Source organism: Meriones unguiculatus, chromosome X (assembly GCF_030254825.1).
Source record: "Meriones unguiculatus strain TT.TT164.6M chromosome X, Bangor_MerUng_6.1, whole genome shotgun sequence".
Lineage (NCBI taxonomy): Eukaryota > Metazoa > Chordata > Mammalia > Rodentia > Muridae > Meriones > Meriones unguiculatus.
The window spans coordinates 116,144,461-116,216,549 of NC_083369.1; the positions used below are offsets into that span (position 1 = coordinate 116,144,461).

General features: G+C 40.4%; 1 protein-coding gene and 1 pseudogene across 1 annotated transcript; one reads left to right on the forward strand and one right to left on the reverse strand.

Moving 5' to 3' along the window:
- Positions 1 to 19,894: 19,894 nt before the first annotated feature.
- On the forward strand, positions 19,895 to 30,477 carry LOC132649913 (COP9 signalosome complex subunit 5-like; annotated as a pseudogene).
- Positions 30,478 to 60,014: 29,537 nt separating this feature from the next.
- Positions 60,015 to 61,901, reverse strand: LOC132649914 (PWWP domain-containing DNA repair factor 4-like). The gene has a single exon (XM_060374694.1). The coding sequence runs from the start codon at positions 61,899 to 61,901 to the stop codon at positions 60,015 to 60,017; it is 1,887 nt and encodes a 628-aa protein (XP_060230677.1).
- Positions 61,902 to 72,089: the final 10,188 nt, after the last annotated feature.

A 72,089-nucleotide genomic window follows, 5' to 3' on the forward strand; every position in this document is an offset into this window, starting at 1 on the left:
TTCCCTTTCATCCACACCCTCATGGTGGGCAAGATAGGGATTCTTAGGAGAGCATTCTCAAAATTGAAGCACCTGTTCTGTTGGTCTACCAGTGGAGTCCAGGAAAACAATTCTTGGAGCACAGAAATATCTGAACAGCAGGAGTATAGTATAACAGGCCTGTAGAACACTGAGGTATTCAGGACAGCTGTGAATGTACATTGCACATGAATAATGCCAGCACACACTCCTACAGTAAAGCTCTACATTATGAGGCATCTACATGCTCTAACACCATGTCCTTCCAGTACACTTCCACCCATACCCCCTTACTTACGCGTATGTGCCTGCAAACTTCCTTCCTTGGTTACAGTTGAAACGCCAACTCACACCGTCAAACCAGTGGATCTCTCTGATCCTCCTGAAGAATAGCCCAAACACCAGAGACAGTTGGACCCTGTTTGAAGCGTAGACTCAAGAAATAAACATCAAAATTAAGATAAGCAGATGGCTAAAGGTCCATATAAAAACACATCCAATAAAAATCAGGACACCATGGCTCCACCAACAACCCCAAATATCAAGATATATACTAATTCATTGGAATCACAGGAAAATTATCTCAAATTTATTCTTAATCATTTATTAGAGGCACATAAAGAGGAAATGAATAAAGGTCTCGAAGAAATACAAGCAAATACAGCCATACAAATAGAGATACATGTAAAGGCACAAGAGGTGGCATATTGAGAGGAAATGAACAACGACAACAACAAAATAGAGGCCATCATAGAAAGACAGGATCCACATACAAACACATGAAAGAAAAGGTGAAAGAAACTAAAACAGAACTAGAATCAATAAAGAAAATACAAACAAAGAAAACCCAGGAGCTGAGGAACTTAGAAAATAGGTCAGGAACCACAAAGGTAAAGATTACTAACAGGCTACGAGAGATGGAATAGATAATCTCAGGCGTTGAAGATACAATTGCAGAAATTGATACCTCTTTCAAAGAAAAAGTAAAATTGAAAAAGACCCAAACACAAATTATCCAAGAAATCAAGGATGAGATGAAAGAACGAAATCTAAGAATATTATGAATAGATAAAAAGTAGATTCTGGATTCCAAAGTCCAGGAAATATTTTCCAGAAAAACATAGGAGAAAATTCTCCCAACTTAAAGACTGAAATGTCCATAAACATAAGAGAGGCCAAAAGAATACCAAAGAGACTAGACCAGAAAAGAAACTCCCCATGTCACATAATAGTCAAAACACTAAATATACAGAACAAAGAAAAACTATCAAAAGCAGCAAGGGAAAGAAGCCAAGTAACATATAACTACCTATCAAAATCACACAAGATTTCTCAACAAAAAGTATGGTGGGCCACATGGGCCTGGGCAGATGTCATGCAGACTCTAAGGGACCACAGATGCCAATCCCAACTACCATACTCAGCAAAGATTTCAATCAAAATTGATGGAGAAAACAAAATATTCCATGACAAAACTATATTTAAACAATATCTACATAGGTATTTTAGGGCTGAGGCACTACAGATGATACTAGCAGGAAAACTCCAATGCAACGAAAACAACTACACCTAAGAAAGCACAGGATATAGATAAATTCACAATAAAGAATTAAAACAAAACAAGAATTGAAACACTGTAACACCACCAAATCACAATAAAAGGAAATAACACTCATTGGTCACTAATTTCTATCAACATCAACTACTGAACTTTAGAATAAAAAGTCACAGACCATCAGAATGGTTGTGGAAACAGGATCCAACATTCTGCTGCATCAAAGAAACACACCTCTGCAACAAAGACAAATACTACCTCAGAGTAAAGGGCTTGAAAAATGTCTTTCAAGCAAATGAACCCAGAAAACAGGCTGGGGTAGTTATCTTAATATCTAATAAAATAGATTTTCAACCAAACTTTAATCGAAAAAGATGTGGAGGGGCACTACATTCTCATCAAAAGAAAAATCCACCAAGCAGACATCACAACTCTGAACATCTATGCCCCAAATACAAGAGCGCCTACATTCATAAAGGAAACATTATTAAAACTCAAATCACACACTGTTCCCAACGCCTTAATAGTGGGAGACTTCAACACTCCACTTTCACCAAGGGACAGATCATCTAGATATATGCCTAATAAAGAAATAAAGGCACTTACAGGGGTCCTAAATCAAATGGACTTAAGAGATGTCTACAGAACTTTCCACCCAAACTCAAAAGAATATACATTCTTTTCAGAACCGCATGGAACCTTCTCCAAAATAAACCATATAGTTGGTCACAAAGCAAGCCTAAATAGATACAAGAAGATTGAAATAATTCCCTGTATTCTATCTTACCACCATGAACTAAAGCTGTACCTCAACAACAATGGGATTAGAAAAAAGCCTACAAGCACATGGAAACTGAACAACTTGCTGCTCAATGACAGGTGGGTTAAGGAAGAAATAAAGAAAGGAAATAAAGACTTCCTAGAATTCAATGAAAACGAAGGTACAACATACTCTAATTTATGGGACACAATGAAAGCAGTGCTCAGAGGAAAATTCATAGCACTAAGTGTCTTCAAGAAGAAATTTGTGACATCTCATACAAGCAACTTAATGGCCCAACTGAAAGTCCTAGAAAAAAAAAAAGAAGCAAATGCACTTAAGAGGAGCAGACAGCTGGAAATAATGAAACTCAGGGCAGAAATCAATCAATCAGAAACAAATAAAACTATTCAAAGAATCAATGAAAGCCAGAGCTGGTTCTTTGAGAAAATCAACAAGATAGACAAACCTTTAGCCAAATTAACTAAAAGACAGAGAGAAACTATCCAAATCAGCAAAATCAGAAATGAGAAGGGGGACATAACTACAGACACTGAAAAAAATCCAAGCAATCATTAGATCTTACTACAAAAGCCTATATGCCACAAATTTGAAAATTTAAAAGAAATGGAGAATTTTCTAGATAGAGTCCATCTACCAAAATTAAGTCAAGATCAGGGAGAAAGAATGAATAGTCCTATATCCCCGAAGGAAATATAAAGCAGTCATCAACACTCTCCCTTCCAAAAAAAGCCCTGGGCCAGATGGATTTAGTGCAGAATTCTACCAATATTCAAAGAAGTGTTAACTCCAATTCTCTCCAAACTATTCCACAAAATAGAAACAGAAGGAACATTACCACACTCATTCTATGAAGCCACAGTCACACTGATACCTAAACCACACAAAGACCCAACGAAAATAGAGAACTTCAGACCTATCTCTCTTATGAACATTGATGCAGAAATAATCAATAAATTACTTCCAAATGAAATCCAAGAACACATCGAAGATATCACCCAACATGGCCAAGTAGGCTTCAACCCCAGAATGCATGGGTGGTTCAACATATGGAAATCCATCAATGTAATCCACCACCTTAACAAACTGAAGGAGAAAAACCACATGATCATCTCCTTAGATGCCGAAAAAGCATTTGACAAAGTCCCACATCCATTCATGTTTAAAGTCGTGGAGAGATCAGAGATAAAAGGCACATACCTAAACATAGTAAAGGCAATATACAGCAAGCCTATAGCCAACAACAACTCAATGGAGAGAAACTAAAATCAATCCCACTGAAATCAGGGACAAGGCAAGGCTGCTCACTCTCTCCATATATCTTCAACATACTACTTGAAGTCCTAGCTAACGCAATAAGGCAACTAAAGGAGATCAAGAGGATACAAATTAGAAAGGAAGAGGTCAAAGTGTCACTATTTGCAGATAATGATAGTCTGCATGAGCGCCCCCCAAAATTCAAAGAAAGAAATCCATCAGCTGATAAATACCTTCAGCAAAGTGGCAGGATACAAAGTCAACTCAAAAAAATAAGAAGCTCTCCTTTATACCAAAGACAAAAGGGCCAAGAAAGAAATCAGGGAAACAACACCCTTCACAATAGCCACTAATAACATAAAATACCTTGAGGTGACTCTAACCAAGCAAGTGAAAGACCTGTTTGAAAAAAAAAAAAAAAAAAAAAAAACTTGAAATCTCTGAAGAAAGAAATTGAAGAAGATATAAGATGGAAAGATCTCCCATGCTCATTGATTGGTAGGATTAACATAGTGAGAATGGCCATTCTGCCAAAAGCAATCTACAAATTCAACGCAATTTCCATCAAAATACCAACTCAGTTCTTTACAGACCGTGAAAGAAAAATTCTCAGCTTCATATGGAGAAACCAAAAACCAAGAATCAATCCTGCACAACAACAGATAACCTTGAGGTATCTTCATCCCCCATCTCAAACTGTACTACAGAGCAATAGTAATAAAAACTGCATGGCATTGGCATAGAAACAGAAGAAGATCAGTGAAACTGAATAGAAGACCCAGAAATAAACCCATACACCCATGAATACTTGATTTTTGATAAAGAAACCAAAACCATTCAATGGAAAAAAGACAGCATCTTCAACAAATTGTGCTCAGCCAACTGGATGTCTACATGCAAAAAAAAAAAAAAAAAAAAGAAGAAAGAAAGAAAGAAAATAACTCCATATCTACACGCAAAAAAAAAAGAAAGAAAAAGAAAATAACTCCATATCTATCATCCTGCACAAAACTAAAGTCCAAGTGGATCAAAGACCTCAACATAAAACCTGATACACTAGATCGTTAGAAGAAGAAGTAGGGAATACCCTAGAACTCATTGGCACAGGAGACAACTTCTTGAAAAGAACAACAAAAGCACAGGCTCTACGAGCAACAATCGATAAATGGGACATCATGAAACTGAAAAGCTTCTGTAAAGCAAAAGACACTGTCCTCAGAACAAATTGACAGCCTACAGACTGGGAAAGTATCTTCACGAACCCTATATCTGACAAAGGGCTGATATCCTGCATATATAAAGAACTAAAGAAGTTAAAAATCAATAAATCAAGTAATCCAATTAAAATATGGGGTATACATCTAAACAGAGAATTTTCTCTAGAGGATTGTAGAGTGGGAGAGAAACACTTAAAGACATGATCAACATGCTTAGCCATCAGGGATATGCAAATCAAAACAACCCTGAGATTTCCCATGACACCCATCAGAAGGACTAAGATCAAAAACTCAAGTGACAACACATGCTGGAGAGGTTGTGGAGAAAGGGGAACTCTCCTCCATTGCTGGTGGGAATGTAAACTTGTACAACCACTTTGGAAGTCAATCTGGCACTTTCTCAGACAATTAGGAATATTGCTTCCTTAAGATCCAGCTATACCACTCCTAAGCCTATATCCAAAATTTGCTTAAGTACACAATGAAGACATTTGCTCAACCATGTTTATCGCAGCTTTATTTTTAATAACCAGAACCTGAAAACAACCCAGATGTCCCTCAGTTGAGGAATGGATACAGAAATTGTGGTACTTTTACACAATGGAATACTACTCAGCAATTAAAAATGAGGAAATCATAAAATTTGCAGGCAAATGGTGGGACCTAGAAAGGATCATCCTGAGTGAGGTATCCCAAAAATAGAAAGACACACATGGGATATACTCACTTATACAGACCTATAAGATAGGTTAAACATAGTGAAATTTATACACCTAAAGAAGATAAACAAGAAAGAGTACCCTGGTTAAGATAATCAATCCTCACTTAGAAAGACAATGTGATGGACCTTGGAGGTAGAAGTAAACAAGTAACAGGATAGGAGCCTTCCACCGAGGGCCTCTGAAACACCTAGCAGTGTATCAAAGTAGATACTAAGATTCATATCCAAACTTTCAGCGGAGTGCAGGAAATCATAGGAAAACGGGGGAGTTTGTATGACATGGAAAGGATAGGAGCTCCACAAGGACCAAATATGTCTGGGTACCGGGGTCTTTTCTGAGACGGACACTCCACCAAAGACCATGTATGGATATAACCAATACCTCTGCTCAGATGAAACCTATGGTAGCTCAGTAACCCACTGGATTTCTATAGTAAGGGGAACAGGGACTATTTCTGTCAGGAACTCAATGGCAGGCTCTTTGACCTCCCCAACCCCCAAGGTAGGAGCAGTCCTGCTAGGCCACAGAGGAGGACTTTGCAGCCAGTCTGGAAGATACCTGATAAAACAAGGTCAGATGAAAGGGGAGGAGGTCCTCCCCAATCAGTGGACTTGGAAAGGTGCAGGAAGGAGATGAGGGAAGAAGGGAGGATTTGGGAGGGAATGAGAGAGTGGGATACAGGTGGAAAAATGTTTTTCAAGCAAACAGACCCAGATAATAAGCTGTAGAATTTATCATAATATCTAAAAAAATAGCCTTTCAACCCAAATTAATTAAAAAACATGAGGAAGGGAATTTCATTCTCATGAAAGGAAACATCCATCAGGAGGTCATCATAGTCCTGAACATATATGACCCAAATACAAGAGCAACTGCATTTGTAAATGAAACATTATTAAAGTTTAAATCACAAATAGATCCCAACACCTTAATAGTGGGAGAGTTCAACTCTCCTCTCCTACCAAGGCAAGATGTTCTAGACAGAAGCTAAATAGGGAAATAATAACAGTTACAGAGGTCCTAAATCAAATGGAAATAATAGCTGTCTACTGAAATTTTCACCCATGCACAAAAGAGTAGACATGCTTTTCAGCAACTCATAGGACCTTCTCAAAAATTGGCCATATGGTTGGGCACAAAGCAAGCCTCAATGATACAAGAATATATAAATAATCTCTTGTATACTATCAGACCACCATGGCCTAAAACTACACCTCAACAACAACAGAATTTTTTTAAAAGCCTACATACATATGGAAATTAACACCTCTCTACTCACTGACAGCTTGGTCAGGGAAGAAATGAATAAAGAAATTAGATATTTCCTAAAATTCAATGAAAATGTAGGTACAACTTATCCAAACTCATGGGACATAATGAAAGCAGTGCTATCAGGAAATTTCATACCATTAAGTGCCTCCAGAAAGAAGTTTGAGACATTTCTTACAAACAACCTAAAGCACACCTAAAAGCTGAAGAAGAAGAAGAAGAAGAAGGAGAAGAAGAAGAAGAAGACTCACGCAAGAGGAGGAATAGATAACTGGAAATAATCATACTCAGAGCTGAAATCAATGAATTAGAAGTAAAGAAAACAATTCAAAGAATCAATGAGACCAAGAGCTGGTTCTTTGAGAAAATCAACAAGACAGACAAACCCTTAGCCAAACTAACTAAAAGGCAGAGAGAAATTATCCAAATTAGCAAAATAAGAAATGAAAAGGGGACATAACAATAGGCACTGAGGAAATACAAACAAATATTAGGTCTTACTACAGAAGCCTATATAAAACAAAATTTGAAAATTTAAGTCAAATGGACAATTTTCTTCATAGATTCCATTTAACAAAATTAAATCAAGATCAGACACATATATTACATAGTCCTATATCCCACAAGTTAATAGATGCAGTCATCAAAAGTTTCCCTTTCAAAAAAAGCCCTGGGCCAGATGGATTCAGTGAAGAATTCTACCAAACCTTCAAAGAAATGCTAACTCCAATTCTCTTCAAACTATTCCACAAAATAGAAACAGAAGGAACATTACCAAACTCATTCTATGAAGCCACAGTAACCTTGATAATTAAACCACAAAAAGACCAATCAAAAAAGAGACCTTCAGACCTATCACTGTTATGTACATTTCTGCCAAAATACTCAATGTAGTACTTGCAAACCACATCCAAAACATATAAAAGTTCTCAGCAACCATGACCAAGTAGGCTTCATCCCAGGCATGCAGGGGTGGAAATATATCAATGTAATCCATCATATAAACAAATGAAGGAGAAATACCGCATCATCATCTCCTTAGATGTTGACAAAGCATTTGACAAAATTCAACACCCATTCATGATCGAAGACTTGGTGAAATCAGGGATACAAGGCACATATGTAAACATAGTAAAAACAATATACAGCAAGCCTATAGCAAACATCAAACTACATGTAGAGAAACTTAAATCAGTCTTGATGAAACCAGTGACAAGGAAAGGCTGTCCACTCTCTCTGCATCTCTTCAACATAACAATTGAATTAAGACAACTATTGGAGAGCAAGGGAATATAAATCAGAAAGGAAGAAGTCAAAATACCAGTACTGCAGATGATTTAATAGTATACATGAGTGATCCCAAAAATTCAACCAGGGAACTCCTACAGCTGATAAACAAATTCAGCAAAATGGCTGGATACAAAATTAACTCAAAAAAAAAATACAGTAGACCTCATGTATACAAAGGACAAATGGGCTGAGAAAGAAATTAGGGAAACTACAACATTCACAATAGCCACAAAGTACATTGGTGTAACTCTAACCAAGCAGTTCAAAGACTCTTATGAAAAAAAACAAACAAACAAACAAAAAAAAAACCGAGTCTCTGAAGAAAGAAATAAAAAAAAAGGTATCAAAACATGAAATTATCTCCCGTGCTCATGGGCTGACAGGATAAAGATGGTAAAAATGGCCATCTTAGAAAAAGCAATCTATAGATTAATTGCAATTCTCCTCAAAATACCAACACAATTATTTTCACAACTTGATGGAACAAGTCTCAACTTCAAAGGGAAAAAATAAAAAAAAAAAACAGAATTGCGAATATAATCCAGGTCATCTGAAGGTATCTCCATCCCTGATATCAAGCTGCACTACAGAGCAATAGTAATAAAACCTGCATGGTACTGGCCTAAAAACAGAATGGTGGATCAATGGCATAGAATAAATGACCCAGAAATAAAAACAAACACCTATGGATATTTGATTATTGACAAAACATCATAAACCTTACATTATCAACAAGACAGAATTTTCAACAAGTGGTGCTTGTCTAACTAGAAGTCAACATGTAGAAAAAAATGCAAGTACTTCCATTTTTATCATCTTGCACAAAACTAAATTCCAAGTGGATCAAAGACCTCAACATAAAACCAGACAAAAAATATATTAGAAATGGGAAGAGTCTAGAACTCATTGATACATGAGACAACTTCCTGAACAGAACACCAACAGCACAGGCTCTAAGATCAACAATCAATAAGTGGCCTAGGCATATATCCAAAATATGCTCAAGTACACAACAAGGACATTTGTTCAACCATGTTGAAAGCAGCTATATTTGTAATAGCAAGAACCAGAAAATTAAGATCAGAAAGGAGAGGAGAACCTCCCCTATTAGTGGACTTGGGGAGTGGCATGCAAGCAGAGGGAGGAGGGAGGGTGGGATTGGGAGGAGAGGAGGGAGGGGGTTATGGGGGGATGCAGAATGAATAAAGTGTAATTGATGAAAAATTTAAGAAAAAAGGGAAAAAAATAATTTAAGAACCTTAAATGACTTTCAAAATTGGAGGAAAACATGGAGTTAGTCAATTGGCATGGAGCACGTCTCGCCCCTGGGGGCAATGGTCTCCTGAACCTACTCAGACCTCGGAAACCACCACTGCTAGTTCTAGAACTGACGCAGGATGTTCCAACGAGGGGTTAAGGCTTCTCATAATATTTCCTATAAGCCCACACCTGTTTGTCTATATCCCCCATTTTTATTCATTATTAGCCAGATAGAGCCAAGTAATTGTGGTAATGATACTTGCTTTTTTGCCCAATGCTGGAAGGCTAGTAAATTTAGGTATGCCCTGGTTACTCGCATGCCTCACTGGGTGCCTGTGCCCATTGATGCCCCTCACGCTATGACTCTCTTCAGACAGAAAAGGGATCTTGGAACTACAGCCACCATTGTTACTACCATCTCATTGACGGCTGTTGGAGCTACCACCAGGGCATCAGCCATGAGTCATATTGGGCAGACTGCTCAGACCCTGAATAATCATTTAGCCAATGTAGCTCATGCCTTAGTTGTACATAAAGGAATTAATGCTCAGCTAAAAAGAAGCTTGATGGTGTTCAATCAGAGGATTGACCTCTTGCAGGAGCAAATTGATACCCTATGGCAAATCGCTCAACCTGGCTGTCAATGAAAGTATGCTGGACTTTGTGTCACTAGCATACAACATGAGAATTTTTCCTGTGCTGCAAATCTGTCTAAACAATTGTCGAGCTATATTTTAGGTAATTGGACTGGAGAATTCGATACTACGATGGAGCAGCTGAGAGTGGCCATTGTCACAGTAAATTCTACCGGAGTGGACGCAGGACTAGCCACAGGATTATCAACATGGATTGCTGCAGCCATGAATCATTTGAAGGAATGGGCGGGCATGGGAGTGTTAGCAGGCCTTCTGGTGTAGGTCTCCTTGGTTTGCCTGTGGTATATATGCAAGATTAGAATCCCACAACAGTGTGATGCAGCCATGATCATTCAGGCCTTTACAGCCATTGAAGCAGGACATTCTCCCCAAGCATGGTTGGATACCATAAAAAGCTACAATGATACGCTCAGGATGCGAGGCTAAGCACTGCACTCAGGGTCAGCCGCTTTGGACCCAGAGAAGAGCATGTCTGATTGCATGCAGGTTGATGCCCCAGGTCCCGCCTCTGAGAAAAAGTTATCGGACGGGTCTGATGCTCTTTGGGTGGATGACACCTAAATGAACATCTGTACAAAGTCCCAATTTATTTCTAATATCAGAGATCAGACCTCTACTCTTGCCTGATGCATCTAAAACAAAAAGGGGGAACTGTAGAGAGCTGCGGAATGCTATGCCTTAAAGATGGAGCTGGTTTCTGCCTTCCACCTTCCCGATGGTGAGTGCTCTCTGTCATGAACAATTCCACATTTGGCTAAGGCTGAGGATCTGGCTTGCTTCCATGTATGTGGACCTATCTGCATTGCCCCCGTGGCACGCCTGGGTTGGCTACCCAGAGGCTATTTAAGCTGTGGGCTGGCTTTCCCCGGGGTCCGAGGATTGTTCAATGTTCCTGAATAAACTGCATTGAAAAAAAAAAAAAAAAAAAAAAAAAAGAACCAGAAAATGACCCAGATGTCCCTCAATTGAGAAATGGATACAGAAATATCGTGGTACATTTACACAATGGACTACTACTCAGCAATTAAAAACAAGTAAATCTTTAAATTTGCAGGCAAATGTTGGGATAGAGAAAAGATTATCCCGAGTGAGGTATCCCAGAAGCAGAAAGACACACATGGTATATATAAGTGGATATTAGACAAACAATATACTAAAAACATACTATAATCTGTATACCTGAAGAAACTAAGGAAGAAGGAGGTTCTGGGTAAGATGATTAATCCTCACTCAGAAAGACAAATAGTACAGACATTGGAAGGAGAAAACAGGAAACAGGACAGGAGCCAAAAAAAGAAGGCCTCTGAAAGACTCTACCCACCAGTGTATCAAAGCAGATACTGAGGTTCATAAACAACTTTGGGCAGGGTGCCAGAAAAATTATGAATAAAAGGAGACATAGAAAGACCTGGAAGAGACAGGAGCTCCACAATGACATCAACACAACCAAAAAATCAGGGCCCAGGGGTCTTTTTTGAGACTGATACTCCAACCAAGGGCCATTCATGGAGATAACTTAGAACCCCTGCACAGATGTAGTTCATGGCAGCTCAGTATCCAAGTGGATTTTGCAATAGGGGAACAGAGACTGTCTGTGACATGAACTCAGTAGGTGGCTGTTTTATCACCTCCCCCTGATTAGGAAACAGCTTTACCAGGCAAAGAGGAAGACAACACAGCCAGTCATGATGAGACTTTATAGGCTAGGTTCAGATGGAAGGAGAGGAGGATCTCCCCTATCAGTGTACTTGGAAAGGGGCATGGGAGGAGATGAATGAGGGATGGTGGGATTGGAAGGGAATGAGGGAGGGAGCTACAGCTGGCATACAAGTGAAAAAACTGTAATTAATATAAAAAATAAAAATAAAAAAACAATCAATAATTGGGTCCTCATGAAAGTGAAAAGCTCCTGTAAAATGAAAGACAGAACCAAGGGACAGACTGCAGTCTGGGAAAAGATCTTTACCAACTCTGTATCTGAGAGAGAGTTAATATCCAGAATATATAAAGAACTCAATAAGTTAAAAAAAAAAAACAAATGAAGTAATCCAATTTAAAAATGGGGGATGGAGCTAAACAGAGAATTCTCAATAGAGGAATATCAAATTGCAGAGAAACATTTAAAGAAATGCTCAACATCCTTAGTCATCAGGTAACTGCATATCAAAATAACCCTGAGATTTGCCTTACACCCATCAGAATGGCTATGAGAAACAACTCAAGTGACATTACATACAGGAGATGATGTGGAGAAAGGGGAACCTTCCTTTGTTGCTTGCTGAGAATGTAAACATATACAACCTCTTTGGAAATAAATCTTGTGTGTTCTCAGTTGGGGATTGTTCTAACTCAAGATGCAGCTACTAGGCACATATCCAAAATATGCTCAAGTACATCACAAGGACATGCTCAAACATGTTCCCATCAGCGTTATTTGTAATAGCCCAAATCTGGAAAAAAAAAAAACCCAGATGTCCCTCAGTTAAGGAAAGGATATAATAATTGTGTTACATTCACACAATGGAATACTATTCAGCAATTGGAATCAAAGAAATCATGGAATGTGCAGGCTAATAGTGGGACCTAGAAAAGATCATACTGAGTGGGGTACCCCAGAAGAAAGCCACACATTGTATATACTCACTTAGAAGTGGATATAGGATAAGCATACTAAAATCTGTATACCTAAAGAAGCTAAACAAGAAGGAGTACCCTGGGTAATATGATCTATTGTCACTCAGAAAGGTGAACAGGATGGATGTCAGAAGAAGGAGAAAGCAGGGAACAGGACAGGAGCTTACCACAGAGGGCCACTAAAAGACCCTGTCCAGCAGGGTATCAAAGCAGATGCTGAAACACATAGCCAAATTTTCAACAGAGTGCATCAAATCTTATGAAAGAAGGGGGAGATAGAAAGACCTGGACAGGCCAGGTGGTACACAAGGAGAGCAACAGAAGCAAAACTTCTGTGCACATGGGGTCTTCTTTGAGACTGATATTCCAAAAAAGGACCATGCATGGAGATAACCTAGAACCGCCCCAGAGAAATATCCTATGGCAGCTCAGTCTCCAAGTGGGTTACCTAGTAAGGGGAAGAGGGACTGTCTCAGACATGAACTCAGTGGCTGGATTTTTGATAACCTCTCCCTGAGCAGGAAACAGTCTTACCAGGCCACAGAGGAAGACAATGCAACCAGTCCTGATGAGACCTGATAGACTAGGATTAGAAGGAAGGAGAGATAGGCCACCCCTATCAGTGGACTTGGGGAAGGGCATGCAAAGAAATGAGGGAGGGATGGTGGGATTGGGATGGAATGAGGGAAGGGGATACAGGTGGCATACAAAATGAATAAATGCAATTAATAAAAAATAATTTTAAATATAAGGAATGTTGACTAGTGTGGTAAAGTCTCTTTCCATACAATCGCAGAAGTCACAGAAGAATGCTGGATGATGTTTATGTTTGTTGCATAGGTGTGTTTTTTGGATGCAACAGAATGTTGGATCATGTTTCTGCAACCATTTTGTTAGTCTGTGTCTTTTTATTGGGGAGTTGAGTCTGTTGATGTTGATAGATACTAGTGACCAACAATTGTTACTTACTTTTGATGTGGTGTTGGTGGTGTCACTGAGTTTCATTGCTTGTATTCTTTTGTTTTTGTTTTTGTTGTTGTTGTTGTTGTTGTGTAGTTATCTATTTCCTCTGTTTCCTTAGATGTAGTTGTTTTCTTTGGTTTGGAGTTTCCCTTCTAGTAACTTCTGTAGAACTGGGTTACTACGTAGATATTGTTTAAATATGGTTTTGTCATGGAATATTTTGAATTCTCCATCTATGTTGATTGAAAGTTTTGCTGGGTATAGTAGTCTGGGTTGGAATCTGTGGTCCTTTAAGGACTGTATGATTTCTGTCCAGGCCCTTCTGGCTTTCATAGTTTCTGTTGAGAAATCTGGTGTGATTATGATAGGTCTACCTTCATATGTTACTTGGCCTTTTTCCCTTGCTGCTTTTAGATTTTTTTGTTTGTTCTGTAGGTTCAGTGTTTTGACTGTGATGTGACGTGAAGAATTTATTTTCTGGTCTAGTCTACTTGGTATTCTGTAGGACTCTTGTATATTTATGGCCATCTCCTTCTTTAAGTTGGGAAAGTTTTCTTCTATAATTTTCTTGAAAATATTTTCTGGACCTTTGAGCCTGATGTCTTCTTTTTCTTCTACTCCTATTATTCTTAGATTTTGTCTTTTCATGGTGTCCTTGATTTCTTGAATGTTTTGTGTTTGGAACTTTTCTGATTTTATTTTTTCTTTGAGAGACATGTCAATTTCTGCAAGTGTATCTTCGGCTCCTGAGATTCTTTATTCCATCTCTTGCATTCTGTTGATGATGCTTACTTTTGTAGTTCCTGATCTTTTCTCTATGTTCTCCAGCTTCTGGTTTTTCTCTATTTGTGTTTTCTTTATTGATTCTAATTCTGTTTTCATGTCGTGTACCATTTCCTTCATCTGTTTGAATGTGGAGTCCTGCTTTTCAATGACAGCTTCTATTTTTTTGTCCGTTTCCTCTCTATGTATCACTAATTGTGCCTCTACTTCTTTGGCTAAAATTGCCTGTATTTCTATGGGAGCTTTGTTTATTTCTTCTTTATTTGCCTTCATTTGTGTGGATATTTCTTTGAAAACTTTGTTCATTTCTTCTTTGTTTACCTCAATTCTCATGGTCATTTCTCTGAGAGTTCTATATGTTTCCTCTTTGTTCGTCTCGATTTCCTTGGCTATTTTTCTGAGGGCTTTGTTCATTTCATCTTTATGGGCCTCTAATACTGGAGAAGCATAGTTTTGAGGTACTTTTCTTGTATATCTAGTGAATTGAAGTGTCCATTGATTTGTGGGGTTGCTGGTGAGGTCATTATGTCCTGATTTTTGTTGGGTGTGTTCTTATGTCTGCCTCTAGCCATCTGGTTATTTATAACCCTCACTGTTTGTTCCTAGGTTTATAGCTCAGGCTATGTTCATCTCTATCTGTTTTCTGAACCGTTTTTTTTTTTTTTTTTTTTTTTCAGGAAGATGAGAGAGGTTCACTGGTTTTGGAGTGTGCACTGTGGTTTCAGTTTTGCCTAAGTAAGGAATGTGGCACAGTGTGCATGCGTGGATTCTTTGACTATTGAAGTGGCCTGTAGGCCACTATTATGCATTTCTGTCTGAGATCCAGGGATTGTTTGCCTGGATTACACTGGTGGACCCACAAGGCAGAAGCTTCAATGTTGGGGTCGCTATCCTTAGAATCCCTATGATGCCCACACTAGGGGTGTGGGTGGCAGGGATCTCGCCTGGTTGCTTCTGTGGAGAGGCCCTGGGTCTGGGGCAAACTCTCCCTAGAATGCTCACTCACTCTCTTGCAGGACCAGTTGGAATGCACAGGGGTTCCCCTTGCTCTCCACTCTCTGATTTGGTCCTGCTGTGGAAAATGCGCGGGGTAGGCTAACAGTCAGCTCTGTGACATTGTGGCCACAGGACTCGGTTCCACCATTCCTGTGTGCTGCCTCTCTGTCCTTTCCCTCTACCAGGAAGGATTATGTTGACTGGTTCCAGGGTAGCGTGGGAAAGAGTTAGGTTGAGTGTTCTTAATCCCAGATCCAGGGCCCAGATCTCTCTGCCAGAAGCAGCCTGGTGGTAGAAACTATGTTTGCTGATCCCGAGAGAGTACCAGGTAGGGTTGAATGCCTTCAGATCCAGAGCTTGGGTTTCTCTGCCAGGGGCTGCTGAGTGAGCTGGAGAGGGGGTGCTGTGTCCTGTGGCAGGCTGCCTCTCTGTCCTTCCCCTCTGACCTTCCCCTCAGCTAGGGCAAGCTTATGGCGGTGCTCTCAGGGGAGTGCCAGAAGGGGTTGTGACTTCTCAGTCCTGATCCTGAGACAGGGTTTCTCTGCCAGGGGGCAGGGGGCTGCTGGTGATAGGACTTGGTGCTACACCTTATTGTGCAGGATGCAGGAGAGTCTCAGGATGTGTTGAATGACCACAGTCCCAGATCCGAAGCTGAAGTTTGTTTGCTGGGAGCCTCTGGCAGCACTGGGGTCCCAGCACTGTGAAGCTGCTGTGCACCTCTTTATCCTTCCTCTCCACCACGGCAGGGTTATGGTGGCATTTGCGGGAGTGCCTGAAAGGATTGGGTTTTCTCAGCCCTGATCTCGGGTTGGGGTACAGACAATGTGGTCTGTGGCAGATTCTGCTGGATGCCCCATGCCTCCTCCGAAGAGGAAGTAGGGATTTTGAGCTGGGCGCGCAGCTGCTCTCTGCACAGAGGAGCTCAGCAGTGAAGGTGGCGGGTACCCATGGTCAGTGAGACCTTCCAGGGAAAGACTGGGTAACCCGTGATCAGTCTTGCAACCTTCCTTCCCCGTGGGGTTTTCCTGGAAGTGGAACTCTCAGTCTCTGGCACCCTTGTGCCAACCAATCAGCCTGGGAAAGTGATCAGGACATGCAGGCATGTGGCTCCAGCCCGGAGATCCAAAGCCCGCATTACCTGGGATCTCTTCTGGGTTCTAGCTGTGTGGCCTGAGAGTGGACCCGACCAATTCCCATGCTGTGGGAGCCTCCCCTCACCTGGGAAACATGATCACTGTAGTTTTAGGGCCCAGAGTTCAGCCTCCTGGTCGCTGCATGGAGAGTTTTGTTCTGTTTCTCAGACACAGTGTTCTCCTGGCGCCACCATCTTGGCCCCCCAAAAATGTTTTCTTAAACCTAAAAATCAGAGCTAGAAAAAAATCATAACCTAAACATGTATAAAATGTTATAAAATGTCAAAGTATATAAAAATTTATAAAAGGCCAGAGTATGTAAAAAGTTACAAGAAGCCAGAGGGCATATGAACTTTATTTGCTTTGGTTGTATACCTGGAAATACAAGAAAAAATAAACTGTAAAGTATGCCAAAATTTAAACCATATTAAGTTAATTCCGGTTGGTTTTGCCCCAGATCCAAGGTCCCTGTTTGCTAGCAGGCAGACATCAGATCGCTCCCAAACACATCCACACTGTAGGCAACATAGACATCATTGGGGCAGTGTTCTCAACATTGAAGCCCGTCTTCTGTGGGTCTCCTAGTGGAGTCCAGGCAAAAAATTCCTAGATCCCAGACAGATCTGAATAATGGGAGGACAGTACCACAGGCCTATATGCATTTAGAGCACCCATGCAGGCACATTGTGCCCATGAACTGCACCCGCAACCAATCCTGCACTTATGCTCCACCATTCCAGGCATCTAAACACTCAGGCACACTGTCCTTCAAGGCACACTTCCACACACCCCCATGATTGTGTGTATGTACCTGCATCCTTCCTGCCTTAGCTACAGCTAAAACACCAACATCTGCTCTCAAAGTGGTGGACTTCTCTCATCTTCCTGAAGTATACTCCAGATACCAGAGACAAACAGACCCAGTTTGGAAGTACAGACTAGAGGAAAAAACAGCCAAAGCCACTGAAAAGCAATGGCTAAAGATTGGCATAAGAACACATCCAAAAAAATCAGGACAACGTGCCTTCATCACCAACCGCAAATATCAATGGATATTTTAATAACATCAGAAGCACAGGAGAATGATCTCAAGTGTGTGCTTTTCCAGTTATTAGAGGCCCATAAGAAAATATCAGAAAAAGGAAAGATATCCCATGCTCATGGATTGGTAGGATTAACAAAATGAAAATGGCCATCCTGCTAAAAGTAGTCTACAGATTCAAGGTAATTCCCATCAAAATACCAACATAATTCTTTACAGAACTTGAAAGAACAATTCTCAATTTCATATGGAAAATAAAAAACCCAGAGTTGTTTAAAAAAAATCCTGTACAACAACAGATCATCTGGAGTTATCCCTATCCTTGATCTCAATCTGTACTTTAGAACAACAGTAATAAAAACTTTATAGTACTGGCAGAGAAACAGTCTGGAGGATCAACACAATCAAATAGAAGACCCAGAAATAAACACACACACCTACAGATATTTGATTTTTTACAAAAATCCAAAACCATACAATGGAATAATGATAGCATCTTCAACAAATGGTTCTGGCTTAACTAGATAGCTACATGTAGAAAAATGTAAATAGATCCATACTTATGACCCTGCCCAAAACTAAAGTCCCAGTGCATCAAAGACCTCAACATAAAACCAGACACACTAAATCTGTAAGAAGATAAAGTGGGGAAGATCCTTGAACTCATTGGCATAGGAGTCAACTCTTAAACACAACATCAACAACACAGGCTCTAAGATCAACAGTTAATAAATGGGACCTCATGAAACTGAAAAGGTTCTGTAAAGCAAAGAACACTGTCATCAGAACAAAATGACAACCTACAGATTGGGAAGGATCTTCACCAACCCTCTATCTGACAGAGGGCTAATATCCAGAATATATAAAGAACTTAAGAAGTTAAACACCGGGAGAATCCAAGATAGGGGCGACCAGCATGCACCATATTCAGTGGAGCTGAAACTCTGAATTGGTGAGTCTAGGGGCTGTAGAACCCAAAACAATGGTAGAAGAGTCCGGGGAGAAGGGAGACAAATCCTGATCTGAGTCCAATAGGATACAGGTCGTCAGAGAACATCTCCGTGGACTTCACCTGGGGAATCGATTCCCAGGCACTTCCCTATAATGGGTGGAAGCAGAAGTGGAGGTAGCCAAGCCTGCAGCAGAGGAAGCAGCGGAGGTACTGCAGCAAACATGGAGGCAGCAGTGGAGGCACCACAACTAGCAGCTGAAGCAGAGGAAGCACCCCGCAGTGCAAACAGCTTGCCTAAACACAGTGCTACCTGTTCCAAGCACAAATCCTCCTCCTTGAGATTTGAGACTGAGAACACTCAAACCCCTGGCATTTTCCCCAGGAACTCTGATCACCAGCCTTGCCTGAGGGGGAGGAGGCAGAGGAAGCACATAGCGCTTCCCAAATCAGAGAGCACAGCACAGCCTGCTGTGCTCACAGCTTCTAGCACAGAGCAGAGAGCTGGGCACACAGAGCCCACGACAGAGTACTTGTCCAACCTGCAGTGTCAGCCACAGACCTCATAGTCCAGCCTGCAGAGCCTTCCAAAGATTGGAGACCACTGGCTATTCAGGAAACCTGCACAGGCGCTTTGTGTCCACAATCTGTGCTTGCTAACACCATTAGCATCCACATCCCCTCCTGTGCTTCCGCCCAACCCCCATATCCCAGGTACCTACACTCTCTAGCACTACCCTTCAAGACACACTTACACATGCATGGGAGCACGCACACACACACACACACACACACACACACTTACTCCCCCGCAATAACGAATCTGTGCCAGCAGCTTTTCCTCTCTCAGGTACAACTGAAGCAACAACACACACTCTCAAAACACTGGACTTCCCTGATCTTCCTGAAGAATATTCCAGACACTAGAGAAAGACAGTTCCAGTCTGAAGTTCAGACTCAAGGAAAAGACAGTGAAGATCACATATAAGCAAATGGACAAAGGTAGGAGTAAGAACTCACCCAACAAAAATCAAGACACCATGGCCCCACCAGCAACCCCCAAGCTGTCATTGAGTAGCAAGTTGTTCAGTTTCCATTTATGTACAGGCTTTTTGCTGTTTCTCTTGTTGGTGAGGTCCAGCTTTAAACCATGATGGTCAGATAGGATACAAAGGATTATTTCAATCTTCTTGTATCTGCTGAAGCTTGCTTTGTGACAAACTACATGGTCTATTTTGGAGAATGTTCCATGAGGTGCAGAAAAGGTATACTCTTGGTTTTGGGTGCAAAGTTCTGTAGACATCTATTAGGTCCATTTGATTTAGGGCCTCTGTAAGTGCCCTTATTTCCCTGTTTTACTTGTGAACGGATGACCTGTCCCTTGGTGAGAGCGGAGCGTTGAAGTCTCCCACTATTAAGGCTTCCAATCAATGTGTGATTTCAGCTTTAATCATGTTTCTTTTACAGATGTAGGTGATCTTTTATTTGGGGCTGAGATGTTCAAAATTGTGATGTTCTCCTGTTGGAATTTTCCCTGATGAGAAGGAAGTGCCCCTCCTCATCTTTTTTGATTAATTTTGGTTGAAAGTCTATTTTATTAGATATTGGGATCGCTCCCTCAGCTTGTTTTCTGGGTCCATTTGCTTGATAAACATTGTTCCAGCCCTTTACTCTGAGGTAGTGTTTATCTTTTTTGCATAGGTGTGTTTCTTGGATGCAGCAGAATGCTGCATCCTGTTTGCACAACCGTTCTGTTAGTCTGTGTCTTTTTATTGGAGAGTTGAATCCATTGATGTTGATAGATAATAGTGACCAATGACCGATAGTTCCTTTTATTGTAGAGTTGGTGGTCTTACTATGATTCATTGCGGGTTTTTTTTCTTTTAATTATTTTGGGAAATTATCTGTACACTATTTTTTCTTTAGTGTAGTTGTTTTCATTGGATTGGAGTTTTCCTTCTAATATCTTCTGTAGGGCTGGGTAGCTGTGTAGATATTGCTTCAATTTAGTTTTATCATGGAATATTTTGATTTCTCCATCTATTTTGATTGAAAGCTTTGCTGGGTATATTAGTCTGAGTTGACATCTGTGTTCCCTTAAAGACTACATGATTTCTGTCCAGACCCTTCTGGCTTTCATAGTTTCTGATGAGAAGTCTGTTGTGATTTGGATTGGTCTACCTTCATATGTTACTTGGCCTTTTTCCCTTTGTTTTGTAGGTTTAGTGTTTTGACTATGATGTGACATGAAGTATTTCTTTTCTGGTCTAGTCTCTTTGGTGTTCTGTAGGCTTCTTGTATGTTTATGGACATCTCTTTCTTTAAGTTGGGAAATTTTTCTTCTATTATTTTCTTAAAAATATTTTCCAGTCCTTGGAGCCTTGAGTCTTCTTTTTAATCTATTCCTGTTATTCTTAGGTTTCATCTCTGCAATTAAAAACAATCCTACTCAACAATTAAAAACAAGGAAATTATGAAATTTGCAGGCAAATTTTGGGACCTAGAAACGATCATTCTGAGCGAGGTATCCCAAAAGCAGAAAGACACACATGGTATATACTCACTTATATAGACCTATAAGATAGGATAAATATACTGAAATCTTTACACCTAAAGAAGATAAACAAAAAGAAGACCAAGGGTTAGATGATCAATCCTCACTTAGAAAGACAAATGGGATGGACCTTGGATGTAGGAGACAACAAGTAACAGGACAGGAGCCTACCACAGAGGGCCTCTGAAACACTCTACCTAGCAGTGTATCAAAACAGAAATTAAGACTCATAACCAAAATTTGGGCAGAGTGCAGGGAATCATATGAAATTAGGGGGAGTTAGTAAGACCTGGAGAGGACAGGAGCTCCACAAGGACCATATATATCTGGGCACAGGCGTCTTTCATGAGACTGTTTCTCCAACCAAGAACCATGTATGGATATAACCTAGAACCCCTTTTCGGATATAGCTCATGGTAGCTCAGTATCCAAGTGGATTCTATATTAAGGGGAACAGGGACTATTTCTGACATGAACTCAATGGTGAGCTCTTTACACACACACACACACACACACACACACACACACACACACACACATACACACACCCTCAAGGGAGGAACAACCTTGCTAGGCCACAGTAGGGGACATTGCAGCCAGTCCTGAAGAGACCTGATAAACTAGGGTCAGGTGGAAGGGGAGGAGGTCCTCCCCTATCAATGGATTTGGAAAAGGGCATGGAGGAGATGAGGGAGGGAGTGTGGGATTGGGAGGGAATAAGGAAGGGGTCTACGGCTGAAATAGAAAGTAAATAACCTGTGATTAATATAAAAAAATTAAAATTTTTAGAAAATAATAAAATTTAAAAAAGAAACTTAAAAAAAAAGAAGTTAAACACCAGCAAATCAAGTGATCCAATTAAAAAAAAAATGGATTTCAAATCTAAACAGAGAATTCTCTGTAGAGGAATATCGAATGGCAGACAAACACTTAAAGAAATCCTCAACCTCATTATCCATCAGGGAAATGCAAATCAAAATGACCCTGAGATTTCACCTACACCCATCAGAATGGCCAAGACCATAAACTCAAGTGACAACACATGCTGGAGAGGCTGTGAAGAAAGGGGAACCCTCCTCCACTTCCATTGGGAATGTAAACCTGTACAACCACTCTGGAAATTCAATTTGGCACATTCTCAGTCAACTAGGAATAACTCTTCCTCAAGATCCATCCATACCACTCCTAGGCATGTATCCAAAATGCACTCAACTATACAACAAGAACATTTGCTCAACAATGTTCGTAGAAGCTCTATTCATAATAGCCACAATCTGGAAATAATGTAGGTGCCCCTCGATGGAGGAATAGATACAGAAATTGTGGTACATTTACACAATGGAATACTACACATCTATTAAAAACAAGGAAATCATGAAATTTTCAGGCAAATGGTGGGAACTATAAAAGATCATCTTGAGTGAAGTAACCCAAAGAAAAAAATATACTCTATACAATGTTATTTTTAATTTTTTAAAAATTTTAATTAATTTATTTTTTAATTAATTACAGTTTATTCACTTTGTATCCCAGATGCAGCCCCTACTTTGTCCTCGTCTAATCCCACCCTCCCTCCCTCATCTCCTCCCATTCCCCTCCACAAGTTTACTGATAGTGGAAAACATCCTCCCCTTCCATCTGACCCTAGCATATCAGGTCTCATCAGGAGTGGCTGCATTGTCTTCCTCTGTGGCATGGTAAGGCTGCTCCCCACTCAAGGGAAGAGCGGGGTGCGTTCATGTCAGAGACAGTCCCTGTTCCAATTACCAGGGAACCCACTTGAATAATGAGGTTCCATGGATTACATATCTGCAGGAGTTCTAGGTTATCTCCATGCATGGGCCCAGGTTGGAACATCAGTCTTGGAAAAGACCCTTTTGCCCAGATCCTTCAGTTCTGCTGCTCTCTTTGTGGAGTTCCTGTCCCCTCCTACCACTGAGGTCCTTCATCTCCCCCTTCTTTCACAAGACACTCTGCACTCTGCCCAAAGTTTGGCCAGCAGTCTCAGCATCTGCTTTGATACCCTGCTGGGTAGAGTCCTTCAGAGGTCCCCTGTGGTAGGCTCCTGTCCTGTTCCCTACACTCACCCTCTTCTGACGTCCATCTTGTTTGCCTTTCTGAGTGATTATTAATGATTTTGTCCAGGATCCTCCTTCTTGCTTAGCTTCTTTGGGTGTACAGATTTTAGTATGTTTATCCTATATTCTAAGTCTAATATCCACTTTTAAGTTAGTGAAAAAATTTATTTATGTTTTTAGTTTGCATTTTCTGAATCAGCAGAGCCTAACCCCTCTTCTAGAGCCTGCTTCCATTCCCCTCTTAGAAAGTTTCTTTAACTGAATTGTCTCTCCAGGGAGTGTAAGGGATGACTTATGATGTCATGTTCTCAACATGATTATTTTCATAAATTTCATAATTCTGCCTTGAACCTGGTGACTACATGCACCTTGTTGCAGCTATAAGTGACTTCCAAACTGAGGAGCACAGCTGTTTTCAGAAATCAAATTTACAAGCCAGTGATTAAAAAAAAAAAATGAAGGGAAAGAAGGCACTCCATAAACACTTTTTTAAATCACTTTTTTCCTGAAACTGTTTTAGAGACACACCAAGTCGTACTAGTTTTCTAAAATACCACTACAACAATTCACAGAAGTCAGGAAATTTAAAGGCTATTTAGCTCCTACACAAATCCCACAAATCCATGTATCTTTGGGACTGAATACAAGTCAAAAGATTTTTCATGGAGCTGCTTGTTTTAAGGAGAGTAAAGAAAACTCACCAAAGGATGCTGTCTAAACTCTCTCACTATTTTCAGGTGTTTTGTTTTGGTAGCAAAGCTGGCTTTAATTGGCATTATTCAATTTTCAAAGTATTTATTGAGTACTTACCGTGGCCTAGCACTGGATTAAAAATTTTCATGTCGTTTAATAATCATGGCAGTCCAGTACTGTACTTTCATTCCTTTTCTGTAAATAGGGAAATAAACAAATGCATTCAGAAATTCACCTCATTATCATACTACAGTAATGAACTCAGGAGCACCAAACTGAATATCACCTCTGAACAGTTAAACTGTTGACTGGCATTAGGAAACTGAAGTATCTAAACTTACCTACCTGTAAGATAAAAGTAAATCTAGCTATTGATGACGTTATGAAGATTAGATGAGGTAATTTATTTAAAGCTTCTAGATGAGCCATATGCAATGAGCCATAGTATTGATTGTCTTTCTCTCTTTTCCCTGTAAACAGGGGAGCCAAATTTTTAACTTATGTTTTGATTTCCAAGATGGTCTCTGTTCTTTCAGCTTGTGGTTGCAATTTAATTAATAAATCAATAAATTTAGGTCATAAAGTTAGAACTGAGAACATAATCAAAGCTATGATGATTACATGTTAATGGAGATAAAAAGACCTATCGAGTTGATCATATTATTCCTTCACTTCAATAGGATATTAAAGTTTACTTCGTAATCTTCACTTTCCCTGGGGGCCAGAGATGATGATGACCCGTGAAGCTATTTCCAAGTGCTTGTAGTTGCTGTTTTCTTTTTCCCCCCATTCTACCGTCCTCTTCCATCACTACAGATCCCTTCAGTATTTATTTATTTTCATAAAAAATCTTTTGAAATTGTACATTATGTAAGAACCTTGATTGTACTGTGATTTTGTTTTATAGTCAGCATTACTTTAAATACTGCAAAATCTCAACATTGGCTCTACTGAAAATCGTGATGCGTGCCAGATCAGGAGGCAACCTGGAAGTGATGGGCTTGGTGCTTGGTAAAGTGGACAGTGGGACCATGATCATCATGGGCAGTTTTGTTTTGTCTGTAGAGGTCACTGAAACCAAAATAAATTCTCAGGCTGCCACATATGAGGAAATGGCTGCAAACACAGAAAATGACAAACAGGTAAAAATATGGTTTCTTAGAACTTAGTAACTCTTAAGAGTCTCAAGATGACTTTTGGGTTTCTGAGCTTAAAACTGTCCTTTTCACATTAAAATTTACAATTAAAATTGAATAATTTTCATGTAAAGTATTAAAAATCTTGTGAAGTTTATAGTACTAGGTTGGAGGAAGGAGTCCTTCTCAATTAAATTTTCATAGTCAGTGTCAGTTGTGTTTAAAATTGAAAAAAAATGTAGGCTTGGCATTCATGAGCCCAGAGTTCAATATCTCCAGAATCCCTCAACACTGGAAAAAAAAGAAGAAATTTAGGAATTAACTATTCCTTAGTAGAGTGAATCTAATTTTTTCAAAGTTATTTTATTTATATATTTATTTATTACAATTTATTCACTTTGTATTCCAGCTGCAGCCCCCTCTCTTGTCCCAGTCCCACCAACCTTCCCTCATCTCCTTCTATGTCCTTTCCCTATTCACCTGATAGGGGAGTAACTTCTCCCATTCTAACTGACCCTAGAGTATCAGGTCTCATCAAGGCTGACTGCATCATCTTCCTCTGTTGCCTGGCAAGGCTCCACCCACCAAGGGAATGTGATCAGAGAGCCTGCCACTGTGTTAATGTCAGAGACAGCCCCTGCACCCTTTGCTAGGGAACCCACTTGTATACTGAGCAGCCAATTGGCTTTCTCTAAACAGGGCTTCTAGGTCCTCTCTATGAATGGTCCATAGTTGGAGTATAGGTCTCTACAGTCCCTGCTCAGCCAAGGAATTTTGACAATGTTTTCCTCCTTGTGGAGTTCCTGTCCCCTCCAGGTCTTTCTATCTCCCTCTTCTTTCTATCTCTTTTTTCTTAATAATTCTGCCACTTTTCCCAAAATTTGGCTATGAGTTTAAGTTTCTCCTTCAATATCCAGGTAGGTAGAGTCTATCCGAGGTCCCTTGTGGATCTCCTGCCTTGTTCCTTCTACTACTTTCAAATCAATACTGTTTGCCCTTCTGAATGTGGATTAAGCATTTTCCCTAGGGTCCTCCTTGTTGTTAAGCTTCTTTAGGGCTATAGATTTAGTATGTTTATCCTATATTATATGGTTAATATCCGCTTATAAGTGAGTATATAACATTTGTGTCTTTCTGCTTCTGGGTTATCTCACTCGGGATGATCTTTCCTCGTTCCCATCATTAGCCTGCAAATTGTATGATTTCCTTGTTTGAATTACTGAGTACTGATCCATTGTGTAAATGTACCACAATTTCGGCATCCATTACTTCATGAGAGACATCTAGGTTGTTTCCAGATTCTGGCTATTACGAATAGAGCTGCTACAAATGCGGTTGAGCAAATGTCGTTAGTGAGTGGTGGGGTATCTTTTGGATATATGCCTAGGAGTAGTATAGCTGGATCTTGAGGTACCATTATTCCTAAATTTTGGCATAAGCACCAGATTGATTGCCAAAGTGATTGTACTAGGTTACATTCCCACCAACAGTGGAGGAGGGTTCCACTTTCTCCATATCCTCTCCAGCATGCATCATTCCTTAAGCTTTTTATCTTAGCCATTCTGATGAGTGTGAGGTGAAATCTAATGGACTAGGCTATTTTCTTCCTTAAGTTACTTATATACTTACACAGAACAAGATCAAGATTTTTTGTTCAATTTTTTAAGTATGTTGTATGTGATATGCATCTATGTGCAGATATGTTTTATAATCTACAGCATATTCCTGTGAAGGTATATAAGATGTTAGTGATAATGTCTGGGCTGAGAAAGAGATAGATGAGGGAAAAGGTATAGAAAGAGAGTGTATAGCCTTGATCTGTTACCTTGATAATGTTACACTGCATGCATGTGTGTCTTTTCAGAAATTCTTTAGCTTCAAAGAAGCATGTGCTTCACACTGCTACTAGACCACAGTGCTTCATAAAACCTGTAAATGACAATATCTGAGATTCTACCACACCTCAAGCAAGCTTTTTCTTTCATGTGTTAAGGTGGCCACCTTGAAAATGCAATTAGCTTATACCAGAGCTACCCAGGTTAAAGCTCTTGGCTCTCTGGGATTGATGTTAGTAGGCAGATGCTTAACTTGCACTCCCAGTAACCATTCATGGCAGTGGTGGTAAGTGCATTAAAAAAAAAAAAACAAAACAAAACAAAACAAAAAAGTGTCTCTGCTTTAGCAAAGAACCCTAGTTTGATTCTTATCACCCACATGAAGGCTTACAACCTAGATCCAGGGTATCTGAAGCCTTTCTCTGACCTCCAAGGACACGAGATAAGACATATATTCAAGGTATATACATAAGGTAAAAATAAATAATCGAATGAATGAATGAGGGTCTCATGTGTTTCAGGTTGGTCATTACCTCCTGAAATTGAACTACTGATTCTCCTATTATGTGCTTAGCATACTAGGACTATAAGTGTAGAGTACCACATTTTTTAGCATTTTTTATTTCAGTTTTAAATTTTTTTGTTTGTCTTCCTTCTTGTACGTTTGTATCAGGAGCTGGGGGAGAGATATGCACATGCTATGACCCATGTACGTAGGTGAGAAGACAGCTTGTTGGGATCCATTTTCTCTTTCCACTATGTCGGTCTCAGGGACCAAATTCAGGTCCTCAGGCTTGACAGTAGGCACTTTTACCCATAGGACTATCCTAGTGGCTCCACTTTTTTTTTTCTTTCATTTTACTTTTGTTTTTATGGTGTCAAGGTTTCATATGCTATTTAAGAGTTCTCTCTACCATTAAGCTATATCCTCAGTCCTCTAGCTTCAGTAAATATTTAAAAATTTGTATCTTTATGAGTGTTTGCACATTATCTTTGTGCACCACACACGTGCTTGGTGCCTGTAGGGTCCAGAAGTAGCAGTGGGATACCCTGGAATTGGAGTTAGATGTGATTGGAGGCCACCATGTGAGTGCTGGGAACCAAACCCATGTCCTTCTGCCAGAGCAGCAACTACCCTTAACTACTGAGCTATCCCTCCAACCTATATAAGTTTTGTATGGGTTTAATTTTGTTTTGTTTTGTTACTGTTTTTGGCACAGAGTCTCTCTGTTATGTAGCTCTGTCTATCCTAGAACTGGATATGTTGCCCAGGCTGTCCTTGAACTCCCAGACAGCCTCTGCCTGAGTGCTCAGGTTAATGCCATATACCACCACATCAAGCTTGTTTTTTTTCTTTTTCTGTGTGTGTGTGTGTTTTAAGTTCTTCAGAAAGATTTGCTAAAGAAAGAATACTGAAAAATTAAAACACTGTGATAAAGGTTTAAGCTCTGGTGTCTTAACCCTCTTGCACCTCACACTTCACTCCTGTGATATGAAGTTAAATCATAGAACCCATGTCATCTTCTTTGCTCTGCATAGGCATTTAATCAGGGTGGACTGAACTGGAGAAGCAGAAATGGCTAAGACCTGTGTTCTTCTATGTCCAGGGTGCTTTAGATGCAATCTGGATTTTATTAGGAGGAAACTAATAGTTGTTCATCTATTAAAGTATTTGGGTAAGGGAGGGAAGATTCTCAGTTGGTTTGTTTGTTTCAAAAATATGTCCTTGTTGAATAGCATGCACAGCTTAAATAATAATAAATACTCTTTGATGATATGGTAACTAAATCTAATCTGTAAAATAACTGAATATTCCCATTTTATTGAACTTTTCTGGTTATTTTGGTTATCTTTTTCAGATGGTTTGCTAGTTTAGTTTACAAATATATAGTGCTATATTTACTTGCTTGTTTTGGGTTTCTGATCTTGAATCACTGGAACATATGATTTATGTTGACCAATATTAAGCATATATCTCTTCTAGATTAACCCAACCAGAACAATATCTGCAGGAAAAGTGAATCTTGATACCCTTTGGACATATCCAAAGGTAATTTGGATGGAGAAGATAAGCAGGACATTCACAGTCTCAGGAAGTTTATACTAGCCATGAAATTACTTACCTGTGAAGCACTGGGAGTAGAGATGTGTGTCACCACAGGAGTGGCATGTGTTCATGAGTACAAGCACTGGTGTGCAGGTCAGAAGACAGCCTTGGGTGCCAGTCCTCTCCTTCCTCCTTGTTTGAGGCAGGTTCTTTTAGTTTTCACTGTAAACGAGCTACCAGGCTTGTACAGCTGGCTTCTGTGGAATCTGTTTCCAGCTCCCCTGGCTTTAAGTATTAACTAGCCCTTCTTTATGTGGGTTTTGGGATCCAAATTTAGCTTCTCATATTTTTATACAATCTTTTTTTTTAAAGTTCTAAGGGATAGAGGCAAGCTATATATGCATCCTGTTTGATATTTTTTAGTGTAGAAAACTTTTCAAATACAAAATTGCAAACTGCCACAGTTCAAATAAAAAGATAACATAGTTATTATATATTAATTTTGGCAGACAAAGGGTTTTATCTGGGCACAGGGTCTTTTCTGAGACTGACACTCAAACAAGGACCATCTATGGATATAACATAGAACTTCTGCTCGGATGTGGCCCATGGTAGCTCAGTAACCAAGTAGTTTTCCAAAGTAAGGGGAACAAGAACTATTTCTAACAGAATCTCAAGGGTAGGCTCTTTGACCTCCCCACCCCCCCCGGGGGGGGGAGCAGTCCTGTTAGACCACAGAGGAGGACTTTGCAACCAGCCCTGAACATACCTGATAAAACAGGGTCAAATGAAAGGGGAGGAGGTCCTCCCTTATCAGTAGACTTGGAAAGGGGCAGGGAGGAGACCAGAGAGGGAGTGTGGGGTTGGGGAGGGAATGAGGGAGTGGGATACATCTGGGAAACAGAGTTAACAAAATGTAACTAAAAAGAAAAATAAAAATTAAAAAAAAGAAATGCTTGTGTGACCTTTGCAGCTAGACAAGTACTAGAGAAATAAGCTGAATCCATTTCTTTCCATGAAGGGAGCCTGTAGTCAGCAATCGATCTTACTAGCATATGTAAACATCACCTAAACACAAGAGAATTTAAGCCATATGCCAAATCCTGCCTAGAGAAACTAATGGCTTTGGAGGTGAGGAGGAGCAATGTTTTTTCCTTCTTGGATTTGTTATTTGCTTTGGTTTTGCTTTTAAGATAAAATCACACTCTGTATAGCCCATGCTTTCCTGGAGCTGGCTACATGCTGTCCTCACAACTGTCAGTAGTCCTTTTGTCTCTGCCTCCCAAGTACTGAAATTAACATGTATGGGCCACCAAGCCCAGCTGATATTAAAATATTGATGCTTACTAATTGGTTTTCCAGATTTTTGTCCCATCCATAATATGTTATAGAATATGCTAAGGGGTTTGCTTTTTGCCATTTTCAATTTTTTGTTTTTTTTTTCTTTCCTTCTTTCTTTCTTTCTTTCCTTCCTTCCTTTCCTTCTTTCTTTCTTCTTTGTCTTTCTTTTTTCCTTTCTGGCTACAAATCTCCTGATGAAGAACGTTCTGAGTATCAGACTATACCACTTAATAAAATAGAAGATTTTTTTGTGCACTGCAAACAGTGAGCAGACGACTAGACATCAGGGCCAAGGATGTAACACAATAGCAGAATGCATGCCTGTCACTCCCATGGCCTTGGGTTCAACCCCAGCACCAAAACTCAGAAATGATTTAGTCAAAGATTTTTTTAACATATAAGAAAACTCAGACAGAATGCATTTGATAATATATAGTACCTTTGAAATAGTAGTAAAAATTGATTTAGGATAATAGTCAAATTATTTAGGTAATAATTACTCTTTTACTTATGTTTATTCCTCAGTAATTATATTAATACAGCTCATATCTTTCACATAAACATAAAAATTTTTTTATTGCACAGGATACTGTGTCCACAAAAAATTAACAGTGGAGACAAATAATACAGGTCTACAGTAACATGTTTGCTGACCTTAAAATACACAATTTTGGGATGGCAAGATGGTTCAGTGAATAAAGGTCCTTGATGCCAAGGCTGAAAACCTAAGATCATTGTTTATGTGCTAACCTGATTTCCACCCTGGAGCATCCAACAACCTAAGATCAATCCCCAGGACCATACAAGAGAAAGAATTAATTCCTGCCTGTTGTACTCTGACTTCCACATAGTATATTCATCCACATGGTACTCATACACACACAATACATAAATGTAAGGTTTAGGTTTGGGGGGTTTAATTTTTTTGACAGTGTTTCTCTGTGTAGCCTTGGCTGTCCTGGACTCACTTTGTAGATCAGGATTTCCTCCAACTCAAAGAGATCCACCTGTCTATCCCTCCCATGTACTGGGATTGAAGGAGTACACCACCAGGCCTGACAGCCATAGCAATTTTTAAAAGCTTATTTTATTTATTTGTTTGTAAGTGTGTATGTGTTTGTGTACATGTATGTGGGCTCACGCACTGTGGTCAGAAAAAATATGAAAGTGTCAAGTTTCCTTCTTCCATCAAGCAAGTCCTGGGAATCCAAATCAGGACAAAACAAATATCTTTTTTCTTTGCTCTTACTTGGTTTACAGCTTTTTGTTAGCTTCCATTATTGTGGCAAAATACTGGGATAATGAGTTTATAAGAAAGAAAGTTTTATTTTTGCTCAAAGTGTCAGGTTTTATTCTTCATTCAGGTTTGGTCCAGTTGTTTCTAACCCAGAATACATGCTGAGAGTGTCTTAAAATGAAACGCTCTTATTTGTTGGTGGCTGGGAAGCATAGTCAGTTAAAAACACTTTAAGGAAGCTGGTGTGCCTAGTCACCTCACTTCCTTCCACTACATCCCACTGCCTAAAGTTTCCACCACTCTCACTATGTTAGTATAGAATAGTAAGTACACTATCTATATATGTACTTCTTTCTCAGTCACCTGACCTTAGCTGACCTTTGTTTCTCATCTGCTCTCACACCAGAGATGATGGTGAACATTGTGGTAGAGCACAACACCATCCCTTTTCATGCTTGTGCAGCACAACTGAGTTGTTGGCCTACCTTCATGATCACAGAGTTTTGCCTTCTGGCCTCTATGGCCTATGATTGCTATGTGGATATTTGTAGCCCCCCTGTATTATTTAACACTGATATCTAGGAGAGTCTGCATTCAATTAGTGACAGTTTCTAGTTGCTCTTTTCCATACGCTCATCACCTTTTGCTTGACATAGTGTGGGCTTAAAATAATCACCCACTTCTGCTGTGATGACCTTTCTTGATCAGGCCAGCTCTCAACACAACAGTGTTTTTCCTTTTCAAAGCATTGTCAACCAGTTTAGACTTGCCCATAGGGCAAAATTGTGCTTTTCTCAGAAAGCAAACTGAAACTCTATGTAGAGAAATTTTAATTCAGAACAAACATGGCTGCTATGGCAAGAAACCACATCCAAGCACTTTGTAGGTCTGTGTGGTCTAACTATAATACAGACACCTCTAAAATCCCAGAAAACAGAGGCAAACAGATTTCTGAGTTCAAGGCCAGCCTGGAATAGAACAAGTTTCAGAAAAACTTAGGTCCAGGTGTGGTAGTATATGCCTTTAATTCTAGCACTCAGGAGGAAAGGGTATGCAGACCTTACAGTTCTAGTCAGTTCTGTTCAAGCAGTTCAGATGAGTCAGTGAGTTGAGAGGCAGTGCAGTGGAGTTGAGTTTGTGAAATACAGAGGCAGTTTCACTGGGAGAGTTTTACAGAGACAGGTTGAAAAGAGAAAAAACTAGACACACGTAAAGACAGAACAAGCCAGAGAATGAGAAAGAGCCAGAAGCTTAGAACATATTGCCAGAATTAGTATGAGGCTAAGCAGACCAATTTAGTCAGAAACTGAGAAAAACAACAACAACAACAACAACAACAACAAAAAAAAAAAACGTATTTAATCAGTCAGCGTGGAGAACAGTTTGAACCAGAACAGCAGACGTGAACTAGCCAGCAAGAGTTCAGATAGGAGCGAAAAGGGTGAGCTTATTCATCAGTAAGTCTCAGAAGCTGAAAACATTCTAGGCCTGGGTTAGATTGGATGGAGTCTAGAAGTTTCCAGGACTTGGCCTAGGTTCTCAGATGGAGGCAGAAAGCCTGTGAAAGGAAAATTACATCAGGAGAATAAAAGTTACTTCAACACCTGTATGGCACACCAGGCCTTAGTGTTAGTTGTGAAGGTGTAATGGACCCTTGGGCACCTTGTTAGAGGCCTGTACTTTGATATGAGGATGTGCCTAGTGGATATTTTTAAATCAGTGTCCCCCCTTTTTTGGTTTGGAGCCAAATGTCTGGACAATCCTGGTGACCAAATGTGTATCTAAGCATTCTAATCTCTAACAGTCCTGGTTAGCATACTACTTATATATGGGATGTTTTAGACGCAGTCCTCCCTCAGCAAAATTCTACTTGGTGTCACTATTTCCTAAGCATTGCTAAATCCTTTTTGTCATCTAGTCTATTCTTGTACATCACAGCTTAATAATGGAGTGCTACCTAACACATGAGATTCCTTTCACAGCCTCCAGAGAATTAACTCCAAATGTGTCTTACACATAAATGTTAAATGAATGCTAAGGGTAGAATCTGTAGAAGATAGTAGAAATACTAGGGTTCTCTGAGTTTGGCTTTCTGCCAAGGATGTTTCTACACACAAGTTCCTGCTGCAAATGCTTTGCTTAGATCCAGCCCCCAAAGTTTAGTTATGCAGAGCCCTCCAGGTCCAGGGACTGACTAGGATTAAATGGGACCTTACTACCCAGCCCCAGGGATGACCCACCATACAATCTCCTGTTGTTCAACCACATGCTCCTCCCTGTTGTGGGCTGTGACCCTGGGCTCATCATGTTGTAGCTTCAGAGCTTGCCTGAGTTCCCCTCACAGTACCCAGCAGCAGCATGCAGAGAACACCACAAGGAATCATTCAGACCTGCTCAGTGACAGCACTGAAACTGCAGCATGGCACCCAGAACACTCCTCCTCCACAGGACTTTGGCTGAGTAGAAAGGTAACCTGGGTGCTTTCTCTACCTCTCTGAGCTAGTAGGCTTTCATTCAGCTTATGGCTCCTGTGTCTTTATTGGTAAAATTGAATTTATGGGATTTTTCTTAAATACAACCAATCCAGTAATGTTTTAATCCATGTGTCTGGATGTTTCAAGTGGCTTTTTTTTTGGGGGGGGGGTTCTTAGAATGTGAATGTGTATGCTTTATTATGATACATGTTCCACACATTGTACAATCTGATACATAAAATATACTGTTGTACAGATATTAGTATATTCATAGTTGTACAAGCATTACCAACTTCTAACTTAGATACCTCAAACACAAGTCCTACATCATTAGACAGCCATTTGCAACTTCCCTGAAGCACATTCTAAGACATCCATTTCTACTTTCTGCCTGCATGCGCTCAGCTCTTCTGGACATTTCATGGGAATGGAATCATGAAACACTTGGCCTTCTCTGAGTGTGTTACTTTATAGTATGAAAATGTCATGATTTACTCATGTCATTACTTGTATCACTTCAATGTGCCTTTATATAGCTCAAAGATATTTAACGCCAAACATAGATTGTGTCACTCAGGTGGTGGGGACTCATTACTTTTTACTTCTTGGTGCTCTGAACATTCACACACAAGGTTTTTGTATGCACACGTTTTCATATCTACACTTAGGAATGTACGACTTGCTGGTCATGCTTTACTTTCTGCAGACTGCCACCTTGCTTTGTAGTATAATCGTCCTACCTGAGACACCATAGTCATGTATGATGATTGCAATTCTCCATTCCATCATCGCCACTTGTTACTTATTACCTGTTCCTTCTTAAAACCTTAAGCTACCATCCTAGAGACTATGAAGTCGGAGTGCATTAGTTTTGAGTTCTGTTTATCTAGAGGCTAATGACGCTAAACATATTGTCACATGTTTCTGAGGCACTTGCCAATCTTGTGTGCAAACACATCTATTAAGATCCCTCTTGCCATGCTTAAATTAGGTCGTCTTTTTTTTTTTTTTAATTTTTCATCAATTACACTTTATTCATTCTGCATCCCCCCATAAGCCCCTCCCTCCCCTCCCAAACCCACCCTCCCTCCTCCCTCTGCTTGCATGCCACTCCCCAAGTCCACTAATATGGGAGGTTCTCCTCTCCTTTCTGATCTTAGTCTGTCAGTTCACATCAAAAGTGGCTGTATTGTCCTCTACTGTGGCCTGGTAAGGCTGCTCCTCCCCCAGAGGGAAGTGATCAAAGAGCAGGCCAATCAGATTATGTCAGAGGCAGTCCCTCTTCACATTACTATGTAACCCAATTGGACTCTGAACTGCCCTGGGCTATATCTGTGCAGGGGTTCTAGGTTATCTCCATGAATAGTCCTTGGTTGGAGTATGAGTCTCTGGGAAGATCCCTATGTTCAAATTTTCTTGTTCTGTTGCTCTCCTTGTGGAGACCCTGACCTCTCCAGCTCTTACTATTTCCCAGTTCTTACCTAACATTCCGTTCACCTGCCCAACAGTTGCCCATCCGGCTCAGCATCTGCTTTGATAGTCTGTAGGGCAGAGGCTTTCAGAGGCCTTCTGTGGTAGGTTCCTAGGTTGTTTCCTGTTTTCTTCTTCTTCTGATGTCCATTCTCTTTGCCTTTCTGGATGGGGATTGGACGTTTTAGTTAGGGTCCTCTCTCTTGCTTAGTTTCTTTAGATGCACAGGTTTTAGTGGGTTTGTCCTATGTTGTATGTCTATATGAGTGAGTATATACCATGTGTGTTTTTTTGCTTCTGGGACAACTCACTCAGGATGATCCTTTCCAGATCCCACCATTTACCTGCAAATTTCATGATTTCCTTATTTTTCATTGCTGAGTAATATTCCATTGTGTAGATGTACCACAATTTCTGCATCCATTCTTCAGTTGAGGGGCATCTGGGTTGTTTCCAGCTTCTGGCTATTACAAATAAAGCTGCTACAAACATGGGTGAGCAAATGTCCTTTTTGTGTACTTGAGCCTCTTTTGGATATATGCCCAGGAGTGGTATGGCTGGATCTTGAGGAAGCGCTATTCCTAGTTGTCTGAGAAAGCGCCAGATTGATTTCCAGAGTGGTTGTACAAGTTTACATTCCCACCAGCAGTGGAGAAGGGTTCCCCTTTCTCCACAACCTCTCCAGCATGTGTTGTCACTTGAGTTTTTGATCTTGGCCATTCTCATGGGTGTAAGGTGAAATCTCAGGGTTGTTTTGATTTGCATTTCCCTAATGGCTAGTGAGGTTGAGCATTTCTTTATGTGCTTCTCTGCCATTCGGTATTCCTCTGTCGAGAATTCTCTGTTTAGCTCTGTTCCCCATTTTTTAAGTGGATTAGTTGGTTTGCTGCTTTTCAGCTTCTTTAGTTCTTTATATATACTGGATATGAGTCCTCTGTCAGATAAAGGGTTGGTGAAGATTCTTTCCCAATCTGTAGGTGGTCGCTTTGTTTTGATGACGGTGTCCTTTGCTTTACAGAAGCTTTTCAGTTTCATGAGGTCCCATTTATTGGTTGTTGCTCTTAGAGCCTGTGCTGTTGGTGTTCTGTTCAGGAAGTTTTCCCCTGTACCAATGGGTTCTAGGTTATTTCCCACTTTTTTTTCAAGCCGATTTAATGTGTCTGGTTTTATGTTGAGGTCTTTGATCCACTTGGACTTCAGTTTTGTGCAGGGTGACAAGTATGGATCTATTTTCATTTTTCTACATGTAGACATCCAGTTAGACCAGCACCATTTGTTGAAGATGCTATCTTTTTTCCATTGTATGGTTTTGGCGTCTTTGTCAAAGATCAGGTGTCCATAAGTGTGTGGGTTTATTTCTGGGTCCTCTGTTCGGTTCCATTGATCCACCATTCTGTTTCTATGCCAGTACCATGCAGTTTTTAAAACTGTTGCTCTATAGTACAACTTAAGATCAGGGATGGAGATACCTCCAGAAGATCTTTTATTGTAGAGGATTGTTTTAGCAATTCTGGGTTTCTTGTTATTCCATATGAAGTTGAGAATTTTCCTTTCCAGGTCTGTAAAGCATTGTGTTGGTAATTTGATGGGCATTGCATTGAATCTGTAGATTGCTTTTGGTAAGATGGCCATTTTTACTATGTTAATCCTACCAAGCCATGAGCATGGGAGATCTTTCCATCTTCTCATAGCTTCTTCTAATTCTTTCTTCAGAGATTTGAATTTTTTTTTCATACAAGTCTTTGACTTCCTTGGTTAGGGTTACTCCGAGGTACCTTATGTCATTTGTGGCTATTGTGAAGGGTGTTGTTTCCTTAATTTCTTTCTCAGCCCTTTTGTCTTTTGTATACAGGAGGGCTACTGATTTTTTTGAGTTAATTTTGTATCCTGCCACTTTGCTGAAGGTGTTTATCAGCTGTAGGAGTTCCCTGGTAGAGTTTTTGGGGTCACTCACGTATACTATCATATCATCTGCAAATAGTGATAATTTGACTTCTTCCTTTCCAATTTGTATCCCCTTGATCTCCTTCAACTGTCTTATTGCTCTAGCAAGGACTTCCAACACTATGTTGAAGAGATATGGAGAGAGTGGGCAGCCTTGTCTTGTCCCTGATTTCAGTGGGATTGCTTTAAGTTTCTCTCCATTCAGTTTGATGTTGGCTATAGGCTTGCTGTATATCGCCTTTACTATGTTTAGATATGTGCCTTGTATCCCTGATCTCTCCAATACTTTGAACATGAATGGATGTTGGATTTTGTCAAAGGCTTTTTCAGCATCTAGGGAGATTATCATGTGGTTTTTTTCTTTCAGTTTGTTAATATGGTGGATCACATTGATGGATTTCCGTATATTGAACCACCCCTGCATACCTGGGATGAAGCCTACTTGGTCATAGTGGATAATATCTTTGATGTGTTCTTGGATTCGGTTTGCAAGTATTTTATTAAGTATTTTTGCATCAATGTTCATAAGGGAGATTGGCCGGAAATTCTCTTTCTTTGTTGAGTCTTTGTGAGGTTTAGGTACCAAGGTGACTGTGGCTTCATAGAATGAATTTGGTAATATTCCTTCTGTTTCTATTTTGTGGAATAGTTTGAAGAGAATTGGTGTTAGCTCTTCTTTGAAGGTCTGGTAGAATTCTGCGCTGAAGCCATCTGGTCCTGGGCTTTTTTTTGGATGGGAGACTTGATGACCGCTTCTATTTTTTGGGGGGATATAGGTCTATTTAGTTGATTTACCTGGTCCTGGTTCAGCTTTGGTAAGTCAAATCGATCAAGAAAATTGTCCATTTCATTTAGATTTTCAAATTTTGTGGCATATAGACTTTTGAAGTAAGTCCTAATGATTGTTTGGATTTCCTCAGTGTCTGTAGTTATATCCCCCTTTTCATTTCTGATTTTGTTGATTTGGGTGGTGTCTCTCTGCCTTTTAGTTAGCCTGGCTAAGGGTTTGTCGATCTTGTTGATTTTCTCAAAGAACCAGCTCTTGGTTTCATTGATTCTTTGAATTGTTTTATTTGTTTCCAATTGATTGATTTCAGCCCTGAGTTTGATTATTTCCAGCCGTCTACTCCTTCTTGGTGTGTCTGCTTCTTCTTTTTCTAGGGTTTTTAAGTGAGCCATTAGGGTGCTTGAATGAGCTGTCTCGAATTTCTTCTTGAAGGCACTTAGTGCTATGAACTTTCCTCTTAGCACTGCTTTCATTGTGTCCCACAAGTTCGGGTATGTTGTGTCTTCATTTTCATTGATTTCTAGAAAGACTTTAATTTCTTTCTTTATTTCTTCCCTGACCCAGCTGTCATTTAGTAACAAGTTGTTCAGTTTCCATGTGTGTGTAGGCTTTTTGTTGTTTCTGTTATTGTTGAGGTCCAGCTTTATTCCATGGTGATCAGACAAGATACATGGGATTATTTCAATCTTCTTGTATCTGTTGAGGCTCGCTTTGTGACCCACTATGTGGTCTATTTTGGAGAAGGTTCCATGAGGTGATGAGAAGAAGGTAAATTCTTTTGTGTTTGGGTGTAAAGTTCTGTAAATGTCTGTTAGGTCCATTTGATTCATGACCTCTGTCAGAGACATTGTTTCTTTGTTTAATTTCTGTTTGGTTGACCTGTCCTTTGTTGAGAGTGGGGTGTTGAAGTCTCCCACTATTAATGTGTTTGGATCTATATGTGCTTTAAATTTTATCAATGTTTCTTTCACAAATGTGGGTGTCCTTGTATTTGGGGCATAGATGTTCAGGATTGTGATGTCTTCCTGGTGGAATTTTCCCTTGATGAGTATGAAGTGTCCTTCCCCATCTCTTTTGAATAATTTTGGTTGAAAGTCTATTTTATCAGATATTAGAATGGCTACTCCTGCTTGCTTCTTGGGTCCGTTTGCTTGGAAAGTCGTCTTCCAACCCTTTACCCTCAGGTAATGTCTATCTTTGTGTCTTAGGTGTGTTTCTTGTATGCAACAGATTGCTGGGTTTTGTTTACGTATCCATTCTGCTAATCTGTGTCTTTTTATTGGAGAGTTGAGTCCATTGATGTTGAGAGAGATTAATGACCAGTGGCTGTTAGATCTCTTGATTTTGATGTTGGCTGTGGTCATCAGGTTGTGTGCTTGGTTGCTTTTTGTTTTACTGAAGTGAGGTTATTTATTTCCTGTGTTTTCTTAAATGTAGCTAGCTTTCTTGGGTTGTCTTTTCCCTTCCAGTGTCTTCTGTAATGCTGGATTTGTTTGTAGGTATTGTTGAAATTTGTTTTTGTCATTGAATATCTTGTTTTCTCCATCTATGAGGACTGAGAGTTTTGCTGGATATAGTAGCCTGGGCTGACATCTGTGTTCTCTTAGGGTCTGCATGATATCCGTCCAGGCCCTTCTGGCTTTCATAGTCTCTGTTGAAAAGTCAGGTGTGATTCTAATGGGTTTGCCATTATATGTTACTTGGCCTTTTTCCCTTGCAGCTTTTAGTATTTTTTCTTTGTTCTGTATACTTACTGTTTTGATTATTATGTGGCGGGAGGATTTTCTTTTCTGGTCAAATTTGTTGGGTGTTCTGTAGGCCTCATGTATTCTAATTGGCCTCTCCTTTAGCTTGGGGAAATTTTCTTCAATGATTTTGTTGAAAATATTTTCTGGGCCTTGGAGAAGGGAGTCTTCTTTTTCCTCTATACCTATTATTCTTAGGTTTTGTCTTTTCATATTGTCTTGCATTTCTTGGACGGTCTGTGTCAGGAATTTTTCTGATTTAACATTTTCTTTGACAGATACATCGATTTCTTCCATTGTATCTTCTACACCTGAGATTCTTTCTTCCATCTCTTTTAGTCTGTTGGTTATGCTTACCTCTGTAGTTCCTGTTTTCTTCCCTAGATTCTTCCTTTCCATTATTTCTTCCATTTGTGTTTTCTTTAATTTTTCCAATTCTATCTTCAGGTCTTGAGTTGTTTTGTTTACTTCCTTCACCTGTCTGATTGTACTTTCCTGTTTTTCTTTTAGTTCCTTCAACTCTGTTTCTATCATTTCATTCAGTGTTTTAAGCATTTCCTTTCTAAAGGCCATAAACTGTTTGGCTGCAGCTTCCTCTATTTCTTTACGGATGGCAATATTCTGTTTGAGTTTATCTTCCTCCATGTCTTTACGAATCTTATTTGTTTCCTCTGTTATCATCCTCATGAGCATACTTGTTAGGTCATCTTCTTGGATTTCAGTTATGGTGGGGTGTCCAGGGCTACTTGCCCCTGGGTAACTGGGTTCTGGAGATGCCATATTGCTCTGTCTTTTGTTGCTTGAGCTTTTACGCTGGCCTCTACCCATTGTGTTATCTTAGGAGTTTGGGGTTATTTTCTGGTGGTTCCTGGGGATCCTGTGGTGGAGAGAATCCCCTTTGCAGAAAGCTGGTTTTTCCTGAAGGATGTCTTCTCAGCTTTTTGGGTATAGTCCCTGGATGGCTGGTGTTTTTTCAGGAGTTGCTCACCTCAGGGATATAGACCTGAGTGGTAACTGTGGTCTTTGTTAGTCGAGAGAGTTCTCCTCTCACCCAGGGAAGTCCTGAGGGCAGCTGCCCTGTTTCTGGGTTTCTTGTTGCAAATTTAATGATCAGCTGCTGTGACCCAGTTGGACATCAGGCGCGCCTCAACTGTTTGTGCTTGTGTCTGGAGCACAGCTGAGTGCTGGCGCCTCGGCCCCACTAGACTGCTAGACTTTTTCTAGGGAAGGATTGGGTGATTTAGATCAGTACAGTTTCCTTCCTTCCCCGTGGATTCTCTGGAGACAGGGACTCCTAGTGACTTTTTTTGCCCTGGTGCACACTGCTCAGTGTCCGCCAGCTGGCTGGCCACAGAAATTTGCCTGTGCCTGGAGCACAGCTGTGTGATGGCGGCTCAGTCTCTGCCAGCTGTCTGGTGCGCAGAAACTGCCTGTGTCTGCCTTTGCGGCTTTTGGGAGCCTGAGAGGCTCCCTAAGCTGGGTAATTTTCCAGGGACCTCTTCAGGTTGGGGGTGAGCTGAGTGCTCTGAGATCAGACCCGGCGTTTCTATCTCCAGAGGCGAATCAGGCGCGCAGGCAGGCAGGGCTCTGTGCAGGAACCTGGGTCCCCGGCTCTGGCTCCGGGCTGGCTCCAGGGGTGCCCGTGGAACCCGCCCGAGTCTTTTCCAGGGAATGTCTGGGTGACCTAAGGCCGGTCCCAATCGTTTCCTGTACCCTGGGGTTATCTCTCGACTGAAAATTCCAGTCTCTGATAGTGTGGTGCCCAAGGTTCAGTCTGGGACCGTGACCAGAGACACTGGCTTGTGGCTCTGGGCTGGGGCTGGGGCTGGTGGCTGGCAGCCAAGCGTCTGGTGGAACCGGGATCTCTTCCGCGGTTTAGCCGGGTGAGTTAAAAGCTGATTGAATCCCCCACGGTGGGGTATCCTCTTACCTGGGAAACACAATGACTGTGTTTTATGGCCAAGAGTTCTGATTGCTGTTCACTGTGCTGATCCTGCTGTGCTGCTGCTCAGAATGAGAGTCCTCCCGGCGCCGCCATCTTGCCCCTCCCCCTCAAGTGGCTTTATATGCCAGAATTTTTCAGAAACAGGCTGCAATGCCAGTAAAAAAAAAAAAAAAAAAAAGAACTTGCACCTAAATTAAAGGTGAATCTTATCACCTCAAAAGATGTAGATTAAAGAAGGGGTTTTCCCTTCAAAAGTTATAATCAAGATAAATCCCCCACAATTCCCAACTGTTAGTGTTTTAGTTAATTCTAGAGGTAGCTAATTTGACTACCAAGAATAACCATCACGACAGCCAATACAGAAGACCTGAGAAAGATATTTTCCCCCTGTGGTGGGCAAGAAGAAAATGGGAGTTATTTCCAAAGAAATGATGTTCTTCAACCAAGGAAACATTAGGATTTTACTTAGGGAGTCTGGATATCTTTACATATAGGTTTGCCTACTCTTAAGCATGCTAAGTAAAATCCTCTTCTGAAAGTGGTCACTTTGTAAAAGCAGAGATATTTAAGGGTATTCTTAGGACAATGTCACACAGAAACATATGTAAATTATAAAAATGACGGACAGAAATGTCTCTGGAATGTTCATCTTGTACTATGAGGTCATAGCTGAAAATATGTAAAAGACACTGTGATTTCTAAGAAGCCAATGCTACCTGTCAGTCATGATGTGTGATGTAACAAATAAATGCATTAATGCCACAATTCTCACATATACAAAGGACAGAGAACAGAAATTTAGAAAACACCAAAGAAGTCAGCTCTTAGCTCTGTGGACACTGTTCTTAGAGGAATAGTTTTGCTGAGCTATTCTAACATCATGCTGAGGCTGTTTTTGCCTCTGATGAGGCTGTCTCAGAGGAAGGCCACAGCTGCTTCCAAAAGGACCAAAAGGAGTGCATTTTAACTAGCCCTAGTTGCTGCCTGTCTCAGGGCTATGCCATTATTGTAGAGATAACATTTTAAAGCTTTATTTTTATTTTATCTATAAAGGTGTTTGCCTGCATGTTTCTGTGTGCAGTAACAACAGAGGACAGAGATGTTTGTAATTGGAATGACAGTAAATGGCTAGCTACCATGTGGTTAATGAAGATGGAACCTATGTCTTCAGTAGCAACATCCATTGCTACTAACTGCTGAGCTATCTCTCTAGCTCCTTTTTAATTTAAAATTTATTTTTATTCATTTTAATTAGAATATATTACATTGCTTTCCCCCTTTCTTCTCCTCTCTCTATCCCTCCTTATTCTTCCAAGGCAATTTCTTCCATATTAAGTATGTTTGAGTAAGTATGCTAAAAAATATTAAGAAAAATTGTTGGGGCTGTAGAGATGGCTCAGAGATTAAGAGGACTGGCTGTTCTTTGAAAGGTCCTGAGTTCAATTCACAACAACCACATGTAGGCTCATAACCTTCTATAGTGAGATCTGGTGCCCTCTTCTGGCCAGCAGGGACACATGGAGGCAGAATACTGTATACAAAATAAATAGATAGATAGATAGATAGATAGATAGATAGATAGATAGATCTTTAAAAAATCTTGTGAAGTTCTTTTTTGTTGGTTGTGTGAATATGTTTTCAGGACTGACCACAGTGGGCTCAATAATCAGTTAGGAAGCTAATCCTTGCCTGAGCATAATTCTCCCACTTGAAGGAGAGTTCCACTCTTTAACAGGCAACCCGATGCTGAGGGCACAAAGGTCCTTACACCCCCAGATCACTAGGCAAAACATGAATATTAAGCACACAGGGGAATCTACTCAATCAAAGAGATAAAATAACTGCATTCAATCCAAAAGGCTGGACATGGATTTTGCTAATGTCCTGGTGACCTCTTAGCTATCTGTGGAGGCAGACCTCAGCAACCTCTTGCTTGAAAGGCAGATTTTACACCAAATTTCCAGAATGATAATCCCAGACTCTTTCTTCCCTAGACTGTTACCACTCCTTAGAAGAAATGCCCTATGTACTTTATAACCAGCTGACCTCTAAGCTATTGTTCAGAGACCACACTGAAGTCTAAGCCTATTAGCTACATAACCCAACCTCATGGTCACATGTACTTTTTAAATGAGTTTCTTTGTAGATACACTTTAGGCTTTATTGTGCACCTGCAATTGATTGTTGCCTGGAATTTTTATTCATAATTGTACTGTTTTAAATATGTTAAAACTTCTTATCTTGTTAACAAAAATAGCTTGAGTCATAGATAACTACCAACTTACTTACCTCACTTGAAAACAAACAGTTCAAAGGCTAGCTGATAATACTTAGCCTAGTTAGTCAAAATGTATTATAATGTATTAGTGCTCCCCCTTGTCTTCTGAACTTGATTTTCCTATAATAAGACTGCCCCAAGAAGAGATTGATATCACAGTTTGTCTACTGAGTTCATTCTGTGTCTCACATCATGATTAGTCTTGGGGTGCGTGTTTAATAAACCACCCATATCTAACTGAGATTGTTGTCTGAGTGGTTTGTGCAGTTATTCTCTAGAACAAGTATTTGTAAGTGATGAAAGGTTCTAGTAACTGAGGATGATTTCAAAAGCAACCAACCAAACAAACAAAAATTCTAGGGGCTAAAGCGATGGCTCATTAGAATTAACTTCTTCTGCTAAGACATAAATTTCATTCCCAGAATCCACATCACTCACAATTACTTCTAACTCCAGCTCCAAAAGTTTAAAAGCCTCTGTCCTTATTGAGCACCTGTTTTCATACACAAACACACACACATAATCATATAGAGATAGATAGGAGAGAGAGAGAGAGAGAGAGAGAGAGAGAGAGAGAGAGAGAGAGAGAGAGAGAGCTCTAAAGCTAGGTGTGGTGGTGAACACATATAAGTGGTTGATCAGAACAGAGTTATTGCCAAGATCTGAATGCTTGATATGGAGCATCACCACACTGCCATTTAATTAGCCCCATGGCTGTATGTTTACCACTGCATCCCCCACAGTACCTGACTCTTTCTGGTTTGTGACCTGCACAGTAACCGATATCAAGATAGGCCTTGTTTCCCAACTTCATATGTTCTTCCCCTCCATGAACTGTTGTTGAGTTCTGTGTCACCTTGATTGAGAGTGAGATAGACTTAGAGGAAGTCTGTGTATGGAAAAAACCTTGTCTGTGGAAGTCTTTACCATGGTGTGCCTATGGATGCCAGAGGACAACTTGTGAAGTTGGTTCTCTTCTTCCACAATGTGAGTGGTAGAAATCAAACTAACTTATTAGGCTTGGCAGTAATCCCTTTACCTACTAAGCCACCTTGTAAATTTCTGTAATCAAAGACTCAAAGGCTCTCAAAGCCTGCACAGGTTAGCCCTGTGGTAGATGCAGAACTCTCAAAGTACCAAAAGTGTCGATTCACGAGGCACCCAGGGCTTCTATTGCCTCTGTGATGTGCAATATTCAGGATCCTCACCTGGTCTCCTCTCAGATATTCTGTATTTGCCCTGTGTCATGAAGAAACTACAGCTTTGGATCTGTAGGACCAGCTCCTTCATGTGCTTCATCATATTGTACCTGATGTAGATCTTGGAGTGGCCCAAGTCACAGCCTTGGATCTCAGCCTGGGTGGAAGCTGAGTTGGACAGCCTACCATCACTCCTGCTGTCCTGCCATCAGGGCCAGCTCTCCTGCTTTGCCCAGGTGAGGGACAAGCCCGAATCTCTCACTCTCATACCCTGGGGTCAGCTCATTCTTGCCCACACCACCAGGGCCAGTTCTGCCTTGCTGCTAAGGGGAAGTACAGGACCCACTCTGTTGACTGCTGCAGTTGGCCCAGGGTGGGGTCAGCTCTCCCACCTGTTACAGGCAGTGAGGGGGCCATCTCTCCTGTGGCCATGCCATGGCAAGCAGACAAATGGCAGAGCTAGATATCCTTAGTTGCAACAGCCAGCAAAGGGCAGGGCCAGCCTTTCTAATGAATGTGAGAACTGGGGCCAGCTCTTGAGCTGCACCATACCAACTTTGATTCTGTATGGTTCTTTTCTTTTCTTTGGTTTATAACATTGAATAGTCCCTTTACTTTATGTTGTTGTTTGGAGATAGGGTCTTCTATACAGGCCTATGGATCCTGAGTTCCAGGCCAGCCTTGCCTACAAAGCAAGACTGTCCCAAAATTCAAATCAACCAGAGAGTCAGACATTCTATACACAAGGTATGTATATAGGTGTTTAACTGCCACTGAACTGAGATCATTGGTTGTTTCTGTCTAGCCAAATAATCACACCAGGCAACTTTTGCCTGTGAGGCTGTGGCCTTCCTCAGCATAACGTGCACTGCTGGCTACACTGAGCCTCCTTGACCCTCTCTGGTCCTTTTCTGCATAGATGGAATTCTTGTCACTGCCTGAAGAGTTCTGTTCAAAGTCCTCACAATTAATTCCAAACTGGCTTAATTACATGGATAAGACATATATACATATACATATACATATACATATACATATATATATATATATATACATATACATATATATATATATATATATAGAGAGAGAGAGAGAGAGAGAGAGAGAGAGAGATGGAAGAGACACTTGACTAACATAAACCGATTTTCACAATCTGTGGGGAAGAAAACAAGCATGAAAAGACCTAATTAGGAAATGATTGGAATTAAGCATTTGATAGCCACTCCCCCCAATGAGCAGTCAGCCCTTTTGTATATACCACTCAACTTCAGAAGCAGTTTTCTCTTTTTAATATTTATTTTTTATATTAATTACAGGTTATTTACTTTGTATTCCAGCTTTAGCCCCCTCCTTCATTCCTTCCCAATCCCACCCTCCCTCCCTCATCTCCTCCCTGCCCCTCTCTAAGTCCACTGCTAAGGGAGATCTCCTACCCTTCCGTCTGACCCTAATTTATGAGGTCTCATCAGGACTGGCTGCAATGTCCTCCTCTTTGTTCTTGAGCCCTCCACTGAGTTCATGTCAAGGATAGTCCCTGTTCCTCTTACTAAGAAAATCCACGGAATACTACACAACAATTAAAAACAAGGAAATCATGAAATTTGCTGGCAAATGGTAGAATCTGGAAAAGATCATCCTGAAGAAGGTATTCCAGAAACAGAAAAGACACACATGGTATATACTCACTTATGGATACTAAATATATAAGATAGGATAAACATGCTAAAATCTGTACACCTAAAGAACCTAAACAAGAAGGAGGTCCTGGGTTAAGATGATCAATCCTCACTTAGAAAGACAAATGTGATGGACATTTGAAGTAGGAGAAAACAAGTAACAGGAGAGCAGCCTATAATAGGGGGGCATATGAAAGACTTTACCTAGCAGGGTATCAAAGCAGGTGCTGAGACTCATAACCAAACCTTGGACAGAGTGCAGGGAATCATATGAAAGAAGGAGGCGTTAGTAAGACCTGGAGAGGACAGGAGCTCCACAAGGACCAAATATATCTGGGCACAGGTGTCTATAGTGATACCGATTCTCAAACCAGGAATCATGCATGGAAATAACCTAGAACCCATGCTCAGACGTAGCCCATGGTAGCTCAGACTGTACTTGGGAGGCATACCTCCATGATCTGTTGGGATCTGTGACCACTCACCCATTGTTATACACAAAGAACTTCTCAGCTACTTATTTCTAAAGGAACATAAAGAGTAAAGATCATGGACTTGAAATGTCATTCAGTCCCAGAAGACCAACCATCATGCAGCCCAGGGCATTTCTTTGTCAGTGTTGGCAGAGATGAAGAAGATGTGGGGTGACATCACTGTGTGCTTCTTACACTTGTACATATTGGGCACCCTAACCCATAAATGGGCAGCCACCTATAAGGGCTACATGAGGAACATTCCTGCATAGGTGTGGTGAAAAGAATTGAAGATATTGAGCTGAGGTTAGGTAGTTACCTTAGCTGTGCCTATCAATGTCTGAGCTAACTTACTATGCCACTTGGTTGTCTGTGAGAGAAGCAGAGAAGAAAATTTCCCAAATTTAAAGGAGAAGCTTATAAGAATACAAGAGTCCTACAGAATACTTAAAAAATTAGGCCAGAAAAGAAAATCCTCCCAATACATAATAATCAAAACAGTAAGTAAACAGAACAAAGAAAAAAAATACTAAAAGCTACAAGGGGAAACGTCAAGTATCATATGGAAAACCCATCAAAATCACACCTTACTTCTCAACAGAGACTAAGAAATTGAGAAGGGCCTGGACAGATATCATGCAGAACCTAAGAGAACACAAATGTCAGCCCAGGCTACTCTACCAAGAAAAACTCTTACTCTTCATAGATATGAAAAAAAAAAGATATTCAATGACAAAAACAAATTTAAACTTTTCTTATACACCAATACAGCATTACAGAAGTTACTAGAAGAAAAATACAAGCCAAGAAAGCTAACTACATTCAGAAAAAAACAAAGGAAAAAAATAACCTCACTACAGCAAAATGGATAGTAGCCAATCACACAAACTACCACAACCAACAGCAAAATGAAAGCCTCAAAGAGCCACTGTCATGAACCTCTCTCAACATCAATGAACCCAATTCTCCAATAAAAAGGCATACACTAACAAAATGATTATGTAAACAAGACCCAACAATCTGTTTCATACAAGAAACATACCTAAGTCACAAAGATAGATATTACCTGAGAGTAAAAAGCTTGAAGACAGTTTTCCAATCAAAATGGACCAAATGAAGCAAGCAGGAATAGCCATTCTCACATTGAATAAAACAGATTTTCAACCAAAATTCATCAAAAGAAATGTGGAAGGACACTTCATACCCATCAAAGGAAAATTCCACCAAGAAGACATCACAATTCTGAACATTTATGCCCCAAGTACAAGGGCACAGACATTTGGAAAGGAAACATTAATAAATTTGAAGCCACACATAGAATCCCACATATTAATAGTGGGAGACTTCAATATCCCATTCTCAACAAAGAACAGGTTAACAAAACATAAATTAAACAAAGAAACAATGACTCTGACACAGGTTCATGAATCAAATGGACCTAACAGACATCTATAGAACCTTTCACTTAAACACAAAAGAATTTACTTTCTTCTCAGCACCTCATGCAACCTTCTCCAAAATAGAACATATATTGGGACAAAGCAAGCCTCAACAGATACAAGAAGACTGCAATAATCCCACGTATCCTATCTGACCACCATGGACTAAAGCTGGACCTTTACAGCAATAGAAATACCAAAAGCTTACTCACTATTCAATGACAGGTAGGTCAGGAAAGAAATAAAGAGCAAAATTATAGGCTTCCTATAATTCAATGAAAATAAAGGCACAATATACCCATTTTATGGGACACAGTGAAAGCAGTGCTAAGAAGAGAATTCATAGCACTATGTTCCTTTAAGCAGAAATTTGAAACATCTCATTCAAACAACTTAATGGCTCACCTGAAAGCCCTAGGGGGAAAAAGAAGCAGACACACCCAAAAAAAGTAGACAGCTGGAAATAATCAAATGCAGGGCTGAAATCAATATAATAGAAACAAATAAAACAACTCAAGACTCAAGAAAACAGAGAGCTGGTTCTTTAAGAAAATCAACAAGATAGACAAACCCATAGCGAAAATAACTGAAAGGCAGAGATACTCTATCCAAATCAACAAAATCAGAAATGAAAAGGGAGATATAACAGCAGAGACTGAGGAAATACAAACAAACATGAAGCCTATACACCATAAAATTTGAAAATCTAAATGAAATGGATATTTTTTTATGATCAATTCCACTTAACAAAGCCGAATCAAGTCCAGGTAAACCAATTAAATAGTCCTACATCCCCTAAGGAAATAGAAGCTGTCATCAAAAGTCTCCCATAAAAAAAAAATAAATAAATAAATAGGGTTAGAAGGTTTCAGTGCCGAATTCTACTGAACCTGCAAAGAAGAGCTAACAACCAATACTCTTCAAATCTTTTATATAAAACCAAAACAGAAGAACGGTATCAAACTCAATCTATGAAGCCAGAGTCACCTTGATAACGAAGCCTCTCACAGACCAAACAAAGAAAGAGAATTTCAGGCCAATCTTCCTTATGAAAATTGATGCAAAAAATAGTCAACAAAATACTCAAAAACTGAATCCAAGAACACATTAAAGATATCATCCACTATAACCAAGTAGGCTTCCTCCAAGGTATGCAGGGGTGATTCCATATACAGAAATCCATCCATTTAATCACCATATAAACATACTGAAAAAAAATGATCATCTCCTTAGATACTGAAAAAGCATTTGATAAAATCCAACATTCGTTTGTTTAAAGTCATGGAGAGATCAGGTACATGGGTACTTACCTAAACATATTAAAGGCAATATATAGCAAACGTATAGCCAACATCAAACTAAAAGAAGAGAAATTTAAATCAATCCCACTGAAATCAGGGACAAGGCAACGATGTTCACTCTCTCCATATCTCTTCAACAAAGCTCCTTAAGTCCTTGCTAGAGCAATAAGACAATTAAAAGAGATCAAAGGGATTCAGTTTGGAAAGGATTTATGTCAGGGTCTTCTATTCGATTCCACTGATCCATGAGTCTGTTTCTATGCCAATACCATGCAGTTTTAGTATTGTTGCTCTATAGTACAGCTTGAGATCAGGGATGGAGATACCTCCTGAAGATCTTTTACTGTAGAGAATTGTTTTAGCAATTCTGGGTTTCTTGTTGTTCCATATGAAGGTGAGAATTTTCTTTCAAAGTCTGTAAAGAATTGTGTTGGTAATTTGATGGGAATTGCATTGAATCTGTATATTACTTTTGGTAAGATGGCCAATTTTACTATATTGACCCTGCCAAGCCATGAACATGGGAGATCTTTCCATCTTCTGATATCTTCTTCTAATTCTTTCTTCAGAGACTGGAAATTTTTTTTCATACAAGTCTTTGACTTGCTTGGTTAGGTTCACACCAAGGTACTTTATGTCCTTTGTGGCTATTGTGAAGTGTGTTGTTTCCCTAATTTCTTTCTCAGCCCTTTTGTGCTTTGTATACAGGAAGGGTACTGATTTTTTTTTTTTGAGTTAATTTCGTATCCAGCCACTTTGATGACGGTGTTAATCAGCTGTAGGAGTTTCCTGGTAAAGTTTTTGGGGTTACTCAGGTATACTATCATATCATCTGCAAACAGTGATACTTTGAGTTCTTCCTTTCCAATTTGTATTCCCTTGATCTCCTTCAATTGTCTTATCGCTCTGGCTAGGACTTCAAGAACAATGTTGAAGAGATATGGAGAGATTGGACAGCTTTGCCTTGTCCCTGATTTCAGTGGGAATGATTTAAGTTTCTCTCCATTGAGTTTGATGTTGGCTATAAGCTTGCTGTATATTGCCTTTACTATGTTCAGGTATGTGCCTTGTATACCTGATCTGTCCAATACTTTAAACATGAATGGATGTTGGATTTTGTCAAATGCCTTTTCAGCATCTAAAGAGATGATCATGTGGTTTTTCTCCTTCATTTTGTTTATGTGGTGGATCACATTGATGGATTTCCGTATCTTGAACCACCCCTGCATGCCTGGCATGAAGCATACTTGAAGGAAGAAGTCAAATTATCTGTATTTGCAGATGATATTATAGTATACATAAGTGACTCCAAAAATTCTGCCAAAGAATTCCTATAGCTGATAAACAACTTCAGCAAGTGGCTGGATACAAAATTAACACAAAAATAATCTATAGCTCTCCTGTATACAAAAGACAATTGGGCTGAGAAAGAAATTAGGGAAACAACACCTTTCACAATAGCCACAAAGAACATAAAGTACCTTGGTGTAAGTATAACCAAGCAAGTCAAAGGCTTGTATGAAACAAAACAAAACAAAACTTGAAGTCTCTGAAGATAGAAATAGTATACGATACTGGAAGATGAATAGAGCAGGATTAACATAATGAAAATGGCCATCCTGCCAAAAGTAATCTACAGAGTCTATGCAATTCCCATCAAAATACCAACACAATTCTTTACAGACCTTGAAAGAAAAATTCTCCATTTTATATGGAACAACAAGAAATCCAGAATCACTAAACCTATCCTATAAAATGAAAGACCTTCTGGAGGTTTCTACATCCCTGATCTCAAGCTGTACTACACAGCATTAGTAATAAAAACTGCATGGTACTGGCAAAGAAACAGAATAAGTTAAAAAGCAGCAAATCAAGTAATCCAAATAAAAAAATATAGTACAGAGCTAAGCAAAAATTCTCAAGAGGAGTATCGAATGGCAGAGAAACGCTAAAAGAAATGCTCAATATCTTTAGTTATCAGGAAAATGCATATCAAAATGACCCTGAGATTTCAAATTACAACCACCAGAATGGCGAAGATCAAAAACTCAAGTAACCACACATGCTGGAGATGATGTGGAGAAAGAGGAACCTACGTTCACTGCTGGCAGGAATGTGAACTTGTAAATCAAGTTTGGAAATCAGTCTGGCAATTTCTCAGACAATTAGGAATTGTGCTACCTCTAGATCCAGCTGTACCACTACTAGGCATATATCTACAAGTCGCTCAAGTTTATAACTAGGACATTTTCTCAAGCATGTTTGTACCACTTTTATTCCTAATAGCCAGATGTCTGTCCCTTAACTGAAGAATGGATACAAAAATGCTGGTACATTTACACAATAGATTACTACTTGGCAAATAAAAATAAGTAAATCATGAAATTTCCAGGCAAATGGTGATCTTCCTGAGTGAGGTATCCCAGAAGCAGTAAGATGCACATGGTATATACTCACTTATAAGTGTGTATTAGACATATAATATAGGATAATCATACTAAAATCTGCACATCTAAAGAAGCTAATCAAGGAGGATCCGGTGTAAGATGCTCAATCCTCATTCACAAAGGCAAATGGAATAGATATTGGAAGAGTGTGAAATCAAGGAAAAAGACACTAGCCTACTTAGAGAGGACCTCTGAAAGACCCTACCAAGCAGGGTATTAAAGCAAATGCTGAGACTCATAGTTAAACTTTGGGCAGAGTACAGGGAATCTTATGAATGAAGAGGGAGATATAAAGCCCTGGAGGTGACTTGAAATCCACAAGGATAGCAACTGAACCAAGAAATCTGGGCACAGAGGTCTTTTCTGAGATGGATTCTCCAACCAAGGACCACGCATGGAGATAACCTAGAACCCCCACTCAGATACAGCCCATGGCAGTTCAGTGTCCAAGTGGGTTCCCTTGGCAACAGGGAATATCTCTGACATGATCTCATTGACTGGCTCTTTGATCATCTCCACTGAGGGGTAGCATCCCTACCAAGCCACAGAGGAAGACAATGTAGCCAGTCCTGATGAGACCTGAAAAGCTGAGATCAGATGGAAGTGGTAGATGTCCTCCCCTGTCTTTGGATTGGGGAAGGGGAATGAGAGGAGAAAAAGGAGGGACCACAGGATTAGGAGGGGATGAGGGAGGGAGCTACAGCTGGGATACAAAGTGAATAAATTATAATAAATAGTTTTTAATATAATATAAAATATAAAAAATAAAAGATTATTGAAACAGCGTTTCTCTCTCTAGCCTTGGTTGTACTGAAACTGATTCTATAGACCTGGTAGAGTCCACTATAACTGTTGGCCTAAGTCAGTGCTGGAGCACTCTCTCTGTGTAATCTTTACCTTTCTACTTCTCATCTCTTTTAAGGAATTTGCAGCAGCATGTGAAAAACTGGCCCATTGAGTCTCAGTTCAATTTTAAGAATGCTAGTGTATGTGTGCAGGTGTATTCATACATGCATTTTCAGATATGTGTGATGTGTGAGCATATGTGTTTGTGTGCACAGGTGAAAATACATATGGCGGCCAGAGGACAACTGTTCATCAGGAGTTGTGCATCCTCTCTTTTGGTGCCAAATTTATGCTAAACTCTCTGGACAGTGAGCCTTAGGGATCCAACTGTCTCTGCATCTACCATGCCCAGGTTTTTGGAAGGGATCTCAGAGTCAAAGTCAGTTTCTCATTCTTGTTCATTGCTTTACAGACTGAGTTATCTTGTAACTGCTTTACAGACTGAGTCATCTTCCCAGACTGTTGTGGTCATTCGTTCTCTCTCTCTCTCTCTCTCTCTCTCTCTCTCTCTCTCTCTCTCTCTCAACCCATACTTTTTCTCCTTGCAAAATCATGGTCAGAGACTGAGAATGAGGCAGAACCTGATAATGCAGCACAAACTAAAGAGGGCTGCTGCACAGGAATGTCTTCTGATCTCAGGTTCTACAGATTCACAACTTAATGGCTTCTGGATCAAAGATAAGCCTGCAGTGGTGCAAGGAGGTAATCCTAACACTTGGGAGGTGGAGACAGGAGGAAAGGGAATTCAAGACCATAATTTGAGGTCACCTAGAGTCCCTGAGACCCTGTCTCAAACAACAACTTTGGATGTGGAATACTTATGAGGACCAATTTTGATTTCCAGCCAGTTTTGTGTTGCTTGCTTGAAATTTGTCTCTAGGTCAGTAGAGACAGATTGATCCTCAGAATTTGCTAGCCAGATGTTCGATTCAAATCAATGAGCTCCTGGTTCAGTAAGAGATACCATCTCAAGAGATAGATAGATTAAAAGACAGTCAACATTGACTCTTTTTTTTCTGCCAGTACATGCATACACTAACACATATACACAAAAATGAAACAAAAAGAAAACCAGGCATGGTGATGCATGCTTAGAAGATGCAGCACTTAGAAGATAAGGCATGAGAAGAACACCTTGATTTCAAAACCAGCCTTCTCTATTAAGTGAGTTCCAGGCCATTTAGGGGTACATAGCAAGGCCTTGTCTCATATATAAAATATAAAAATATAAAATAAGAGCAGAGTAGTTTGGGCTAAGTTGCATGCATGAACCCCAGGGTTCCATCACCAAGATCGCAGAAACCAAGCATGGTGCTATCTGTCTAAAGACTTATAACTGAGGAGGGAAGGGAGAGAGGATCAGAAATTCAAGGCCATTCTTTGCAGTGAGTTTGAAGCCAACCTGGGCTATGGATCCTGCCACAATATCACTGATTGTCAGATTGGAACATATTTGTCACCTCTCAGGAAGAATGACAATGAAGATTAGGCCTGTCTGATGGTCTGATGAAATGCTGAATTGATAAAACTATCCTCAATCTAGAGATGAGGTAAGGAATCCCTGTAGATGGTTGAGCTAAGCAACATTAGGAGGAGCCTTAAAACTAGCTGGAGAATATGGAGCCTGCATCAGGGTCCACATGCATCTGCTGGAGAGTGTGTATGTGCAAGGCTAGGAAGAGAGAGATAGTTGATGCTGCTCTTTTACCATAGCAGATCTCAGAGTATATTGAGGAAATGTTTCTTCCTCTTGACTGCTTTATTCTTGTGAAGATATGTGGAACAGATCTGACTTCTGGCACTGACAGTGTGTAGGAAGTAATTCTTTGAGTCTCCAGATTAGGGTGGTCAAATAAAAGGTAAAAAGTTCTTCTGTCTTCTACTCTTCATATGGGTTGAGTTTCAGGTCTTGGCCCACGGAAGCAAGGCATTTGGATTTTCATTCTTCATTTAAGTGGGAACCTCTCTATCTTGCACACACATATAATTATATTAATGTGTTCCATATTGAATAACAGAACCTAAAGAATCATCCTCTCTATACAGAAAGGTTTTTTTTTTTTTTTTTTTTTTTTTTTTTTTTTTTTTTTTTTTTTTTTTTAATGACTTAGAGGTTGTGGTCCAGTCATTTGAACTATGGCCATCTATGATGACAAAGTCCTAGAACCAAGTAGTTGCTCAGTTCATAAGGCTGGATTTCTTAGGTCATCTTTAGTCTAGGCTGGAATCTCAAAGAAGTAGTGAAGGAATGGGCTTGCTTAAAAAGTGATAATAAGCACCTAAAGAACAAAAGCTTCTTCTATGCCATTATATAGGCTTCTAGAAGAAGGTGTGGCCCAGACTAGAGGTGGGGTTTTCTTCCTCAAAACACTGTACAAAGGTGTATCTTCCTCCATCATGGTCCAGGTTAAAGACATGCCTTCCTACCTCAAATTCTAGATTATGTGTAGATCTTCTAACTTCAAATCAAGAAAAAAAATCCTCTTGGGGGTATCCATCCATTTTAGGGTTTTAGTTAATTCTAGTGTAATAAAGTTGACAACCAAGAAAACCCATCACAACTGCAACCTGTGTTGACTTGACACACAGTCATATTTATGCCATAATTAATTTCCAAATGTAAACATTAACCAGGTCATAATGATGCCTAAACATGATATAAGTAACTATTCTAAGTACAAGGCAAAATATATATATAATTATAATATATATAAATTATAATTTATATATAATTTATAAATTATATATAATTATATACATAATTATATATATAATTATTATATATATATAATTACGGCCAGGTCGTAATTATGCCTAACGTGAATTAACTACTTTTTGTACAGCTTAGGGTTAGGGTGTGCTAAGGGACACAGCACAGTGGTTACTGGTTCAGGTATTTATTCCCTATTGCAAATTCTGCCTCTTCTGGCCATTGTTTGCATGAACTTGTCAAACACCTAGAATGTCTCCAATTTGAATATGTAGGCCATAAATGTGAGGTTTTGGTACAAATCCCATAGAAGGTATTGAATCCTCCTCTTTATGTCCTCTCTGGGGTGTGTGATGATGTCAGTGATGGTCATGCCTACTAAGCCTTTAGGTGCACTCTACCTACAGCTTCATGTGTGTGAGAAGCAGAGTTTATATGTATTATCAGCTCTCAATTTTTGGTTTCCAAATCACCCCATAGAGACTGTTTTGATAAAGGTTGTACTTATATTAGAGTACTTACAGCTTCCATGGGATTTTAATGATTAACATTAAAATGTTAATCATAGTGTCTGTTTAGATCTGCTGTCTCTCTTACAACAGAAGTGTGTGTTTCTGTGTGTACCAGGCAAGGGTTTTTAATATAGATACCTTTCACTCAAATGTAACAACTTTCATTCAAACACCCAGGCTACCTAAATCATGTAATAAAATATAAGAAGCAATGCATTGAGGCCTGTTAGTAGATGTAGCTTTTTTTTTTTTTTTTTTTTTTTCATTTGGCAATATTCCTTACTGGGACCAACGATGCTTCATCTGTCCTCAGACAGATAAAGAACTGAACTCAGTGAACATTGATACAAATATACTCAATAAAATCCTTGCAAACCGAACCCAAGAACACATCAAAGATATCATCCACCATGACCAAGTAGGCTTATTCCCAGGCATGCAAGGATGGTTCAACATACGGAATTCCATCAATGTAATCCACCACATTAACAAACTGAAGGAGAAAAACCACATGATCATCTCCTTAGATGGTAAAAAAACATTTAACAAAGTGCAACAGCCATTCATGTTTAAAGTCTTGGAGAGATCGGGGATACAAGGCACATACCTAAACATAGTAAAGGCAATATACAGCAAGCCTATAGCCAACAACAAACTCTGAAACTGTAAACCAAAGCAAACTAAATGTTTATATTTCTCAGAGTGCTATGGGCATGGTGTCTCTTCACAGCAGTAAAACCCAAACTGAGAGAGAGATCATGATCTTTAGCATTAGCTGTGGATAATAGGTAGTGAAAATGTGACCATGAGAGTGGGTGTCAGAGATTGCAGATCTAAAAGTTAAGCAAAAGAAAAGGTGGAAAACTCAATTCACATCTATTCCAAATTGAGTAGGGAACTTTGAGGACCCCAGAGTCTCAAGAAACCAAGACAGAATTACTGGTAGGAAAGATAAGAAACAGGAGACAAGGAGATAACAGGAATGTGGGCAGATTAATGTAGCAGTAGGGCAATCATGTGTTCTCTTGTTCCATGTCAGTGCTCAAAGTAAGTAGTAGAAATGGCACAAAATTCACTTGAAAGTTGAGAAGGAAGAAAAGACTTTTAGCTCTGAAAGAGGATGCTACCTACAGACAGGGTAGGTGGTGCTGTTAGGGGACATGAATGGTAGAAGGTGAGGGCAGAGGGTTTTGTTGTCAGAACATAATGCAAAAGGGGGCAGTGTCAGTTAAAGTCATAGTAGAGGCTGACTATGCAGGTGAGACTATGTCTGACATGAAGCCTCTGAGACCTGCACTGGCATGGTGCTTGGGTATGTAGAACACAAAGAACTTAGATTTGAGCTTCTCCTGGAAAAGCCATTAACAGATTGGAGTTATTAATTCCTATCCTAGATGGAGTCAAAAGCAGGACTAAAGGAGATGACTATGATTTATAAACTTTTCAAAAGCAAGGAGGATTGAGTTATACAGTGTCGGTGTCTTTTACAGAGAGATGGCTCATAGCAGAGGGAAAAACATGATTACATTTAAAAAGTCTTCTTCATTTTATATATTTTTGGTGTGTGTACATGATAATTTTTGTGTGCACCTGAACTTGAAGGCCAGAAGTTGATATCAGGTGTCTCCCTCATTTACACTCCAAATTAGTATATTTGTTTTTCTTTTGTTCTTTTTTTGACAGGGTCTCTCACAGAACAAGAGGCTTGCCAATGCACCTATACTGGCTGGTTGGCAAGCCTCAGTGTTTTTGTCTTTGTGCCCCCACTACTGAGAATACAAGCACCTGTGTCATTCTTGTCCTTTTTCACAGGTAAGAGCTCACTGGATACACAAAGGAAAGGCACTAATTAGTATCAAGGGCTAATGCTCACCATTCTCCAGTGCAACAGGAAGGGAAAAGGTATCATGTATCCAGGGACATAGGCTGGAGTACAAATGCATATTTACAGGGATTTGGCAGAAACCAAGGGGACAGCTGCTTATAAAGTTGTACTTCAGGGTCCACAGACGCACCAGTTCATGTGTATCTCCAAAACACATAAAGGACTGTGATTCAAGAGGGGAAAACAGGCCAGTCAGGGAGGTATGGCAAGCTTGCTTCTCATCAGTACACCCAAGGTGTCAGTGACTCCAAGGAATGAAAGGCCGCTCTCCCTCTTCCGGCCAACACCAGAAGTCTAGAAGTTTTGATCTCAGAAATGTGAGAAAAGCAGAGATACTATTGTCTGCTGCTGCAGACACTCAGCCCATGAGATTGGCAGACCTTTCTCATTAAGAGAATGTAGTCTCTGGGGGACTGGAGAATGGCTGAGAATATAAAGTGTTTCCTGCATGGGGTGAAAACATGAGTTTACCATCCAGTACTCATTTAAAAGAAAAGTATATGGACAGGCATGTTTAATCTGTGCACTGGGGTGACAGAGACAGGAGGATGGAAAGAGCTGCCTGGATACCTCTTCTAGCACAATCAGTGAGCAACACATTCCATCAGAGATCCTGTCTCAAAAAGCAGAAAAAATAAGTGAAGAGACACCAGATTTTGACCTATGACATCCTCACGTTTGTGCACACATACAGAGAGAGAGGGAGGGAGGCAGGGAGGGAAAGAGAAGGAGATGGAGGGAGGAAGGTGCAGAAAGATGAGAGAGAGTAGAGAGGGAAGAATAAAGGAAGGGAAGGAGAGAGAAAGAGAGAGGTTGTAAAACGCAATACATCATGATCTTTGAAATCAGACTAACTCCGGGAGTACATTCACTTCCTTTCTCTGGCTTTAACCAACTGCCTCAATACACATATCTGTTCCTCTTCTTCATTGTGAGTGAGTGAAGAAGGAGGTAATGGAGAAAGAAAATTGTGGAAGCTAAGCTGGCTCCATCCATAGCACCTTAGAGAAAAGAGGACAGGAAGTGTGGGGAAGTCAGAGACAGGTGTCATCATTAACCTGATGTGCTGGCTGGGTATGTTGGGAAACTGCAGAGAGGGCAAGGCTATGCCAAGATAGCCAATGCTCCACTCAGGGCTGGCAAGGTTCCAGGGAAGTGCACCCACAGGACTTGTGCACACCTAGGCACAGGCTGGAGAGAGCTGGTCTGGCCTGAAGCTAACAGAATCTGTCTGTCTGTAGAGCCCATGTAGACATCTGCACTGTCAATCAGGAAAGAAAATATTTATTTGGAGGTGGGGAAAGAAACAATCAGTGAGCAGTTGTCCCAGTGCCCAAAGTACACCCCACAGTCTCCCAGATGTTCCTTTTTGGAGTTCCTTCCTGTCTCCTCTCTTGGGAGTTGCAGGGGTGATGGCTGATAGCAGTGAGCACCCTTCTAAGGAATGGGTGCATGAGGGGCCCTGGCAGCCCCAATTCTGGCTGCTGACCTCTTCCGGGCTGCCTTTAAGAGGTTCTTTTCAAAGAGCTCTTTCTCACGGTAGTGCACTGGTGGGCCATGCAGGTACTTCTCTTCTGCCTCCTTGTAGCTGAGCTCATAGAGGGCAGCGATGGAGCAGATGATTGCTTCTGGAAGAAGAACGTCCATGGTAAACTGCACTTTATCTCCTCTAGTCAGGGAGAGCAGAGCCTCATCTGCTTCCTTGCATATTTCTTGCAAATGCCTGGCCACAAGATGCAACTGGTCGTCATCCTCCAGGTAGGTCTCAATACAGAAGTCTTCCCCCCTTGATTTCCAAAGATTGTCCACCCACCTGGACGGTTTTCTGCCCTGCACAATCTCCCGCAGGTGCTGGTCGGCCCCCTTTCTCTTCACTATGAAGTCCACGAGCTTCTGGTTGGCTCTGTCCCAAGCAGCCCTCATACGGTCAGGCAGAACTTTCTTGCGGGGGCCTTTCCCACCTGGGGCATTCTCCTCCTCCCAATCTTCCAGGTCCACATAGCTCACCTTAGGGAAATCAATGTGCAGGTCTCCTTCCTGGATGGCCCTCCTTAGCGGGTAACTGACTTGGGCAGTGTAATAGCCCATAAAGGAGCCCAGGTAGGCGCCACAGGCCAGGCCCTCTCTGTAGTGGTCGATCACTGTGAGGCACCAGCTGATGCCCTGGCTGTACACTCTGCTGGCTCTTCTTATGAGTGATATTTTTTCTCCACAGTCCAGATGTTTCAACTTTTGTAGAGGGGCACGGACACCCTTGTGCTCAAACTGCATGTTAGCTTCCATCAACAACACCCTCGCCATCTTGTCATTTTGGCTGACACTTTTTACCACCGCTGGCCAGAATGGAAGGTCCTGAAATTTGAACCAGACCAGCATTCCTCGTTCAATGGTATTCTGTAGCTGGGCAGAAGCCACCTTGGCAGCTTGGCGTGCTTTTTGAATCTTGGAACGCCTCCTCTTGAACCTGGTCTTCGTCACCTTTGAGTGAGCACACGGTTCCAGTTCTGGCACCCTGCAATGTGGACACAGCACGTGGATCTTCCTTTTACTGTTAGCAATGCTGAGGGATCTTCGCAGCCTCAGGATTGGAGGCATGCAAGCTGCTGAGGCCGAGTTTGCAGCTGGCTTCAGGGTGCCCGGGCCGTGGTCCTCCTTGCTCTCATGGAAGGCATTCTTCCTTTGGCCTCCAGTAGCCCTGGTGTGTAGGTCAGCAAAACGTGCTTGTTGCTTGAGGGCTTTGGGCGAGGACCAGATGCACCTCAGTGGCCCAGAAGCAGCCTGCTGCTCTTTCTTAGCCCGTACACTCTGCCTGGAGGCTAAGGCAGTCAAAGACTTGGGTTTTGATGCGTTTAGCTTTTTCATGCATGCATTACGACCAGAATTTCCTTCCAGTGTTGTGTGACATGGCCGTACTCTGATGCCTCTTAGGACATTCTGTTTCATCTCAAAGTGTGGAGGACCAACACTGGTGTGTGCCTGGGCTTTTCCACCTCGCCCTGTGGGCACTTTCTGTGAGCCCAGTGGCAACACAGGACCCTGACGGTGCTGCTTTCCAGGACTCCTCTGGGAGAGCTCTTGGCCTTTCTGGTTGTGCTTTTGGAAGCACAGACACACTCGCAGGCGAAAGCAAGGAAGTGGTTTGGTGTTGGCCTGCTCTTTTGGAACCTTTTGAGGACTTGTTCTTGTGCTGGTTCTTTGGCCACCTGTCCTTCCACCTTGCAAACAGCCTCCCTCCCCCAGGATATCGAGAGCCACCTTGAGGGCTCTTCTGTATGCTCTGGTCTGCTTTGGTGAGCCATTGCCCTGTGACTCCTTCCCTGCCATGGAGGCAAGGCTCACAATTTCAGACTTGGATAGTGGCCTTGCTTTGGTGCCCTCACTATTGTCTTCTCCCCCATAGGCAAGATTTGCACCTCCAGGAAAGGTGCCCCTCTCCTCTTACTATGGGCTGATATCCTGGGTCTGGACAACACCCTTGCAGGCCACAGCTGACCCTTCCAGCCACACAGCACATACTCTGCAGAGTTCATGGTGACAGTACTCTGGGGCTGTGCTGATCACTACAGCGTGAGCACTTTGGTTTTGGTGGGCAATGTGACTGCCTGGCAGTTGTCTCTGGCCAGGCTCTCCTGCCTGTGCTACTGGCCTCCTTCCAGATTCTGGTGGAGGAGTTGGAGCTGACTTCCCTCAGGGTCATTTGGGCTTCCCCTGCATGGTGGGAGAAGGAAGCAGAGTTGCATTAGGAAGGAAATAAATAGGCTTTAGCCAGCATGGACACATCAATGTGGTCAGGTGAGGCAAGGGTAATCAAGGGAGCTCACAAAGCCTGTTATACAGATGTGGGAGAAGATATGCAAAAGGTCCAGAGCAGATGGGAAACAGTTGTAATAATATTGTTCCCCACCCCAAGTCAGGAGTGTTTAACTTCATCCCAGAGAGGTGGATGTCATTACAAAGGCTGTGCATTTTCTTGCCCACCAGTCAGTACCTTAGGGCTCCCTGGGATTCTTTTGCCAAGGAAACCTCATTGTTCTCTTTCCTAGGGAGCTAGTCCTGCTCTGCCAACCCCAGGATGCCTATGGACAACCTAGTGCATGAGCCTTCCATGCTTGTGTGATTCTAAGTTGAGCAGCAGGGAGGTGGGGAACTCTTCATGGTGATTCACATAACATGGTAAGAGAAGATGGCTGCTTTCATAGCTTCTGGCTACCCCACCAGCCCACCACCAATCTTTCAGCTTAGTTCTGTTTCCATTGTGGACCTCACTATGGCATCAAGTGTCTACAGGGCACACTTGGCGAGATCCCCAAAGAGAAGCTACTTCTTTACTAAACAGACATGCTTATTAATTAATTGGAAGACTCAGTGATTTCAGATGGCAAGCAACAGGGTTATGTGACATGACAGGGAGACAAGTGTCTCTGTTGGAACTGTGCACCCTCCTGCTGCAATGTCAAGCCTATGGTAGACCCTGCACACCCATATCTGCCTGTGATGAGCAGTATTCATCCAAGAGATTACAGATCACTGACCTCTCCTGTCTCCAACCTCTGTGCCCTAATGTTAATCCATAAAGTCTTAGACAGGAAATTAAAGTAGCTACTTGATGATATGGATGGTCATGTGCCCATCCCTAGGTCTCGTGATATTCAATCTCATCTGTATTGCAGCTCTCCTCTTCATGTTCCTCCATACTGTCCCTCTCAACATAGTCCTCCCCTTAACCATCTCAGTGTAATTTCAACCCTTTCTTCTCCTCTCTGTCCATCTGTCTGTTTGTCTCTCTCTGTCTCTCCCTCTGTGTGTGTGTGTTTATGGTGGTAGCTAATCTGCTCTTGACTGCTTCTTCCTTGAGCCGGCCAGTTTCCTATCAGCAGTGTGCATGTCACCTGAGGGAAAACTCATCTATCTGATCCTCAAGAGGCTGTGCTTGCTGAGAAGAACTACAACACAGAGGAAGAACCAAGAAAGACCCACATGCCACCCATGTTCACTATTCATGCTAGGATGCAAATTTGATTCTTGACATTACCAGGGCACTATGAGCCATAGTGAAACAGAGCACTGTGAACTGGGGACTCCTGTGACACAAATCATCTTGGGAACTCCCATTACAACAGGTCCCCTCTGTGAGTGTGGCCATACCGAGCATAGAGACCCCAGATCTTATCCTAGGAATTCCTAACCTTACAGAAGTAGGGGGTGGAGAGCAATGACATTCTCCTCAATTCCTCAGTCCTTTCCTTCTGAACCCCTGTATCCATAAACTACTGCTGGTACACGCTAGCCCCCTATTCACAATGCAAATGTGCAGTGTCTCTCCTGTTGCATTCCCTTCCAAGCATTACTGACTTCAAATCTGATCTCACAATGCATAAAGTGGCTATCTACATAAAGGAGGCTAGGTGTGTCTCAGGCCACATCTGCTGGAGGATGCAGCACTAAATGCGTATGTTGGAAGTATGGAGTTCATTTTAGTGCTCACCAACAGGAACCCTTCCTCTGATGAGGCTGTGTCATCTAACATGGTTAGCTGGCTCCCTCTGATGCAGCTCCCTTGGAGTCCTAGACGTTGGGACACAGGTGTCTCCTGAGAACACAGAGGAAACTATAACCCCCTCAGGTACCTTAGGCTGTCTTCTTCTGGATCTTCCTTGAACTGGCCCTCCAGCAAGGATGAATGAGCACCATCAGGCCCAACCACATCACCACCATCCAGACACCATGCCTCACAGGGTACCCTTAGAAACCTCAGATATGTGAGTTATACTTAAAAAATGCACCCTTTTTACGCTGCACAGGTCTGCACAATGTTCAGCTTCCCTCGGTCAGTACGTTCTCAGACTCACATACTTCACTTAGAAATCATATCTGGGAATACAAAGTGTGTGTTCAAGCCCACAAACCATGCTATTCAGGCGTCATCTGTAACCCAGACATAGAGAGATGTGCATGCACTCATATCAGTCCACACTCCGCCACCCACACCCCCTTTGTGTATTCTGTCTCTGTATGCCTGTTGCTCCAGGGCATATGAAAGTCCTTGCCCTTCCTACAGACTGCTTAAATGTTATCACTATTGCCACCTGCCTCCACTGTTTCAGGCATCACCTGTCTCCAGACCACTAATTTCAACCAATGCTTTGCTGACATTTCTGTGATAGTTACCTTTCTGGCAAAAACAGTGCTCTCTTTTCCAGAGGCACAAAGAGAAGAAGTAGAATACTGAAATCCCTGTCTCATTACATGCTTCAGCCCTGGGACCAAAGGCCTTTTATCAAGAACGTGCGCACAATTGCTGTGTGTGAAGTCTATTCACATTTTCTGCAGATGGGAACAATAGCTTCCTTTCCTGTGTGCAAGACAGACACATGGGTTAAAGGAAGTCTGATGAGAAGGTGCAGAAGGGTATAGTGTATATTGGTCACACAGAGGAGCAGAGACACACAGAGGGATCCTGGTGTGTTGGTGGGTTATGGGGAATCCATGGCTGCACACTCTCTAATTCCCAGCTGGTTCTTAACCCAACTCAGAGCACTGTAAATTCTCAGACACAGACACATACTAATGCCTGTTGGGGGAACAAAGTCTGGCCTCTCCTCTCTCCTCGGGTATTCATGACACCAGATGTTTTACTTCAGTATACCCAACTGCCATTAGTGGCCAGTATTAGAGGAGGGTATCTTTTTGTAGGCCCGTGGCAGATATCCAGGCCCGGAGAGTATCACCACTTCCTATAAACAATCTTCCAAAAAATGCCTGCAGGTCAGCACCCACCTCCCACTCATAAGCCTCCACCCCAGCCACAAAGGGAGGCCCAGATACACCTCTGCCTTAAATGCCTTCCAGCTTCTCTCTAAGACAACAAACGCCACAACTATCTAGGCATTAAGGTGCTGCCACACAGATGCAGTCATTCTGTCAAGCACACAAGTGACAATCATCGCCAAAGAGAGAAAAGGTATCCATTCACATGTGTTGGGGAACTATGCTTTCATGGCCTGAAATGATAAAGCTGGCACCAAAGGGTTGTCCCCTGAGGACAAAGAGACAAGGCAGGGTCCTTTGGGCTTCACTTCAAACAGTAGTAGTGACAACAACTCCTGTCCCATGAACAAGCACACAGGCTCCCAGGGCACACTCAGAGGGTCAGCTCACAGAGTCACTCAGGTTGGCTGAAGGCACCTACCTACATGCTTCCTGTGGTTGTCTACTGATCTCACCTCTTCAGTCTGTGAGTAACCTTCACAAATACATCTGTAACCAGGAAAGAATGGCTTGTCCTCGTTGTCATGGCAACCACAGTGTCATAGAAGAAGTTTTCTGTAAGTAGCCAATTCTTTGTGGAAACCAGGAAGTACTGTTCATTTACACCTCTGTCACCTAGTTCCCCCCAGCCAGACCCCTGTAGCTTCAGGCCTGAAAGAAAGTAAGGATGCACACACTACAGAAGATGTCTCTATCACTCCAGGGTACAGGGTCTTTAAGCACAGAGGCTCTGGGAGAAGGCAAGACAAGAGATGGCAGGTACCAATAGTATTTCAATTGTCCACACAAAAGAGGACCCAGAAACAGTTGGTTGAGTATGTGTCTGTACAAAATGAATTCAAGAGCTGAAATACTTATCTGGTGCTCTTATGGAAAAACTATCTGTGATTTTAAAGGGATGAATTATAACTAGAATTGTTAAAGACGTTTTAGCATAGGTAGTGTTCACATTTGATGTTTTTCCAGAAACCTCGCCTTTGAGCAGGCAAGCTATTTATAAACATCATTTTTACAGAAAAGTCTTATGAATTTCAAATCATATACCTTGAGGAATTTGGCTTGTATCAACATGGGAAACAATGAATAAATCATTGATACTTATAATGTTTCAAGACACTAAATCTTTTTCAACTTAGAGTTACACTTCTTTATGTGACTGCTGTTAATTTGTATCTGAGGCTGATTGGAACACTGACTTTTAATTCTCAACCATTTCTTCTGTTAACATGGTCAACAAAGCTCAGACACAAATCAGCAAAGTAATAAAAATGTTTTGACTTTTATATCTGGACGTAGAGTGTGAAAAGGCCACCACTCCTCTGTACTTCTTGTCTAAAAAGATGAAATTCTTTTCTTCTCTGTTCATCCCAAAGGAAAGCTCCTGTATGTTTGAACCAGAGAGTCTGTGTTAAAATAGCAGGTTAAGCATCTTTTCTTAGCTTAAAGTTAACACCTCTTACTAAAATGTTCACCAAGAAAATAGATATAATATAATGCAGACATTGTTCCTTGTTACCTAACTTCTAAGCAGCTGCTTATCTTGTAGTCTTTCACTTAGTATGACAACAGGCATTATATTCTGTTCTGGTAACAATTTAAATTGATGAATTAAAAGGAAATCTCAACAAATGGAACATATACATTACAGACAGAGACAAACATTTCCTGTAGGTCTTTATAGTTTTTAAGAATAAAGTAACTCATCTGACATTCCAATTAATCTCAGGATCTTCACGACAATCTGAAATATGAAGACGGTTTTCCATTGCATTCTACAGTACATTTTGTCTTTTTTCTGTTGGTAAGTAAGAGTTCTGATCAGACATTGTAAACTATTTAAATGTACCTTGTTCCAAGCAGATTAGAAAAATGGTAACACAAAGTGTTTTCTCTACATGTGTAATATGTAAATAGTTTCACAATGCTTTTTTGTTATTCTACTTCAGGACGTCACTAGAGAAAACAAATCAGCAATTTACTGTGAAAACACATGTGGATGCTTTGTGGAGTAAAAATAGCCAGCATTATAATTATACATGATTTCTGAATACTGGTGACAGAAAATGATTTTTTTTGTTAAAAACAAATTTATACATGTATATCTTTTTTAAACCTAATTCCTTCCCTTACATCCCTCCCCCTTCTGACTCATACTGTAATCCTCTCTATAATTTATGAACTCTACTTATTAGTAAATCTATCTATCCATCTATTTATCTGTCTGTCTGTCTATCTATCTATCTACCTGCCTATGTATATGCCTATCATTATCTGTTTACAAATTAGTCTCTCTATTACTGCACAAAGACATACTCACAAACACAATTCAATTAGTGTTCATTGTATTAACATTTCTTGGGAATAGCATGTTTTATCCAATTCCCACCGAAGATAAAATTGTTTACTACCCAACTTCTTGATGATAATGTATACTTATTTGAAGCATTTTTCTCTAATAATTACAGATTATATAAACACAGTTACTTCTTCATCCTCCTTAAAATTATGCAAAGCAGAGTTTTCTCACAGAGTTTATATTCCTCAGACTTTCATAGAACCCTAAAGTCCAGAAAATTGTTTTTATTGTATTTTCATTTGTCTACATTGCAGCTGTTGGGGGCAACGTGATAATTGTGGTGACCACTATCTGTAGCCCAGAACATACAGACTGTACTGTATATTCCTTCTTGGCATTTTTGTCCCTATTGGATGCATTCTTCTCTTCGATAACCACACCAAAGCTTGTGTACTGCCTATATGAGAAGAAAACTATCTCCTTTGAAGGATGCATGATGCAGCTCTTTGCTGAACACTTCCTTAAAGCAGTAAAAGTGATTGTACTGACAACCAGGGCCTATGGCCACTAGGTAGCAATTTGTAAGCCCTTGCACTACCCTTCCATCATGAACTGGAAGGCCTGTGGCACACTGATGGGGGTACTATAAACAGGAGGATTCTTGTGTTCTATCATACAAATAATTTTTGCTTTGCAGTTACCCTTCTTTGCACCCAATGTTCTTGATCATTTCATTTGTGATTTGTTCCCATTACAAGAACTTGCCTGCACTGATACACATAGCTTCAGAGAGTGGGTCTAACTGCATAATAATCTTTTCTATTTTGCTTGTATCCTATGGTGTCATCCTGTGCTCTCTGAAAGCCTAAAGTTGTAAAGGGCAATGGAAAACTCTCTCCACCTGTGGGTCCCACATTGCAGTTGTGATTTTGTTCTTTGTCCACCCACCATCTGCTTTCTCCTCTGATAAAATAGTGGCGATATTTTACAACATTATAACTCCCTTGTTCAATTTATTATTTGCACTTTTAGGAATAAGGATATGAAAAATGCCATGAAGAAAGCCTGGAAGAGATTCATGGTGGTTTCTGATGGAAAGTGAGAGATAAAAAGATATCAGTAAAAAGCCCAAAATGATTTTGATAAAAAAGATTCTGCATTCTCCTTTTTATTGAATAAGTCATCTCTGTCACTAGCAGTACATCAGAATGGGTCAGAAATGAAGTGTTCATGTTATTTTGCATACCAGTTCTTATCTGGCAACTCACACTTTTCAAATGTTTACTAGGGAGATTTGAAATTTGTCCTTGCTTAAATTGTATTAATTTAAGAGAAAATGGAAAGATAATTTATGTATCTAGTTATTTACTAATTATTCCACCCTGTACATGAGGTCATAGCAATTTACAATTTAAATGACTCTTGGAAACAACCAAGATTCAGTACACACAGACAGCAGAAGATTCTCAGAAACTCTGTTGTTGATATTTCTGTGTCATGTGAGGTCAGCCTTTAGTCTGAGCTTATCACAGCAGGTGTATGTTATAAGCACTATGTTGAATTTATTCAGAGATATAATTTGGTTAAATTAACTGTTTATGTTCCTCTAGTGACAGATGAAATGCTTTACATACTAGTTTGATATGGGAATGGACTGGGGAATACTCCATAAGGAAATCAGCAGTGATTATTTCTTATTCAAGCGTCAAGAAAGAGAACACTTAACAAATCTTATACTAGCAACATAAGGGAAAGGAGTGACTTGATTTTCCACATTACCATAGCAACAAGATAGCCAGACCTTCAACATACAAAAAGTCAGTTTTAATAGTAGGGGTCATTCCAGTTTTCTTGGTGACTTTATTTTCCTTTGACTATGGAAATGAAAATAATTGCACTGAAAGCTTTCATCACTTCCTTAAAAGAATCAAAGAAATAATGTCAATTACACCAAGTATTAGGAATTGGATGACACATACCACAATGGAGAAGATGAATAATGCATCTCATAGTAGAGGCCAAAATTATAGACCATGGAAATGAAAATAATTTTAATGGAATAATCGTAAGTGAAATGACTTTTCAATTGAGCCACATTTTACATATCAGCCCCTTAGTTGAGTTTAATTAGTTTCAGCTAGTCATATGGTTTCTGAATAAATGTATTTCTTGGAGAAAGACCTGCATTTCTCTTCTTGTATGAGGAGTTATAAAATGTGAATTAATCATGTAATTTCAGGTCCAATACTGAAAAATACATTCCATTCTTTTCTTAATCTTTCATGCCAGTACAAAGTAAAAGAGTACATTTTGTGGGAGAAGATTTCCCCAATATTTGGAAGGGAGTATTCATGGGGTGTTGTGATTAGTTTTCAAACAATCATCTGAAACATGAGTGTGCATTACATATGCCCCCATGTGTAACAAAAGCACAAGGACCCTAATAGAGCTCACCACTGGATTAACATGCATTATCATCTTTCTTCCTCATAACAGGTTTGGATTATTGATGTCTTTTCCTTATACCCAATGATTTTTGCCCTTGATAAGTTCATTTATTTATGAGAAATATTGAAAAAAGACTTATTTGGGTTCAATTGTTTTATGATTCTTTAGTTTTCACATTTTGAAATACAAATAAAGCAAAACAACAATACTTCATTCAGGCCAGATCATAGTGATAGATAAAGATTTACATCTAAATGACATGGATTTCAAAATCAAGCACTGGCTTTAATAAATCTATCCTCTTACCCCTCTCTATAGACTCTGCCAATGATCAATGTTTTTGGTATTAGACATTATGGCCGGTGTTCAATAGAATCTCACAGACCATGTCTATTATTTTTTAGGTATGTCTCTAATATCCCTAATTGCTCCAGGATATTTATCAATGAAGAGTTTTGGATTTTGTCAGAGGCCTTTTTTGTATCTAATGAGATGATCATGTGGTGTACTTCTTTTATTTGTTTATGTAGTAGAAGCAGAAAATGAGCCAAGACTTATCTTTGTTCTTTTTCTTTTCTGTAGCCTACCTTGAAAACATTTTTTACAGAATAATATTACAGAACTATTATTGAAAAATAATAGTTCCCTTTTAATGGCTCTCATTCTTTACCAAGACTAAATCAATTATTATTATATCCCTGAAGGAATTGTATGTGTGCACACACATATATATGGATAACTACATATGCTGATAAACTTTGCATTACACTAACAAAATGTCCAAAAGAAACAATGTAAGAAAGCTTACACTGCTTCATAGTTTACATGTTTATTTCCATAAAGGAGGCAAATACAATTACTTTCAACCTAAAAACACCTTCTCATTTTGCTGTATCTTTAAGATGATTGGAAATGTCTAGTAAATTTGCTTTTCCATTTTTTCTTTTCTGGGGGGGATGGGTTTTGAGACAGGGTTTCTCTGTGTAGAGTTGGCTCTCCTAGACTTACTATGTAGACTAGGCTGGCCTTGAACTCACAGAGATCCCCCTGCCTCTGCTTCCTGAATGCTGGAATTACAGGTGTGTGTTACCACCACCCGGCTGTGAATTTGGTTTTTCAGTGAAGAAATATTTATCAAGTGCCTTCTCTGTGAGTTCTATTCAGAGGCTACAAGAGTAAGTTAGGTCGAATCCTTCCCTCCATGGAGATTACATTTCATTAAGTTTGGAAGAGAACCATTACACAAACATGCGACCCATTTAGATTGAGTCAAATTCTGTGCATGTGTGGGAAGCAGAAGGGTGCATTGAGCTTGTTACTGCAGCAGTAGTGGAGAACAAAGAGGCCAGTAAGAAGGAAAGGGAGGACAAGGAAAGTAAGGTATAGAACAATGAACTACAATGATGCATATGTGTGAAAGTGTCATTTTGAAACACTTCTCTGAATACAAAGTAAAAATTACTAATGACAAGAACAAAAGAATCAAGCATCTGAACAAAGACTTGAAGAAACAGGGAGTTAAGCCTGTGGAGTCCTTGAAGAATATTCTGGGCCTCAGGAGTAGCCAGATTGAGGAGACGGGGAAGGAAGGAACTGTGAGAACAGAACAAGTGAAAACAGGAACGAGACCTTGGGCCACCATGAGCAATCTAAATTTTATTTATTTATTTATTTGGTATTAGGAAAAACCTAGGTCCTTGCACACATTAGGCAAGTGTTCTACCACTGAGTGATATTGTGAACTCTTCACATTTTTTAAAAGAAAATCATGAGTCAGGATTGACAATTTGTTGCTAGACTTTTTAGTAGCTGGGCTTAGAACAGTGGTCCAGGTTCATATAGAAAGTCAGTTTTGGTGAATAGCAGCTTTTACTTCATAAAGGAGAATATAACATTCCCCTTTATTAAGAGGAAAAACAAAATTGCATTTAAGGAGAGAGAGGAGAACACAGAGAAGAGAGAGATTGCCGCTTTATTGTATGTTGAAATTCAGAATCCTG

Excerpts from the sequence above, each read along its gene's own strand:
- LOC132649914 (XM_060374694.1), bottom strand. The coding sequence starts at position 61,901 with ATGGCAGGGAAGGAGTCACAGGGCAATGGCTCACCAAAGCAGACCAGA.